The sequence below is a fragment of the Archocentrus centrarchus genome, unplaced genomic scaffold (genome assembly GCF_007364275.1).
Source record: "Archocentrus centrarchus isolate MPI-CPG fArcCen1 unplaced genomic scaffold, fArcCen1 scaffold_37_ctg1, whole genome shotgun sequence".
Lineage (NCBI taxonomy): Eukaryota > Metazoa > Chordata > Actinopteri > Cichliformes > Cichlidae > Archocentrus > Archocentrus centrarchus.
The window spans coordinates 2,277,828-2,349,916 of NW_022060264.1; positions in this window are offsets into that span (position 1 = coordinate 2,277,828).

Below are 72,089 nucleotides of genomic sequence, written 5' to 3' on the forward strand. Positions count from 1 at the left end.
CAGGGGCCAGAGCAGGCAACACAGAAGGAACCCTGAAACTGTTAAGGACATTCATAGATTGTGTAATATAATTCACATCATCAGTAATAACGTAATAACCAGTAATGCTTGGTTACTAAAGTAGTAACCACGCACATCAATGAGTCACTAAAATTAATATTGAACTGGTCAGACTCTGTAGTTTTCTCTGTTCCCCTCTCCAATTAGTGATGTTATATCTCATACTAAAGTCCAGAGGCCTGTGTCGCGCAAAGGGAGCGTTTCCAAATGAAGCCGGTGTCGAGGCCCACATCTTTCTTCACAAAGTCACATAACAAAACACAAATGAGGCTTCGGGAAATGTAGGATTCATATTTCCATATTATTCATATCCATATTTACTCAATAATTAATAATAATATTAATAATAAAATGTTAATAATTTGTAACAATATATTAATATTAAAAATAATAATTATTAGTGTTGTTATGAATTAATAATAATAGTAATAATAATTACACAATAACCCACAATTAGATTGGTATAATCAGAAGCGTCTGTATCCTTACCTATATAAATTGGCATTTTATTTTCTGTGTACTCCTGCTCCGTCAGTCCTCTGGGATAGCGTGTTTTCTAAGGCTGGGGAAATTATATAAAAAAAACTTTTAAAAAAGGAATTGCCTGAGCCTCATTTGGAGTGTGTCCGAACTTTTGACTGGTACTATATGTTCCTGAATATAAATCAATCAAGCAATCAGCTTGCCCACTGTAAATTATATCCCAGTCTCACAAGCACCTCCTATAACTGTTTATCCACAAATGCACACTACAAAATGTTTATATACAATACTTTGATATACCACAACTGATCTATTGATACTATGATATACCACCAATATTACTTCATTGATATGCCACGATCAGGATAGATTTATTACAGCTGGCTTTGCAATACCTCGAATGGAGATTTTGACATAATTCTTTAATATTTATGTTAAATGATACACTAGCTTATATGTAACATAACAGCAGGAATACTGTACATCAAATGACCAGCAGATGTCGGTACTCCCAAATGAGTTGTTAAACGGACCTTTGTGTAATCACACTTGTGTTGAAGTGGTTGGCCGGAAAGATTCCACACATTCACGGAACCTCATCACTTTCCCCAATCAGACCAGGAGTGACATGTTTATCCACATGTTCTCCTTAAATTGCTGGCTGTCTGAGTGGTGTCCAAAAAATAATGTTGTCAAGGATGGGCTGTCTGGCAGGTGGGAGATGAACCCAAAATGTAGGATTCAGAAGACCAGACATAAACTCAAAAGCAACTTTATTTCTGAGATTTTACCAAAAGCACGTCAGAAGCCAATATTTCAAAACGAAGACTACAGCTAAGAAAACAGACGGCTGGGAAAAGATACTATGAGGGAGGAAATAGCCATGAGCGAATGATACAACAAAGAACAGAGGAAAACTGAGGCAATATATACACAAGAGGTAATGAAGAGAGAGAAACGGGTGGGAGCACAGCTGGAACAAATCACAGAAGGCAAGACAAGGGAAGTAGAACTAAATAGGAAGCACAAGACAAGAGAATGTCAAAATAAAAAAGGAAATGACTAACACAGAGACCAAGACTAAGGCATTTGAAGTTGACACAAAGACAGAAGGGCAAAAAGTCATGGAGACCAGAATGACTTCACACAGGAGATGCAAAGTAAAGAAAACAGAGATGAGACCTGGACAAAATGGAAATGAAAGGGAACTAACATCATAAAACAAGGAACCAAGATAAACTCAGAAGCATAAAGAAATATTATTATATTCAAAGAGCAAGATATAGCACTAGAACAAAATTATTTCATCCAAAATCACAAAAACCCAAAATCCTGAGTCCCAGACCCAGGGACCATGACTGATGTGGGCATCCATCCCACTTTGGATGGAGCAGCATTCATTTCTAGAAATCAGGCCAAATTTGTTTGGCGGAGAAGTACAGTGGCAGCAATCTTCCACTCCAGCTTATTATTCAACCAAAGACCCAGACAGAGGTTTAATTCGTTTGAAAGCCTGACTTTTAGCCTTGTGAACTCTAACAGGAAACTCAAAGAGCAGTTTTATTTGTTATTGATCTTCCACCTGGCCCTTATTCAGAGTTTCTATGTGATTTCTCAGACTTCTTATCTGATTTAGTGCTCAGTTCAGATAAAATAAATGTAATAGGGGATTTTAACATCCATATAGATGCTGAAAATGACAGCCTCAGCACTGCATTTGATTTATTATTAGACTTTGTTCGGCTTCTCTCAAAATGTAATGAGCCCACCCACCACTTTAACCACACTCTGGATCTTATTCTGACATATGGCATAAAAACTGAATATTTAAAATTATTTCCTGAAACTCCTCTTTTATTTGATCATTTCTTAATAACATTTCAATTTACAATAATGAATCACACAGCAGTGTGGAATAAATTTCATTACAGTAGTTGTATTACTGAAACTGCTTAACAAAGCTTAAAGATATAATTCCTACACTGTAATTGCCAATGCCATGTGCCAACACAATGCAGAGTAGCTACCTAAACTTGACTTCCACAGAGGTCGAGTATTTTGTTAATAGTATTACATCCTCACTGCATGCGCTGCTGGATATTGTGGTTCCACTGAAAAAGAAATCCTCAAGTCAGAAGTGCTTCATTCCCTGTGCAGCTTAAAGCAGAGAACCCATAAGCTGGAAATGAACTGGCATCTCATTCAATTCAAAATTTTTCATTTAGCCTGGAAGAAGAGTTTGTTGCTCTATCAAAAAGCCCTCTGTAAAGTTAGGTCATCTTACTATTACTTCGTACAGCACTGTAGCCAGACTGACAGAGTCAGAACTCTGTTGTTCATTTAACCTTAACTAGTAATGACTTCACAAATTTCTTCATAAATAAAATTTTAACCATCAGAGAAAAAATTGTTCCTACATCTCACAGAGATGTCATTACATGCAGCTACTTTCAGTAGTGACCTCTGATATTTATTTAGACTCTTTCTCTCTGATTGATCTTTCTGAGTTAACTTCAGTAATTACTTCGTCCTAACCATCAGTGCCTCTATTGCTACTATTTGGGGTGGCTGTAGCTCAGGAGGAAGAGCAGGTTATGTGCTAACTGGAAGGTTGGTGGTTCAATCCCTGGCTGCTCCAGTCTGCATGCATGCCAAAGTATTTTTGGGCAAGATACTGAACCCCAAGTTGCTCTCCAATTTGTTTATATGAGAGTGAATGTTAGCTAGAAAGCGCTTAGGTGCAGAAACAAGTGCTTGTATGAATGTGCATGTATAAAGTGCTTTGAGTGCTCAAGTAGAATAGAAAAGTGTTATATAAGAACAAGGGCATATAAGACCCTACAAGACTGCTCAAAGAACTCCTACCATTGGACTACTGTAATTCATTATTATCATATTTTCCTAAAAATGGAATGCCTTTACTGTCATTATACAGGATGTACAATGAGATTAGCTGAAAAGCCTTCAACTGATCCAAAATGCTGCAGTAAATAGGGCTTTGGGAGCCACAACCAAGAGCTTGGTTTTATCACCGTTAAGCCTGAGTAGATTAAATGACATCCAGTTTTTGATTTCATGCAAACAGCTGATGAGTGATTGTGGGGGGATCCAGGAGGAGGGTTTGGTACCGAGACAGAGTTGTGTGTCATCAGCATAGGAATGGAAGAAGAGACTATGGGGGTGGATGATCTGACCAAGTGGGAGCATGTAGATAGTGAAAAGAAGGGGTCCAAGCACAGAACCTGGAGGCACACCATGGTTAGCTGGAGCAGAGGTGGAGTGGGAGCCTCCCACAGTAGCAAACTGTGTTCGTAGGAGAGGTAGGACTGAAACCAGGAGAGTACAGTGCCAGTGAGACAGAGATAGCTGGACATATGTGAAAGAATATGGTATGAGAAATGATGTCAAAGGCTGCAGAAAGGTCCAGTAGGATGAGGATGCTGATGTGGCCAGAGTCAGCGGCAATAAGAAGGTCATTAGTTATTTTAATGAGAACAGTCACGGTGCTGTGGTGTGCTCTGAAGCCAGATTGTAAAGGTTCATAGAGGTCATGGTCAGAGATATGTTGCTGGACTTGGGTGGCCACTGCTCTTTCCAAGATTTTACTGAGGAAAGGAAGGTTGGAGATAGGCCAGTAATTGTTAAAATTGTCAGAGTCTAGGGCTTCTTGAGAAATGGAGTCACTGAGGCAGTTTTAATGCTGGAGAGTATCACTGATGACTCCAGAGAAGAGTTGATGTCAACTAAAAGGGGGCACAGAGCAGATGCACGTCTCGACCAACGTTGTCTGCATGGGGTCTAGGGTGCAGGTGGAGGATTTAGCCTGAGATATCCACCTGGGAGAAATTTACAGAGGAGAAGTAGTACTGAGATAGATGTGGAGAAGGGAGATGAAATCCTGCAGTTTATGTCAGGTGCGAGGAGGTGCCGATGGATGGAGTTAACTTTTTCTTGGAGAAAGTGCAGGAACTTGTGGGAGAAATCATGGGCACTTAAAGGACGAGGTGGATCAGTGGGGCGAAGTAGCCGGTTGATGGTAGAGGACAGCAATCTGGGATGTCTTTGCTGTTGGTGAATGAGGGAGGAGTAAAGAAGGGTCTTGGCCTGGGAAAGAGCAGATTTATAGGTGGACTGTGATGCCAGATCTTTTGTAGCACCTATCAAGTCAGTGGCTAGCAGTCTTTAGAGCATGAAGTTTCTTTGTAAACCATGGGGCAGAGCAGGTAAAAAAGACTTTCTAGGTTTTGAGGGGGGGCAAGGGAGTTGAGGCTACTAGATAGGGTGAAGTTACAGTGGCTTAAAAGTTTCCTTTTTGATCAAGCTTATAGTCAGAACTGGATCAAGTGACCCTGAATCCTCCCTTAGTTACACTGCAATAGGCCTAGGCTGCTGGGAGCTTCCAATGATGCACTGAGTGCTTCTTCTTCCTTCACCTCCTTTCACTTTATTTGTTTATACACCACTCTGCATGTAATCATTAATTATCTATTCATCTCTGGCTGTCTTCCACAGTACATCTTGTGTCCTGTCTCTCTCCCCTCAGCCAGAACCGGTTGATAGCTGCCTCTTCCTGACCCTGGTTCTCCCAGAGATTTCTTCCTGTTTAAAGGGAGTTTTTCCTCCTCACTGTCACCAAATGCTTGCTCATTGGGGGCTGTCTTGTTGTTGGGGTTTTCTTTCTATTATTATAAGGGCTTTACCTTATGACATAAAGCACCTTTAGGCAACTGTTATTGTGATTTACCACTATATACTGTAAATAAAATTTAATTGAACTGTCTTTTTGGCAGAGCATTGTACACTAATAATTTTATGACTGAAAATAATTGAACCTGACACAAAGGTGCGTTGGAAGGAAACTGACATTTTCACATAGTTTTGAGCTTAGTTTTATGCATGACTTTGTCCGACTCATGTGTGCTTTGAACAAATAAGTTGTCCTAGCACACTACTATGTTAAAGTAAACTGACATTTGACATCACACACACTTCAAGAAGTGGTTAGTCAACTGTGTTAAGGTGTGTGCAGGGTCACTCTTACATCATTTTTCTTTTACAATACAATGAATTCCTTTAAGAAAAACATGTCCACTGTCCCAGTTTTATGATTCAGTTCAGTTAGACTAGAAAAGATGGAAGAAAGCTCTTGGAGAGAGATGAAAGAGTCAGAAGGAAGATTAAGCTGCCAGTATGTTTCTTCATATGCACTTGTTTGGTGGTCAACATTCAGAAACACCCTCATCCCAAACCTTTCTGATCCTGTCTTTAAGAGTTTCTGTAAATTTCTTAAAAAAAAACAAAAATCCAAAGCTGTTGAAAACTGATAACCAAAATCAGCTCTGGTTGTGATACATATTGTTGGTGAGATATAAAGATGTATGTCAGAGAGAAAATCACATCGCATAATTTTCCATTGTGGGTTTCATGTATATGATTGATCATGGAACTGTTCAAAATTTTGCCTGATGGTGGACAGGAGCATTTTAGTTTAATTTTAGTCCCTTCTATACTCTGTTGCTGAAAAGTGAGTAAAAAGCTGTTGACTGAGGATGAATTAGTTTTGGTAGCTGGTCACTTGGGAATTGACTAGCTGACTTGCTTTAATCTGAAGAATGTATTTCACTTTCCTTCATTTAGTGTTTCTATGAAACTACACAAAAGCAAGAACAAATTAATCATTTTAAAACAATTAATCATAAAAAGTCCAAACAAGTTGTCATTATCAAACTACTGTGACTAGTGCGTGGATTTAATGTGCTGCACTCTTTTTCACTGCACTTCTTGTCACTGTGGATTAGTGCTGCACTGCTGCACTTGCCTTGAGAGGAACTGCTTGGATAATTCAAGCTTCACTCTGCCTTTTGATTTATGAGAGAGATGGTGTTGCTGCAGCAGAACTGAGACACAAGCCTGGTTTGAGGATACATAAAATGCACCTTCACATGGTCACCTGACCCTGTGCTGTATATAATATTTAAACCCACATAAATAGCTGTTGGTGATGGTAAGGTAGGACAGATCTACACTATATTGCCAAAAGTATTCACTCACCATCCACGTCTTTGAATTCAGGTGTTCCAATCACTGCCATGACCACAGGTGTAAAACATCAAGCACCTCGGCATGCAGACTGCTTCTACAAACATTTGTGAAAGAATGGGTCACTCTCAGCAGCTCAGTGAATTCCAGCGTGGTATTGTGTTAAGATACCACCTGTGCAACAAGTGCAGTTGTGAAATTTCCTCACTACTAAATATTCCACAGTTAGCTGTTAGTGGGATTCTAACAAAATGGAAGCGACTGGGAATGACAGCAATTCAGCCACAAAGTGGTAGGTAGGCCACGTATAATCACAGAGTGGGATCAGCAGAAGCTGAAGCACATAGTGCACTGAGTTCGCTAACTTTCTGCACAGTCAGTGGCTACAGACCTCCCTACTTCATGTGGACTTCAGATTAGCTTAAGAACAGTGCATAGAGAGCTTCATGGAATGGGTTTCTATGGCCAAGCAGCTGCATCCAAGACTTACATCTCCAAGGTAAATACAAGGCCTAGGATACAGTGGTGTAAAGTACGCCATCACTGGACTCTGGAGCAGTGGAGTTGTGTGCTCTGGAGTGACGAATCAGGCTTCTTTGTCTGTCAGTCTGATGAATGAGTGTGGGTTTGGCAGTTGCCATGAGAACAGTACTTGTCTGACTGCATTGTGCCAGATGTAAAGTTTGATGGAGGGGGGATTATGGTGTGGGGTTGTTTTTACAGGAGTTGGGCTCGGCCCCTTAGTTCCAGTGAAAGCAACTCTTCTAATACTTCAGCATACCAAGACATTTTGGACAATTTCATATTCCCAACTTTGTGGGAACAGTTTGGGGGTGGCTCCTTCCTGTTCCAACATGACTGCACACCAGTGCCCAAAGCAGGTCCATAAAGACGTGAATGAGTCTGGTGTGGAAGAACTTGACTGGCCTGCACAGAGTCCTGACCTCAACCCAATAGAACACTTTTGGGATTAATTAGAGCAAAGACTGTGAGCCAGGCCTTCTCATCCAATATTAGTATCTGACCTCACAAATGTGCTTCTAAACGTTGTGGAAAACCTTCCCAGAAGAGCTGGAGCTGTTATAGCAGCAAATGGTTGGCCAAAGTTACATTAAACACTATAGATTAAGAATGGGATGTCACTCAAGTTCATTTGTGCAAATGCAGATGAGCGAATACTTTTGACAATATATCGTAGATCCATCCAACCTGATCTGATACCATGATTTTGCTGGGCTGGAGCCACAGAGCTCCAGACTGATGTGAGTGCCTAATTAGTTTTTAAGTTGATTTTACTCTATTTTAGCTTTTCCTGATGAATCCATCCATGCCAAGGGTGATATTATCAAATCTTTAGGGGAGCTCAGCTTCCAATCATAATGTCATGCATACAGTACCTTGCAATTAAAATTAATGGGACATGCTGCTTGCAAACATATTCAATCCCTTTCACCTTTGCAAACCTCAATTCAGCTGGGTACAACTTACAAAGTTACCTTCAAAACAATCTAATTAGTTAGATGGCCTATTGTAGTTTCTAAGAAGGGTTCAGAATGAATAATCAGTTTTCAGTATAACACACTGGTTTTAGGGTGGACACTTTAGTAATTAAACCTGAGGCAAAGCCTCATCATGTTGACCAGAATTTTCCAAAATAAGTTAAAGATCTATTTGTAGTAAAGTAGATAAAAGGAGAAAGATGCACAGTGTTATTTCAGTCTCTTTTTTTCAGTCTCTTAACCACATAAAGGCAATCTGGTTTACTTTAAGCAATTAAAGTAACATTATTCATTACAGACATTTAAAAAAGAAAAATCACACTGCCACTCCATTTACCTGGACAAAAAGCAAACTGGTAATAGAGTTGCTTTTAAATTAAAGGTTTTGAATTGATAAAACCTTCCATTTATTGTGCAGAATGAACACAGGATATGAGGTACCCAAATCCAAGAGTGAAGAATAGATTTGGAGTCACTTCAGTGTAGTGGCAGACATCCTGTTCAAGCCATGTTCAGAGTGATATGAATCATGTTAACGTTCATATAAATTAATATGTTCTACTTAGCATGTGAAATCATAATCAATGAATGTGGGCAAAACAGAAGCTACCATGGCTTCATAACTTACGCTGACTTTGAATACACTGCCCTCTCTCAGTCTTTGTGCTGTCACCAAAGAGGTAAATGTAACAGTGAAATGGAATTTACAACCCAATAAAAGGCTAATTTGCATCACGTTATTGTCATAGTTTGGCAGTATAGTAAGCAAAGTAGGATCCAAATGCAGGACTTGGGAGGCTGAAGGTGAACTCAAAATTACTCACCTTTATTGCTGGTTACTCAAGGAATATAAGGAAATGTGAACAAGGTCAACAGGAGAAAATAAAAGTAGGAGTCTAAGGAAAATGCAGAACAAGAAAACACAAGGTCTAAGAGGGATGATGTGATAAAAAAACAGAGGGAAAACTCAGGACTTAAATACACAGGGGCTGATTACTGAAACAATGCAATGGGGAACAAACAAGTGAACAGAATGAACTAATGAGACAGAGGGGAAGCCAAACCAAACACAATGCACATGGGATGTAGGCCTAACAGAATAAAACAGGAACTAACACCAAACAGACAGCTACTTTACAACAGAAGGAGGCAGGCACACAGAGGGAAATTAATCACAGACAGAGGAAGGGACATAACACGAGACTACACAAGGGAAAGGAACATAGATGGAGGACTTAAAGTAAAGCACTGGAAACAGAGACCAAGGCAAAATATACTTAACAAGAAAATCTACATGAAACCATAAAACATAAGGCAACCAAGAAACTCAGAATAATTAATGACCCCCCCCCAAAAAAAAAGTCCACCAAAGTCAAAACACTGTCAAAGTCAGCAATATTCTAAATGAAGATGGGGCGTCTGTACCAAAACACAAAAAAGGGAGAACAAACGGCACCTGCAAGACAAAAACAAAGTTCTCCAACTGGCTCAGTGAGCTCCCCAATTTCCCACACTCTTTAATGAATGTAAAGTTTTATCAGTAAAGGCAAACATGTTATAAGAAATGTCCCAACAATTGTAGAGCTTTCTAGATATTGGTCAGCTAGATTTGAGATAATAAATCTGCAAGGCAATTCTTGTCTCTGTCATTGTATATTGACTAGTGAATGACTGTAAAAGTGCTCATGGTAACTACAAAAAATAGCCTGATCGTTGCTGCCTCCCCTGAGTTGCATGTGCCTGTGGGTCCCAGGGTGTGTGGCCAGATGTCTTGGCGTGACTGTTGGACTGCTCCCTTGGGGGGTTGTTGCCTGGGGGTGGCTCAGGCCTCTTAGGTATGGGGGGCTAGGGCACCTAGGGCCTCGGGGTGCATTCTCAGCTCACTCTGGAGGGGCGGCCTGCAGGGGGGTGGGTTGCTCATTGCCTCTGGCTCTCTGGGGCTCTTACCCTTTGGCTGTGGGAGCTCCATCTAGGGTCTCTCTCCTTCCTCCTTTGGGGTGTGTGCGCGATTATTATCAGGATGTGTGGCCGCAGGTCTTCTGAAGTCCTGTGGGCTGTGGATGGCCTGGGTTCCCTGGGTCTTTCCCTATTTACCTCTAGATCCCGGGGGGCATTTTTGTAGCTTATTGCCCTCATTATTGGGTATGTTTCATAACAGAGACATGCACAGGCATATATTACAACATAACACAGCAAAATTGTGTGTTTAGGTGTGTGTATGTATATATATGTGAATATGCTCTGTCCCCTTATTTCTTCTGTTTTCTCCCTTCTCTCTTCTTCTCTTACTCTTTCCTTCCTGCCTGTCAGACCTGGCTGTCATATTCTGTGAACAATAATCAAAATGAATGAATAAATAAAAGAAAAAGACAAACATTAACAAGAGTAGCCTATAGAGAACTTATAGGGCTCTTCATGCAAAAGCAAATATGTTTGGGACAACAATGCATTCGGATTGCGAAAACTGCCAGACATGACATGCTAAAAAAAAAGAAAATAATACAAAAAATATCAAACTAACATGTAACTGGGATTACATTAAAAACATATTTCTGCAGATAAATTTGCTCCACTCAGAGCTTTGACAGTGACCTTATGAATGAGGAAAATGATGACAATAATGAGAGAAACTGAGATTTTTATAAATAAAACCTGTCAGTGAGCAGACGTTAACTCTCTTTTTGGAAAACACAGAATTTCTCTTATCTCAGGGTTGACAATTCAGAGATTTTAGCTAAACCTGCCTCCTGGGATAGGGCCCTAGTCACTTCCAAGGAAAATCTTAGCATCTTCAACTCTGAAACATATCATAGCCCATGTCATGTCCTTGCTTGTAGCTACAGACAGCATATCTGTGAAAAAAAGAAAAAAAGAAGACAGGAAAAAAAAAAGGACAAATCTCAGAATTAAATGTCATGGACATGACTGCCAAACTGCAAGCATCAAGACGTTTGTAAGTCTGTAATATTTCCAAGGGTTTTTCCACAAGGTATATGAAGATATGGTATTGCAGTACTGTCACTTTCTGCCACCAGCCTGGCCCTGTCACAAAACATGTCATTGCTCTTTCAAAACATGAAAAAAATCTGCCCATTACCAGAAGCATGGGCCGATCATTGAGATGTGTATTCCTCACACATATACATAAGTGTTCCTGTAGGTGTCCTAGTCTTTATGTAAACTCTGATCTTGAATAAACCTTGTGTCCTCGACTACAGCTCTACCTGCTGCTTTCTACTACCATTCTTGTAACTTTGAGGCCGCTTTAGATCCAGATGAAAAGTTTTCTGAACTAGACCAGAGCACCGAGGAGGAGACACTCATTGTGTGATAAAAGCCAGCCACCAAGCAGCTGCCTGAGAGCCTGGGGAGGAGAGCAAAATAAAAACACTACAGGGGCAATAATGAAAATATACAGAAATGCTTTTTTAAAATTTTACTGTAGAGCTGTGACAGAGAAGTGACAGCAAGCACAGGAATAATTTGGTGTTAGTGAGGGAGGAAGTCAAACAGCGGAGGGGAACACAAACAGCACTTCACACTGAGAAACCAGATTAAGGTGGGTGCACACACTTCTAAGGAGTATGTGATTCATGTGAAAAGGATACAGTGTCATTCATGAATAACACACAAAGAATGTCATTATCGTGTCCCATCACTTTGGGAATTATTTTCCCCAAGTTTTTATCTTTAAAGGATCAGGTCACCCATTTGGTAATGCTTTACTAGTAAAATCTACCAAAAGTCAGGTTAAAGAGCATAAAATGAATAAAGTGAGCTTAATTGTTAATAGTCTTGTGGCAACACTTTGCATAGCTTGGAGGTGTGAAAGAGATAATTTATCGACGCCAGTAAGCAGGGCAATGCAGTAATCTAGGAGCAATGACACAGATGCATGAAAAATTTTCTCCAGTTCAGCTGAGGAAGCTAGCTTACAATTTAGGAATGTTCTGTAAATCAAAGAAACAGGAACATTAAACAGATTTTTGTGCCTGGTGGCTGACGACAGAATCCAGTATAAATGGACTGGTTCTAAACTCTGTCATTGGTGACAGAACATCATTCCAGTGTCCCGCCATTTGTGGACTTCCCGCAACAATTACCATAATAATCCTATGATGTGTGTGAAGCGCAATTTAATTTTAAACAGGACAGTTATATAGTTATGGTAATTCAAAGTGCATTTGATCAGATGTCTCTGCAGTGATAGCCGGTGTTAAATAGCACTTTGCTACTGTACAAAAAGCACTTTATGCCATGTCTTCATTCACACAAGCACTGTTTTCTTCTAACATTCACACTCCAGTAAACACACTGGAGAGAAACTTGGGGTTCAGTGTCTTGCCCAAGGATATTTTGGCAGACAGACCAGAACAACTAGGGATTGAACCACCATACTACCAATTAGTGAGGCTATCTGCTCTACCTCCTGAGCTACAGCCACCCATCCACCAGAATTTGATAGATGGCATGACTTTTCATGGGCTTTTCAGCCGCCTCACTAAGGAGGCACTCGATGTAATACTCATACCTTTTCCTAACGGAAAACAAACAAAACCCAGTAGAGTCGAACAGAGTCGGATTGAGTCGAACCGAACCGAGTAGTGGAAAAGAGATGTAAGAGATGTAACTAGATCGACCATGGAGACAGTGCCCAGTTGGCTGCCACTGAGATGCACCCAGCACCTGCTCTCCAAAGGAGGGACTGGCTGACACACCCTATACTGCCATTTGTATCATATTTGCTACGCAAGATTCTGTGACCTCTATTTTATCAATGTGATCAATATTTACCTCAAAAACCTGTTGTATATCATTTGAGACCTGTACTCTGCCCTCTAATGGATTATCAATGTACTGCAGGCAGTGGAACAGCTTTTTTTTTTTTGCCTTTTCAAAATGTCTGCTGACATGAGGTTGTCCACACATTTTTTTCAGGGAAACCTTTGCTAATTTTGGAGGAATTATGGTACGAATAACATCGATATTGTTAGTATTTTTTTTTAAATAAATACTTCCCGTGTTGCAGCATGGCATAATTACTTCAAAAATAATTTTTAATATTCCAGTTAAACTGTGGTAAAAAATGTTTGTATCAAACTTCATACTGCAGGTATATAAGGTGCTCCAGTCCTGAACTGTCATGTGACATTTTAGTAATTTAATCTACAGCATTCCTGCCACAATACAACCACACACTATTTTTAATGATTGATATAAACTGGTTAATCGCTGAAATGCCATTTGAAAATACATTTTGGGTATACAGATGGAGAAAAATACAATATCAAGCTCCATCTGTCCATTTCATTGCAAGTGTGTGGGACAAGGTGTGGCATGTACTTCAAACAGTTTGTTACTGATTAAATGCTACGGGAAATTGCTGAACAAACAAACATGTACAGTGTACAAAAGCAGAGGAAGTCAATAAACACAACCGCCAAAGAGACTGAGCAGGTTCTAGCCATGTACATGCATATGGGGCTAGTACAAATGCCCAGTGTGAGAGCCTACTGGGAGATAGAACAAAGCTCCCCGCAGTTTGTGATGTGATGTCTCAAGATCGGTTTCTGAAATTGCTGACACTGATTCACTTTCAGGACAACCTCAATGCATCTGATGATGCAAACAAATTGTGGAAGCTCAGGCCATAGTTTCAAAAACTGCAAAAACAGTTTTTCTGCATTCCTCCCAAAGAATGCCATGCAGTTGATGAAATTATGGTACCATTTAAGGGAACGTCTCATCTACGTGTCTACATGCCTGCAAAACCTCACAAATGGGGTTTCAAAATTTGGGGATGAGCTGGACAAAGGGGCTTTCTTTATGACTTTGATATTTGTGAAGTTAGTGTTGCTGGAGAAATTGTGCTGAAAATGACATCAACACTTCCTGCAGGAAGAAATTGCAAAGTCTTTGCGGACAACTACTTTACATCAGTTCCTCTGGTCCAACATCTAAAAGAGAGAGGAATCCACTACATCAGCACAGTCCGCATGAATAGGATCAAAGACTGCATCATGAAACATGAAAAAGAAATGAAGAAAAGTGGAAGAGGGTCAATGGACTTCACAGTGAATCAAGACAACAACATCATTGTGAGATGGTATGACAACAAAGCAGTGAACCTGATTTCCTCTTATGTCGGCATTGAACCTGTGGGAAACGTGAAATGCTGGGATCGCAAATCCAAAACTCATGTGATGGTTCCCAGACCAGCCATTGTTGCAACATTTAACAAGTTCATGGGTGGTGTTGATCTCCTTGATATGCTGTCTGCACTTTACAAGTTCAGCTTCGGAACCCAAAGATGGTACATGTACATGTGGTGGCACACTGTTACTGTAGCAGTCGTCAACGCTTGGAACCTCTACAGAAGCGATCAAAAGAAGCTACAACCTAAAAGGAAACCAATGGCTTTGCGAAGATTTCAGGCTTTGGGTGGCACTTCTCTCACAAGCGCAGGAAAGGTCAAAATCAGGTGTGGCAGACCACTGTCCTCTCCAGAAGCAACTCCAACACCACCCCGTAAAAGGCCAAGCTGAAGTGTCCCTCCTGATGTGAGAAAGGATGGCACTGATCATTTTCCAACATGGGAAACCTGGCAGAGATACAAACACTGTACCGGCAATCACTTTTCACATGTCTATTGTGCAAAATGTAAGTTACATCTGTGCCTGAACAAGGACAGAAACTGTTTTTGTGCGTACCACGAAGTGAAATAAATGGCTGTAAAAAGTTCAATGTAAAAAAACAAAACAAAAACAAAAAACAAAGAAGTAAACTGCCTAGAGTGTTCAAAACTTGTTAAATGTTATGGGCAAAACAGTCTTTTGGTCCTTCAATTAACATTGTTGTGAGCAAAATGTTACCAAAATAGCCCAGTGTATCAGATGTGATACAAAAAAAAAATTATAAACAAAGTGATATGGCCGAAAAAATTGGGGTATTTTGTTTAAAAGCCTAATAAACATGTCTGTTCTAAAAAATTAGAATTTTCTGAATGTTTTTTGATGGGTCAGGCTTTAAAGGATTAAGATGGTAGAATCTTGAAAATGTGGACTCACATGAACATTTTGCAGCAGCACAAATGGCCCTTGACAATGCCCATGAAGTGGCCACACCTTGGGCTGAGTGGCATTATACTCTTTGGGAGCGTTCCCAAAAATGCATACCCTTGGTGAATGGCCACTACAACCCAATGGGACAGCCTGGGCTTTGACTGTCTGGGTGTGCCCAAGACCCCAGACTTAAAGCAAACTGGGACAGGAGGACTTGGATATAGAGTCTTTGTCATAAATGCAGGGTTAGGCCAAAGGATACCCCCGATCCTTCCGGCAAAAACCTGCAGCAATCACTGTGAAACCTCCTGGCAAATGTTATGAAGAAGATGAAAGAAAAAGAAGTTATCAGAAAAGTTGTTTTAAGGGAAAGGCATTTATAATTAGCGTCATTGAGGGGATCAAGGGGGGATGCTCAAGAGTGCCAGAGACTATTGGGGGGGTGGGGGGGTTGCAAGGGTCCAGATATGTGACTGTAAGCCTGTGGGCACCTTTAAGAAGCGGGGAGATCAGAGATGATTCATCCCAATTGAGTGCTGAGCAACCAACATGAACTGCCTGAATTGCTGTACCCCACAGGGTAGCTGCAGATTTGCCCGCCTCCAGCTGAGACTGCAGTAATGACGAGGATATCTTAGCTGTGGCCTCAGAGGGCTGATCTGCTGAACTGCACACCATGAGGCAAACAGTCCTCAGGCAGCATGTAGCCAGCTTTAGTGGATGGTGCAAAGTCTTTGTTGGGATGCAGGCCGCCTCCCCTCTAAACGTGTAATGCCGGATTGTCGAATTGGGACCCGCAGCAGGTGATCGGTTAGAACCACACGGATGTCTTGCTTGGAATGCTTTATTTCTCACCACCAAGGCAGTTACAGCTGTTCCTAACTCCACCAGGTGGTGGACACGTAGGAGTGGTAGTATGGGTCTGCAGGGGTAGATGCATAGTGGGTGTGCAGGTGTGTTGGTGTTTGTGTGGTTTGGAATAGACGCACACAGTCCGCTGGCCGCTGCAGCAATCTCCCGCTGTGTTGACAGCCGTGCCACTCGTAGCTGACCCAGCCCAACTACAGCGTACTGTGTAGCTCACGCTCAGGCGACTCTCAATCCCTCCGCTGTCAGCATGAGGAGAACGAGGCAGATCTCACGATACTTCCGGTGCCGGATATCCACCAGGGCGGCCTTTTATTCAAAGACCATTATTTAAAAACATAAAAGATTTAACTCTGTTTAAAACTGAAAATAGTCTTCCTGAAACCCTTACAAAAAATCATATGATAACTGTAACTGTCACATTTCTCTTTCTACATTTGTGTATTTCTATGTTAATTTGGTGTAGCGCCACTAGGGGGTGCTGTGATGTTAGAAGTATAGATAAGTAGAAGAAGAGATCCCGGAAGGGAAACAAGGAAAGGCGATTTCAGAAAGCAGAAAGAAAGGCTATAGACGCAGAAGTTTAAGGAAAGAAGAAGCAAACCAAGAAGAAAGCTTAATTCCTCATGTGGTACTCAGCCAACGAGGTATTTTGTTCGTTTTATGTTTTGTAAGTAGTTTATTCGCCAATTGTCTTTATTTTAACCAAGCTAATCATTGTCTTGTCTGTGTTTTTAGTTTTCACGGTGTGTTTATGAATCCTGATCAAACCGATTCAATAAACTGCATCAGTAGAGAGAGCCACTTGTGTCTGTCGTTACCTGGAGGAATTATAGTGAAAACTCGTTGATCTGCGCGGGTGGAGAGCACGTGCGGAGCGACTTGAGCCAAGAAGCAGCAGCCTCATCAGAGCGTGATCAGCGCGTGCACAGTGTGGATCAGTGAAGGAGCATTCGAGCCAGGAGCACATGGGACCAAAAGCATGCAGTTTGAGAAGCAACATTTAAGATAAGACCACAAGTAGCTTGGACACTTAAAGGTTAAGAGTTGGTCTAAGCAAAAGGTACAAGTTTAAAGGTTGACTAGTTAAACTGTGAAAAGAAGGCCCCTGGTTGTCTGTTTTCAAGCTGATTTTAAGTTTATTGGTACATACTGTAAGTGTAAGCAGTAATATCTTAGTTCATATTTAGAATGTGGTAACAGTTAAATTATTGCTGTATACTGTTTGAACAGGTTGAAATGTGATTAAGTAACGTTTGGAAATTATTTTGGGAACAGTTAAGTTGATATAACTCTTTAAGTTACATTTCTTCTTTATTAAGCTAAGATATATTACAGTTTATACACTACCCCTTATTACAGCGTTTGTAAGACATGTATATTTCAAGTATCATTTTCAGTTGGAGATAACTCTCAGTTACACTAGATGTAATTCACTCTAGTGACAGTTATTACAAGCCACTACTATGACTGAGCCAGGTGACTTCTCAGTTGACCTTGAAGTTAGCGCAGAGCCTCAGTTGCAGTCTGAGGAAGGACAAGTTACTGTTCCTAATGAACAGCAAGAGCAAATACAACTAAGAAGAAGTCAGCGAGTGAAAACACTCACAGAAAAGGGAAAAGAAATGCAAGAGAAGACGATTCAAGGACTCCAGCAAAGATTTAACTATAATTTTGAAAAGTGGAGAACACATGCCAAGTCATCCAAACAAACCCTCTCTCAATCAGACGCATTAAGTGAAGACTTACTTAAAGATATCATTGGTGATGTCACAGGTCTTCGTGCAGATGTCACAAAGGTGTATGAAGAGCTGCGTAAGCTTACCCCTCCGGATCAAGCGACACGTCGCAGAGTAGATCTATGTGTGGAGATCTCGAATTACATTGTCAAGAAAGCAACCGCTCGATTGGAGGGGGAAGAAGATGAGGAACAAGATCGGCCAGAGGCAGGCTCCCTCTTCCAGACAACAAAAAGTAAGTTGAGCTTCGTTAATACAAGCAGGAAAACATCTGAGCATTCAACCAGATCCTCTGGTAAACATCAGGAAGCAGCAGCAGAAGCAGCTGCAAGTCAAGCTGTTCTCATAGTGTTACAAGAACAAGAAAAGGAGCAGCAAGAAATTGCTATACTTGAAGCCGAAGTTAGAAAAAAGGTCTTAGAAAGAGAAGCATTGGTTAAACAAATGCGCTTAGAGAGGGAAGCAGAAGAAATAAAGCTGAGGATGCAACGAGAAGCAGATGAAGTTAAGTTAAAGGCTCAGCAAGAGGAAGAGTATGCAGAGCTGCAGAGAATTCTAGAACAAAAGAAAAGAAAGATTCAGCACCTGGAAAGGATTAAAGATCTTAAAGCAGCACAAGCAAAAATGCAGGTGTATGACCAGACAAGCCTTAAGGAGGAGGACAAGGTAGATGTAACAAAGATCAACACAGAAGTTAAAGGAAATACACATGTAAGTTCCCCATCTCTGCTTGAACAGGTAGCGCCACAAGCTATTGCCACACTTCCAAGTGATGGTACAGCAGATCTGGTTAAAGTGCTAGCAAGTGCACTGAGCGCAAGTCGCATTCCTGTTGCTGAACCTGCAGTGTTTAATGGAGACCCAATAAGATACAGCGACTGGAAGCATTCATTTGAAACGCTTATTGATCAAAAAAACATCCCAGATAAGGAGAAAATATTCTACCTTAGGAGATATGTGAGTGGACAAGTTAGGAGTGCGCTAGAAGGATACTTCCTGCTCGGAACGGAATCTGCATACGTGGCTGCCCGGAAGATTTTAGACGAAAGATATGGAAACCCATTCACAATTGCAAAAGCTTACAGAGATAAGTTACAAGCATGGCCAAAGTTGACCTCAAGGGACAGTTTTGAGCTTCGAGACTTTGCAGACTTTTTACGCAGTTGTGAAGCAGCAATGTTACACCTCAAGTCCTTAGAGATTCTTAATGACTGCAACGAGAACAGAAAGATTCTTTCCAAACTCCCAGATTGGCTCGCAGCCAGCTGGAATCGCAAGGTTATGGAAATAGAAGAACAAACAAGTCAGTTTCCCACTTTTAGCCAGTTTGTTGCATTTCTAACAAGAGAAGCTAAGATTGCGTGTAATCCAGTTACATCACTGCAGTCACTGAAGCAAGGTGAGTCTGACAAAGTAGAAAAGCTCAAGACCACAAAACAGAGACAAATTGGAGCTAAAACACTGATAACAACTTCTCAAGAAAACCCACAGCTAACATGTATATTCTGTAAAAAACCCAAGCATAGTCTACACCAATGCAGAAGCTTTCTGGAGAAAGCTGTGACAGACAGAGTCAAGTTTATTCAGTCAGCAAGGTTGTGTTTTGGTTGTCTTAAATCAGGTCACTATTCAAAGAACTGTATCGACCGCAACATTTGTGAGATGTGCAGCAAAGGACACCCTACTTGTCTTCATGAAGATAGAGTCAAAATAAAAGAAGGAAATAAACATCAAGATAAGTCAAACACAAATACTGAACCAAGTCAGAAAATTGAAGCTCAAGAACAAGTTACAGCCTCAGCTACAACAAACAGAGTTGTAAACAAGGGGAACAATACACAAACAGCTGCGATCATTCCTGTGTGGCTGTCATCTTCAGCCAACCCCAAGGAAGTCCTTGTATATGCCTTACTGGACTCACAAAGTGACACTACCTTTGTGCTCAGTGAAGTTGCTGACTCACTTGAAACATCCCAAGAACCTGTCAGACTAGAGCTGTCTACTATGTCTTCTCAGACTACAGTTGTTCAGTCTTGCAGACTTCGAAATCTCCAAGTTCGTGGCTTCAACCTAAGGAAGAAGATAACTCTGCCTCCAACTTATACAAGAGAGTTTATTCCAGCCAACAAGGCTCACATTCCAACTAACGAAACAGCTAAAGCTTGGTCACATTTAGAACACATACAATCGGAAATCGCACCTTTGCAAGATTGCGAAGTAGGACTGTTGATTGGATACAACTGCTCTCAAGCTCTACTTCCAAGAGAGATTGTCTCAGGCAGAGAAGACGAACCATACACTCAGCGCACAGATCTTGGTTGGAGCATCGTCGGGCAACATAATCCCTGTTTGGACTATGGAGATGCAATTGGAATCAGTCATCGCATCATTGTCAAGAATGTCATTCCAGAACTCAAGCCTTCTGTAATCCTTCAGAAACGTGTTCATTATGTAAACAGAACAAAGGTGAGAGATGTTACTCATTCAGATATTGTCAAGGCACTCGAAGCAGACTTCTCTGAAAGGGCCGCAGATGACAATCCTGTTTCACAAGAAGACTTGAAGTTTCTCACCAAACTTAAAGAGAACATCAAGAAAAATGAAAGGGGTCATTATGAGATGCCATTACCGTTTCGAGATGGTAGACCAAGGTTACCGAACAACAAAATATGTGCAATGCATCGTCTGAAGTGTTTGGAAAGGAGGCTTAAAAAGGATAAAACATACCACAGTGACTACACAAACTTTATGAATGACATAATCACAAGAGGGGAGGCAACTAAGGTCCCTGACGAAGAAATAGATAACAATCCTGCATGGTACATCCCACACCATGGGGTCTATCATCCACATAAACCAGGAAAGATCAGAGTTGTATTTGATGCCTCTGCCAAGTACCAAGATACCTCTCTCAACGACCATCTGTTAACCGGCCCTGACCTGACGAACACATTGGTGGGTGTTCTTTGTCGTTTTCGCAAAGGTCCTATTGCATTCATGTGCGATATAGAGCGAATGTTTCACCAATTCCACGTCACAAAAGCAGATCAGGATTATTTGAGGTTTCTTTGGTGGGAGAATGGAGAGTTGGAAGCAACACCAGCAGTCTATCGCATGAGGGTTCATCTTTTTGGAGCAGCATCTTCTCCAGGCTGCGCCAATTTCGGTTTGAAACACCTGGCGGCCCAAGGTGAAGATAGATTTCCAGAAAACGTGATACGCTTCATACAGAGAGACTTTTATGTCGATGATGGCTTGGCAAGTGTTTCTACTGAGAGTGAAGCCATTCAACTTATCAAAGACTCAAGAGAACTGTGCTCTACAGGGAAGTTAAGACTCCACAAGTTTGTGTCCAATAGTGAGGGTGTTATGTCCACTATTCCAATTGAAGAGCGTGCCACAGTTAAAGATCTGGATATGTCTCTTAGTTCACGCATTGAAAGAGCCCTTGGAGTAGAATGGTGCATCACATCAGACACTTTCAGATTCAGAGTTCAAGTCAAGTCAAACCCATTGACAAGAAGGGGAGTACTTTCCACCGTAGCCTCAGTTTATGATCCCTTTGGCTTTATTGCACCATTTGTTCTCGCGGGCAAGCAGATTCTCCAGCAAATGTGCCGGGATAAGGTAGATTGGGATCAAGAGCTTCCAGAGCACTTAAGACCCCAGTGGGAGTCCTGGATCAAAGATCTTTCCAATTTAGCTGACTTACAGATCCAAAGATGTTTCGTTCCCTGTGATTTTGGACAAGTCAAAGGCTATGAGTTACATCACTTTGCAGACGCCAGTGTCAATGGATATGGCGCATGTACTTACCTGCGAGTCATTAGCCAAACAGATCAAGTTCATTGCTGTTTGGTAATGGCCAAGTCAAGAGTCACACCTTCTACTGTCACAACTATTCCTCGACTCGAGCTCTCAGCAGCAGTTGTTGCCGTTAGGGTCAGTGATTTACTCAAAACAGAGCTTGAAATCCCAGATGTACAAGAGTTCTTTTGGACAGATTCAACCATTGTTCTTGGCTACATTAATAATGACGCCAGAAGATTTCAAGTGTTTGTTGCTAACCGCATCCAAAGAATCAAATCAAGCACACAACCAGAGCAATGGGCGTATATTACGTCAGAGCACAACCCCGCAGACCACACTTCTAGAGGTTTAACAGCAGAACAACTGAAGTCCTCTGATTGGTTCACAGGACCAGCCTTTCTCTGGGAAAAGAACCTACCCGATAGAGATGTCAAGGTGGGAGAGACTAAGGGAAATGACCCGGAACTTCGCAAAGCCTTTTTGTGTGCAACCAATGCCAAGGAAGACCTAACTATTCTTGACAGATTCGAGAAGTTCTCAGAATGGTCCAGACTAATCAAAGCACTTGCAATCTTGAGAAAAAAGGTCAAGGAATTTAAGGGTGATATACAGAAAAGTAAGGAAAGTACAAGTTTAGAAGAGAGAAGAGAAACAGAACTGTTTGTCATTAAACTTGTTCAACAAAAAGCCTTTGCTGAAGCAATAAGGAGTCTGAAGTCAAAGGAAACTGTTTCCAAGACCAAGGACCGTAAACTGTACAAGTTAAATCCATTCCTGGATGAGGAAGGCATACTCAGAGTTGGCGGACGTTTGAGTCAAGCAGTGTTACATCCACACGTGAAACATCCAGCAATACTGCCTAAGGACAGTCATATTTCAACTTTATTGATAAGACATTTTCACTCTAAGGTTCAGCATCAAGGTCGTGGAATGACTATGAATGAACTGCGTGCTAACGGTTGGTGGATCCTTGGAAGCAGCCGTGCAGTTTCATCATACATCTTCAAATGTGTCAAGTGTCGGAAGTACAGACGAAAAACAGAGTCTCAAACCATGGGAGATTTACCAAAAGACCGGACAGAAACTACACCACCCTTTACCTATGTAGGTATGGATTGTTTTGGTCCAATTTTCATCAAAGATGGACGGAAGGAGCTTAAGAGGTATGGACTCATACTTACATGTCTATGTTCACGAGCCATACATATTGAAGTAGTAGACGACTTAAGCACAGACGCATTCCTCAATGCTTTGCGTGCGTTTATTGCAATCAGAGGTAATGTTCGGCAGCTAAGATGTGACAGAGGAACCAATTTTGTTGGTGCCCAGAGAGAGTTTGCTAATCTCTTAAAGGATATGGATCAGGAAAAGGTGAAAGCACTTGGATGTGAATTTCTCATGAATACTCCGTCAGCAAGCCACATGGGCGGCGTGTGGGAGAGGCAGATAAGGACCATCCGTAGTGTTCTTTCAGCTGTTTTTGACCATTCCATGAGAAGACTCGACAGTACATCGTTGAGAACTTTGTTGTATGAAGTCATGGCAATTATCAATAGTAGGCCACTCTCTGTGGAACATTTGAATGATCCAACTGGTCCTGAACCATTGACGCCGAACCACATTCTAACTATGAAGTCAACCATTGTTCAGCCTCCGCCAGGAGAGTTCACAAAGGAAGATTTGTATCTTCAAAAAAGATGGAGAAGAGTACAATATTTGGCCAACGAGTTTTGGATCCGTTGGAGGAAAGAATATTTGCTCAACCTGCAACCAAGACAAAAGTGGAATGCGCACAGAAGAGATCTGCAGATAAATGATATCGTGCTTCTACAAGAAGATCTTGCACCACGAAATGAATGGAGGCTAGCTAAAGTCACAGCTGTTTATCCTGGAGCAGATAAGAAAGTGAGAAAAGTCAGGCTTTTACTCAGTGACAAGGCATATAACAAAAATGACAAACTAGTGATGAAAACAGTTTCTTTAGAACGACCTATACATAAAGTTGTTGTTTTGATTGAAGCGGAGTAAGTTTATTTTATTCATTTTTACTGTTTAAACTATGTGTCAGTTTGAGTTTGTGTTATGGAAATCCCACTACTAAGAGTGTGAGATTTGGTGGGAGTGTAACTGTCACATTTCTCTTTCTACATTTGTGTATTTCTATGTTAATTTGGTGTAGCGCCACTAGGGGGTGCTGTGATGTTAGAAGTATAGATAAGTAGAAGAAGAGATCCCGGAAGGGAAACAAGGAAAGGCGATTTCAGAAAGCAGAAAGAAAGGCTATAGACGCAGAAGTTTAAGGAAAGAAGAAGCAAACCAAGAAGAAAGCTTAATTCCTCATGTGGTACTCAGCCAACGAGGTATTTTGTTCGTTTTATGTTTTGTAAGTAGTTTATTCGCCAATTGTCTTTATTTTAACCAAGCTAATCATTGTCTTGTCTGTGTTTTTAGTTTTCACGGTGTGTTTATGAATCCTGATCAAACCGATTCAATAAACTGCATCAGTAGAGAGAGCCACTTGTGTCTGTCGTTACCTGGAGGAATTACAATAACCATAATTAAAACATAAAAAAGTAACAATATTTGACTTACTTCTCCTATTTTCATAAAATGTGCTTCCTGCAATGTCAGCCATTTTGGATTGAGAACAAAATAAAATTTCCAACGTGCCAGCCTGTCATATGACATCCCCAGAAAGCCCAGGATGTCCTCTTTAGAGTACAACAGGATTTAATTGAGTTTCTTGAAAAAATTAAAAGTTGTGCATGAAAATGTAATGTCCACTACAGAGGACAAAAGTCAATGGGCTGGGTCCCAGATAACAAGAATAACCTCAGGTTTCTTTTCAGCACTGTTACCAGGCTGACGAAAGGTCAGAGGAATACTTACAGAGCTCTAACTTTAATGAGTAACGGCTTCATGAATTTTTTCATATTTTCAACAATTAGAGAAAAAAATATTCTGATCTGCTCCACAGATATGTCATTTTCTGCAGCAACTTTTAAAACTGCTGATATTTATGTAAACCCTTTCTCTGATTAATCTTTCTGAGTTAACTTTAATAATTACTCAGTCCAAACCATCAACATGTCTATTGGAGTCCTTTCCTACTAGACTGTCTAAAGAATTAATTAATTAATTCCATTAATTAATGCTTTAATCTTAAACATGATCAATCTGTCTTTATTAACAGGTTAGCACCACAGGCTTTTAGGATAGTGGTACTGTAATTAAACCATTACTTAAAAAGCCTTGAATTGACCCAGCTGTCTGAGCTAATTATAGACCAATCTCGAACCTAATCTCGAACCTTCCTTTTATTTCAAAAATTCTTGAAGGAGTGGTTGTAAAACAGCTGAATGATCTTATACAGAGGAACGGTATATTTGAAGACTTTCAGTCAGGATTTAGAGTGCAACATAACACAGAAACAGCACCAGTGAAGGTTACTAATGACCTTCTTTTAAAAGCTTATACTGTAGTTAGAGCTGGGACAATTGACCCTAAAGATTACATACGTGATACAATTGTCTTTTTGATACAGGGTTTATTCTGTGCACCATTCTTTGACCAGTATGACTATGAAATGATATTGAATTGCACTGAATGAAGCATTAAACAGGGCCTTGGTACAGGATAGAGCGGCTACATCAGAGGTCCAAAGCAGCTGATTCTTCTCATCACTGTGGGACTGACTGTGTGTGAGCCTCGTTAATGTCCTTATATTCTACCTCTCAGATAAGACCCTGTTCTCAGTGAGCTGAATAAATTGTACTTCTTTACACACAGAGTGAATGAGAAGCTGAGCTGTGAATGAAGCACTGAGTTATTGTTTCGTTCCTTTTGGCTGGAAGGTGAGGTTGAAAGGGTCGGGAGGAGATGGTATTTTCTCTGTAGACATTAAGGGAAGAATAATGAGACATCTTTGTGCGTTGAACCTTCCAGCCTGCTGCTCAGTGGGGGGTGCCTAAAGAAAAGGAACACGATTAGACTTTTAGGTTATTACTGAAATAGCATTGCATTCTTTCAGCACAGCTGTAGATTTGGGGTTAATGTGAAAATGTAGAACAATGACTCATTTAACCTTTATTATACATGTTCCACACAGCATTTTAAAATCAATTCTTTACTCTGTGTTATGTAACAGCTGCCACAAAAATAAAAATATAGCACGTTTACGTTTAAACGTTTAAAGCCATTGTTTTCTCAAGTGACTTTTTGTTTGAGCGGATGAGTAATCCTTCTGACTGGGATATGGAAAATTCTTTTCTCACTGACTTAAGCCCTTAAGCTTGACATGGTTTATACCTTTTTCTACTCACTGTTCATTTGGTGCTTGATAGAAGCTATATCATGTTAAAATTAGGACAATTATTAGCTGATTTACTTTTTTTCTGCTGAACCTGGTCAGAAAAGAACTAAAAACTAGTTTTACTAAATTAAGTCCATTCAAGAAAGGCACAAGTTGTCAGCAGTCACAACATGAAACAAAAATACAAGCACTGGTTTGTATATTATATGTTGTACTTATGATTTAGCCAGGAGATTTATATATCCACCATGCTTGAAAGTAACCGGTCCCCTGGTAATGTGTGTGAGAAAATGAGCTGCACCAACCCAAGCAGTTTCTATAACTCTACATATAGGGTGTGTTCATGACCCTGCCTCTGCTAAATTATTTATCCCCACCAATAAAATGTGTTATGATTAAAAAAAAAATCTTGACTACATTATCTACCCCTCCGACTTTTAGCAAATACAACAGTCCAGGTTTGACTCCTATCTACTGTATTGGTGTATTTGTTTATTATTTTATAAAAACTGACAACATTTTGTGCAGTTGCATCTTCATATTAAATGTTGAAGTTAAATGGTGCTGCTGTCCAAATGGGGATATACATAAATAAAAAAAACATCCTCTTACTTTTTTCACAAATCACACCCTGTCTACCATGAAACCATGTTCATAAGTTCTTTTTTTATAAGTAGATCATAATGAAGTTTTTGCCTTCTTGAACCTCTGTGTTCTTGCAGTTTACTTGTTTCTAAGTTAACCTGTTTTCCTCCTCTGCCAAATTCTGCACCCCCCCCTCAGCTTGTTTCAACCTCCTCTGAGGGAGAGACAAGCTGAGTGTTAACAGATCATAACTGCCACTGATCCGAAGCTCTGTGCCATCTCTTTGTGCTTAAGGCTTTAAACTAGCTGGAGTCTACTTTGAAGACCAGTAAGAAAATGACGCACGGTACTTTTTGTCTCTACTGCACTTAAAGTCACTTAAAGAAGTGTCAAATATGAGTAAGACTGCAAGTGGAATAAGTGCAATAAGGCTACTCACCCCAGATAAATTGTTTGATTTACAGTAAGTGCAGCAATGCAAAGGTGAATATAAATTAGAGGGTCAGGTGATAAGAGGTGATACTACTCACACACCACCTCTGGTCTCTTGGCTCTTAAAGAGCTGTCACAGCACTTCTCCAGGAATGAGCATACACATTATTTGTGCTTTTAGAGGGGGGGCATTAAGAAGTGATCTTGGTTGCTCCCTCAGGAAATTATTTTGTATCAGACACTTTTTCTGTTTAATTTGCACAAATGAATCAACACAATATAAAGTAGGGAGGCTCTCCAGCATTCTGTATCACTTTCAGATTCACTTTTCACATTTAACACTGTGTTCTCCTGGTTTCAGTCTCAACCCCAGATAAATGGGCAGGGTTGGATCAGGAAGGGTGTCCGGGTAAAATCTTTACCAAATCAAACACGTGGATCATCAAGAATGGGATTTCATACTAGAGTCGGGACCCGGTTTAACAACAACTGCCTCCAGTTCTGTGGCCAACAACGTGCCAGTGGAAACTGTGTTACTATTGGATGAAGACAAAAGAAGAGCAGAGGGAAGGCATGTTTGCAGGTACCAAGAGAGAAGGAAAAGCAGGAGTGTTGACTTAAAACTCCCAGCATGTAGAGAGGAAGAAAAATTGAGTAGCAGTAATCTTGAAGGAAGTGTGAGTGAATACTGTTGTGGAGGGGATGAAGGTGTCGGACAGGATCGTGAGTTTGAAGCTGGAAATCAATACGGTGATGCTGAATGTTGTAAGTGCACTTAAAAAAAAAAAAAAAAAAAAAAAGAAAGGAAACTGGGGTGCCATAAAAATCCAAATAATTATAAATTAAATAACAGAAATTTATCATCACATAAAAATATAGGTAAATATACTGTTTTAGCTTTAAATTTACATCAAATATTGTGTATATTTAGAGATGCTTTGTATTAAATAAAAAAGTATTGGCATGTGTAAAAACAGTGAAAAAACTATCTAACAATATTGCCAAATGCTGCTGCAATATAATTAATTGGGCCTCAAATTGCAGAAAAGTACTGTTATTCTTGGGTTTTATTATGTAATTTTATGAGAAAAATCTTGCACTTTCATTCCATAATTAACATAATAAAAATGATATACCATCCAATAAAAAAGTCAAAATACTGTTAAACTAGTAACTGGGTTTATAATTATAACAATCTACTGTTCATTGATTCAACTGTAAAAGGGGTTTTTAACATGTATTCCAACATAAAATTAATGTATTTACCTTTTAAAAAACATCAAGAAAATACTATTGTAATTACAATACACTGTTAATTACAGATCTTATCAAGTATATACTGATTAAGAGTTTCACTTAATATTAGCTTGACTACTAATTCATAATACTGGTGTAATACAGTATTACATTTCATTTTTGCTTTATTTGTCCTTAAAACATTTTGACATAAAAAAATCTACTTCTGCTGTAAGACCATTTTATGACATTATGACTTTATAACACCAAATCACAGCAAACAGTCACCTCAAGGTACTTTATATTGTAGACCCTACAATAATACAGAGAAAACCCAACAGTCATAACAACCCACTATGAGTAAGTATTTGGCAACAGTGGGAAGGAAAAACTCCCTTTTAACAGGAAGAAACCTCCAGCAGAACCAGGCTCAGGGAGGGGCAGTCATCTGCTGTGACCAGCTGGGATGAGGGGAGGGAGACAGAACAAAAGGCATGCTGTGGAAGAGAGACAGAGATTAATAATAATTAATGATTAAATACAGAATGAAGTATAAACAGAGTAAATAAGGTGAATGAAAAAGTGCATTATGGGAACCCCGCAGCAGCCTAGTCCTATTGCAGCATAACTAAGAGATGGTTCAGGGTCACCTGATCCAGCCCTAACTATAAGCTTTATCAGTTGAAAGCCATGAATTAGACAATGACTGAGAATAAATTTTGTTTTACACTGATAATTCTTAAACAGTTCAAACACGCTTCCTGTGCCCCAACATTTAATTCTATTAACAAATAGACCACAACAGAAAACCTCTAACGATTTGTTCCAAAATAAAAGTCCTCTGTTCCAAATGGCTTTTAAATAGACATACAAACAAAACAGATCAAAAATTAGAACACACACACACACACACACACACGCTATTCCTGCATCAGAGGAGTGTGTATGTCTAAAGAGTTTACGTTAAGTGGTAATTCTAAAATTTTATTAATAAGTAAAAATGAGTGATCTGTGTATTGATTGTGAATTTTATTGTGCAAAAGCTTTTTACGTTTGCATATGCATTTGTGATCTGTCATGAAGTGTGGAATGAGAGCAATATAAATGTAGCTTAAACTGAAAGCTAACCTTGAATTAGGGTGCATGCCAATGTCCACAGAGGGAAGAATAAACAACAGCCAAACTTCTTCAGCAAAGGAAATAGGCCATAAATACACACAAGGAATTAGGGGAAGTGGACATAGCTGGAGAATAAAACACAGCTAAAACTATTCAAGGCAATTATACAAAGGAAGCAAAACTAAATGCAAAACACAGGAGACAAATGACCAAATACCAAAATAAAACAGGAAGTGACAAACAATTTGAAACCAGGAGACACAGAGACAAGAACCTTACAGAATGAATAACACTGAAGGACCACACAGAAGGAACACAGAGGAAACACTTTAAACTCTATAATCTGGAGTGTACTGCTTTGGATCATACTGCTACTACATTACCGTTGTACTTTTCATATTGCTCTTTAAAGGTCCCTGCAAAGCCTCACATTGTGGCACAGAAGATGAAAGCTGATTGGTGAAAGTAAACAAGAAATTGTAAGGCAGTGCAACTTTTTAAGTGAGACTTGCAGCCTGGTAATGTGTCTCATTTTTAATTAATCTGCTGAGAGGAAGAAAAGCAAGTCTGTGCGAGTGCAGGGGCTGCTTGAAGAGATTCTGTCTAAATCCAAAGAAGTATGTGCACTGAATGCTAACCATTGTGTACAGGTAGCTTCAATAATAAATCACTAACATCACCTCAGTCATTAGCTTTGCTAGCAAGCCCACTCTCCTCTTTACATCGAGTGGGATGAGTTGGTTTAGTAATTTAATAGTTAGCTGACACCTCTGTGAATTATATGCGATATGACTAGTCAGAGATTTAGTGCCAAACTGGAGTAAAGACAGTGTGTTACAATAGTAAGCTACTGCTACTGAGCTTGAGTTTGGTATACATGCATTACATATGTAATGCATAGCACTGTGCCTGCCAGTGACTGTGAATGGTCCTTTTTACTCCTTCAAAATTAGCTACTGTTGATTGGTCCCCACATACATGGTGTTTATCCGAAAGTAACCACTGGTTAAATAGTCATTTTTCCTCCTCTGAAATATGGAGCCGAAACACACACAACACCAAGAGGGGAGCTACTGATGACGATGCAAAAAAGGACAAGGGAAAACACAGACAATATATAACACAAGGCAACAAGAGGAGAGTGGAAACATCCGGGAAGAACACGTGAACAGAATTACACTGGCAGAACAGAAGACTAGCCAAATAAATCAAGAAAAAAAATACCCACAATAGAGTTCCAAAATAAGGTAGATCAGGAGGTCACCCAGGTCAAGGAACCAGATGCAGAAAATGAGGCCCACTGTGGAGGTGAAGCTGATCTGGGGACCGGTCATCAGCAAAGACAAAGCAGTGTGGATGAGGCAGATCAGGAGGAGCTCTCGAGGTTGGCTGCGTGGCAGGTGGGGAAGGATCTTCGGTGCCTTGGCAGATGGCTGCCAGGACACCTTTGGTGGCTTGACCAGCGACCGACAATGGTGAAGTCTATAGATACCTCTGGTGGTCGGCGGTGACAACACTCAGGTGACATGGCAGGAGGCCAACGGTGACGGAGGAGACAACAGAACCCTTCTAATAGCTTGGTTGGACTCACAAGCTGGCGCTGTGGTGAAGCAGAAACCAGAGGCTCGGACTGAGCGGGACTCTCTGGGGGCTCAGAATGACTACACACAGATGGACCATAATGCTGCAGCTCCGGCGCTGAAGACTAAGGCCAGGACAAAGAGTCTGAAGCTGATGCGGGTGCTGCTGAAGATTTTGAAGCAGATGCAGCTACCGGTGCTGCTGCAGCTGCTCTTCCTGACTGGGTTGAGTGTGAAGGCTATGGTGGACTAGTTCTTAAATAGGGGCTTTCTACTCTAGCTGAGCACTCAAAGCACTTTATACAACAGGTTTTGCATTTACTGATTCACACCCATTCATACAAGCACTTCCTTCTAATGCTAAGTGCTTACTATCTAACATTCACACACATTCATACTCCAACGGTTGCATAGGAGAGCAACTTGGGGTTCAGTATCTTGTCCAAGGATTCTTTGGTATGCAGACTGGTATGCCGCCCCCACCCGAGGAACTGGTACAGGTGTAGAGACAGGCCAGGCCATGGCTGTGATTAAGGATAGAGATGAAAGTGTACTAATGTGCTAGGAAGATAGGAGTGCTTTGAGGAGCTAATGAACAAAGAAAATGAAAGAGAGAGGAGGACAGATGGATTGAAGTTAGTATATCGGGATGTGCAAAGGATTAGTAAGGTGGAAGTGAGGGTAACTACAAAAAGAATGAAGATTGGAAAGGGGGCTGGTACAGATTACATACCTGTGGAGGTATGGAAACGTCCAGGAAGCAGGCCAGTGGACCTTTTGACCAGACTGTTTAACACAATCCTGGAGAGTGAGAGAATGCCTGAAGTATGGAGTGCACCGGTACCAGTTTTCAAGAACAAGGGCGAGGGCACAGAGCTGTGGTAAAGAATAAAGCTGATCAGCTATACCATAATGATGTAGGAAAGGCAGGAGGAGAAGAGAAAGCCCACAGACAAGGTTCATGGATGTAGTGAAGGAGAGTTGGTGTGACAGAGGAGAATGTTAGGGAAAGGGTGAGATGAATGGAGTTAATCAGTTGCGGGGAGCAGCTGAAAGAAGACAACAATGAAGAAGCTGGTCTGGAGCATTAAAGTATGTTTTAACACAATACCACAATCTTCAAGTGGACATCCCAGCAAATTCACCCCAAGGTCAGACTGTGCAATCATCAGAGAAATACACTGCTCAAAAAAATTAAAGGAGCACTTTGAACTCAGATTTCAGTGGGAGAAAAGAATCATGTTGAATATCTACAGGGCTCTAACTACTGGTTGATCACCCAGCGCTGTACCAGGCTGAGAATTTCAGCTATTGGAAAGGATCGCTAGAATGACAATTTGCTAATGGGTACAGCCATTAGCATTAGCAAGCAGTCGTCTATTTGGTATCAAGCCCCCACCTGGGTATTCCACAGGGGTGCTTATCCAATTCAGGATGGCAGGGGACAGGAGCCAATCCTAGCTGACAGATCACTGGTCAATCTAAGGGCTAACACAGAGACATTCACAATTATGGCCAATTTGGAATCACCATTTAACCTGACAGGCACATCTCTGTACTTTGAAAGAACCTGCAGTACCTGGGGAGAACCCACACAGGCACAGGGACAGCATGCAAACTACACACAGAAAGGCCCCAGCTGGCCAGCAGGTTCAAACTGAGGACCTTCTTCCTGCAAGACCACAGCACTAACCACTGACCCACTGTGCCACTCCATAATATTCAAAACAATGAAAACATTTAATTCTATCTTTAATAGTTTGCTTTAGTAGGAGAGGTAATTTATAGCATATTAAAGCCCATGGTTAACCAGAAACTAGCATCAATACTGAACAGGAGAAAGATCTAACAATGTCCTCCTTCTGTCTACTCTAGTGTTACCAAGCTGCCTACAGTGCAGTCACAAATGGAGAAGAGGAGGAGATGCCATGCAGCTGCTGACTGAGATTATAATAATGCATGTGTTTCTGTTGCTTGTGTTGCCAGGAGAGTAGTTTTGCACTAAAGAGTCATTACAGGGGGAACTTCCCCCCCTCTCATACCTACACCTGTGTCCTCAGGAAATCATATTGGTATCTGATGAGTCACATGCCAACACACAAGCTCAAATTTGCAGCCAGAGGTAAATGGAACCAGTTAACAGTAAATTACTACAAAAATGATGGAATTGAATGAAAACAGCTTTGTAATGCACTTTGTGTCATTTAATCAGTGTGATGCAATTTCAATCAGAATGTTGCTGTGTTTCACACCATGTATGTAGTGTGGAGTACAACAGCTTTTCCCTGAATTTTGAGAATAAAATTAATTTAGGAGCTTTATAGTTACTACAGTATATCTGATGTATGTAGGGGGCATGTAGTCATTTTAGGACATTTTTATGAAGATAAATGAAGGGAAACCATAGCTAGTCATGCAATGTCACTGCCCTCTAGCACAGTACTCCACAAATCAGAAGCTACAGGTTTATTAAGCTACATGTTCTCCTGCTTTTAGAGGCCTGTAGGGATATGAGTAACCACGAGGAAGCTTTTCATACAGTAGCAGATATTATATGAATCACTTATATTCATAGAGCGATAAATGCAGATTGATTTAGTGACATTCTGGCTTTGACATCAAGTCTCATATTTGATAATGATTTAAATGTCTTGACTGGCAGTGCAAGGTTTGTGTCATAAGCCTTCAAACTCTGTTACTCTGGGGAGGGCAGAAACAAAAAAACAGCTTTTAATCAGCTCAGCAGTAAAGGATTGAACACTATGTGATATGGTTAACTGCCAGCATCTACGGGAGGATTCAAACTTAGTGAAAAATGAAGGTAGTATAACCAGCAAAACTGCTGGTTATACTAGTACTTTACATTTGGTCAAGTCAACATAATCAAGTGGCCTAAAGATACAATTTAAAATGAGTTCCTTCTTCTTTTAAAGACCTTCAGAAAGCCCAGAGAGCTAATGTTCAAGGCCACTTCAAAAACTTAGAAGAAAGTCTGGCTTCTTGGAAGCAAAATATAAAGAAATTGGGAGGCGGCTGAAGACTTGCACAGTATTGCATTTATTAAGGGTAAATACAAAGTGCAACAGAGGCTGCTGAGTCATTTTGCAGGTATTTGATCATAAATTAAACTGTTTGATAAGTTAGCATTTTAACCAGACTGTATATAAAAGCCATATAGCCATAGCACCAACTGGTTTTAACCACATTTTGAAGCCTCAGTGTTAGTGTTTTAGATGCAGCCATGTTGGTTTTTTGAGGCAGATGTGACTGGCCCAAACCATCTTTTATACCAAGCTGCTTTTTTTATGCTTGTAAGCTGGACTGATTGGCTTGAGCCAGCATCAAGTGGCCATTAGAGGGAATCAAGTTTTCCATGTTAGTTTCATATTTCAGACCCAGAGGTTCCAGCTTGACTCATTGCTGGGGAAAATATCACACAAAGACTATCAATGATTGTATTAACTATTACTAAACTTCATCCATTAGTTATCAGAATGTGTCAGGCAACATAAAACAAAACACACAGCATTGTTCGTGCATCCCTAGAGCCACAGACTGATCAATGTATATTAATAATTTTTTGTTTATAAAATAATCATAACGTGAGATATTGCAGAAGTAAATGCCAAACAGCCAAATCATATTAAGAAAATCATCAATAATCAAGCAATTACAGTACAAATTGAAGAAAATACACCACACTGACATAAAAAAAAAACACATAAAAAGCTTCTCATTAAACTGTTCCTTAGAAGGAACAGAAAAGCACACACAGAGCTGATTAATCTGAGAGTTTTGAGTTTCCACAAACTACTGGACAGCCTTCAGGCCTTTTGTAAGGATAAGCCTCTTGAGATGTACCTTCTAATTTTCGAGAGGTTTCCACATCTAGTAGATGTGGAGTCGAGCAAGAGTTCAGTGAATCCACATTCATTTAAGAGCAATTCACAGGCACTACTTCCTTCCTCCAAAGAGCTCACAGACCACAGAGTTCTCATCTCACAAATCCTTCCTACCTCCGGCTCAGACAGGCACTCTTACCTTCACATCACAACCATACTGTACTGATTGCATCGCAACATTTTAGTTTTGAAGGTATGAAATTAATTTACCTTTGAATGTTTTAGACATAAAAACTACTCACCACAAATCACAGATATTTTAAAATTAAATATCACAGATAATTGACTCAGCCCTGACCTAGAAACAGTTGAAACAGATTTTCTGCACTGTTTGCACAAAGTGCCATCCATGACAAAATATTTGACTTTGCAAAAGAAAATTGAAAAGTGTGAAAATTGTATTTTGGAGCTTTGCATTTTGTTCCATCCACGTCTTTATGGACCTTTCTTACTGGTGCATGTTGGAACGGGAAGGGGCCATCCCCAAACTGTTCCCACATAGTTGGGAGCATGAAATTGTCCAAAATGCCTTGTTATGCTCAAGCATTCCATTCATCACTGTCATCTGTGATATTTATGTATTTATTTATTTATTTACACAAAGCATGGTCCATAAGACGTGGATGAGCATGTTTGCTGAGGAAGACCTTGACTGGCCTGATCAAAAATCCCCATAAACACACTCCTAAACCTCGTGGAAAGCCTTCCCAGAAGAGTTGAAGCTGTTATAGCTGCACAGGGTGGGCAGACATCATACTGCACTAAACCCCCTGGATTAAGAATGGGATGTCACTCGAGGTTATATGCGTGTGAAGGCAGATGAGTGAATACTTGTGGCAATATACTTCTTCCCGTGTAGGCAGCAGGCTGAACAGCCTACATGTGACAACTAAATCTGCATCTGCAGAATCCCACCCAATCAGACCACAATTGGGGACTCAGGATGGGATTAAAACTAATCTAACTGTAGCCCAAAATAACCCACTCTGAGACTACTTCTAATCTTATTTCACAAGTCTGAACAGGCTGCACAGGCTTTCAAATGTGTTGGCTTTAACTGTCGTTGAGCTCTTCCTCATAAATGTTTTTCCTAATATACATTTTTTTATTCTTTACAATATTTCAGAAATGACAAAGACAGACAGAGAGAAAGAAAGGGAGAAAATTCAAACCTGCAACACACACAAAAAAAAATTATCCTTGGCTCCAACTGACTTGAATTTAAACAAACAAACAAAAACTACAAGGCCAACATATTATTCAGTCAGCTGTAGTCCCTCTAACAGATATACTGGACATCATTTCTGAAATTATGACTTTTTCTAAGATCTGAAGGCTTATAGAGGGCTTTGATGTCAGTTGTGGTCAATGATAGCCATTGTTGCTCAAGAGTTGGCTCACCTACTGCACTCTCAAGCTCCTCTACTTGCTTTGCATTAGAGAATAGATAAAGAAAAAGTATTTCTCAAGAAACACAGTTCTGCTGTGGGTACAGTTCGGGAGTTACAACTTAGAAGACCTTCATGTTGGAAGATCTTGTTAGTGTAACAAAACATTGCATATTACTATGCAATGTGTTGCTCAGTTTAGTATGTTGTACTTAATTATGATACCTACCCAGTGACCATGTGAGTTTTAACACATGAAAACATATTTTTTAAATCCCGCCTTTTCAGAGCAGAGTTTACAACATGGTTTGACAGACAAGCAAAAACAAACTACTGAAAATGATGAGATGTGATTGAAAGTATAATAGAAAAGTAATTAACCATCTGAGATCTAGGTCATCATTGGTGATAGACCTATCCTAAACATATACAGCATTTACAGATGTTATATTGCCATTATACCCTGCTCAAAGGAATAAAAGCAATGCTTTGAAAACACATCAGATCTCATTGGGGAAAACACATCATGCTGGCAAAGCAAATGTGTCTGACTCAACACAGCCTGCAGACTATAAGTTTGCTTGCTTAAGCTGGACAGGACAGGTTAAAAAATTAAATAAAAAAATCATGAGGGATATCTATAATGATATGGACTGGGGTAATGTGTTAGGAATGCCATATAGTTTGACGGAAATAAAAAATGATCAACCTACAGAGGGCTGAATTTAATTTCATTGTATCGGCTCAAGATGGTACTCAGTAGTTTGTATTACCCCCCAGGTGCTTGTATGCATGCCTGACAATGTTGGGGCATGCTCCTAATGAGACAACAGATGGTGTCCTGAGGTATCTCCACCCAGATTTGGACCAGGGCATCACTGAGCTCCTGGACAGTCTGAGGTGTGTTGGATGGACCAAAACATAATGTCTCAAAGGTGTTCTATTGGATTTAGATCAGACAAGCATGGGGGCCAGTCAATGGTATCAATTGCTTTATCCTCCAGGAACTACCTGCATACTCTTGCCAAATGAGGCCTGGCATTCTCATCTCTGTCACATGTGCTCAGGGTGACCCTGCTCTCATCTGAAAAGCACAGGGTGCCAGTGGTAGACCTGCCAATTTGGGTATTCTATGGCAAATGCCAACTGGGCTCCACGATATTGGGCAGTGAGCACAGGGCCCACTAGAGGATGTTGGGCCCTCAGGCCACCCTCATCAAGTCAGTTTCTGATTGTTTGGTCAGAGACATTTACATCAGTGGCCTGCTGGAGGTCATTTTGTAGCTCTAGCAGTGCTCATCTTTTACCTCCTTGCACAAAGGAGCAGATACCGGTCCTGCTGATAGCTATCAGCCGGACAGAGCCACAGAAGGTCCTTAACCTATAGGCTAAGGACCTTCTGTGGCTCTGTCCAGCTCTCCTAGAGTAACCTGCCTGTCTGCTGGAATCTCCTCCATGCTCTTGAGACTGAGCTGGGAGACATAGCAAACCTTCTGGCAATGGCACAAGGGAAAAATGTTAGTGGCCTCCACCATTGTTGTTTTGGTAGTTCTCATTGTTGCCCCTCTAGTGTTAATTCAATGTATACCAAAGCAGCCGAAACTGATTAACACCCCCTGTGCTATTTAACTATATTTATCTATATCACAGAAGTTTAACTGACTTGAAGCTGTGACTAAAGAATGTTCCTTTAATTTTTTTGAGCATATTGTATATTTAGAGAATCTGTAGTTGCATAGCTACAGTTATACTGTAATACTGGCATGCTGATTTGGCCTTGGCTGAAATGAGTTCCTCTGTTGAGTGGCTGGACTCAGCCTTAGAGAAAGGGTGAAGAGCTCAGATCTCACAGTAGAGTCACTGCTCTTCTGTGTCAGAAGGAGCCAGAACAAGCTAATCAGGATCTCTCTTTACCACCGCCCTTTGGTAGTGAGTGGATTAGGATCCCCTGGTTAAAATGTTGTTGAGGAATTGAATGTCTGGAATAAAGAGTGGGGAGGTTTCCACTTGTAAACTGATCATGAATGACATCGTTCTCTCAGCAGCTAAAAGAGAGAGAGAGAGAGGGCGAGAGCAAGAGAGAGAGAGAGAGAGAGAGAGAGAAGAGAAATGCTGAAATGCACGAAACTCCACTGCTAGACTGATTAAATGACTCATTAACGATTTTAATCCACATTAAATATGCTTTGTTTTCCAAATTCCTGGTAAATGAGGATACTCACCAAATGCAGGTCAATGTCAGAACTTTCGAATGTTAAGCTTGATGTTAGGAGCTTATAAACTGATAAAAAAAAAGAAAAAGAAAAGTTCATCATAATGCTTATATCAGAAATCCCCACAAAATCCTCTCTTAAACACAGGAATCTTCAAAAGCAAAATCCATTATAAACAGAGTAACATAATGGTAAAGAATTATACTTAATGTCTGAAGAATAAATTGTGTTTCTATTAAGTGTTGAAAGAGGTTTTCTTTTTTCAAATGATTCATTTGATTACCCAGTAAAGCTTGTGTTAAATGAATTTACAGGTAGAACAATCAATCAATTCTGACAGCCTCACCTATACAGGGGTGCAGCAGAAAGGGATTTTCACATTTACTGATCTAAAACCAACTCAATGCAATGATCAGTGGAGGTGGATGAATTAAAGTAAAGAGTAATTTCATACCCCACTTCTTTAAGTTACATGCTCACATGTGACATCTGGAGTAGAGGAGGGAGCAGTTTGAGACTGAGTACTTAAAATCTTAAATAAGAAATCATTTCCTGCTATTAAAAAAGAATTCTCAAAAATGTTTTTTTGTGATTAAAGTTTGCAGTTTGTTGAATGTGGTGAACCCACTTTTGTCTCACTCCCATTGGAAGTCTAGTCTGGATATTTTGCAAAATGCCAGACCAATAAAAGGGTTAAGGTATAGGCTTACTTTGGAATTCACAACATGCTTCACAAAGCCTGGAGTGTGGCAGTCTTGGGAGATGGAGTGTAAGCGCTCTGCTCTCTCAGGTTATGCAGTAAAATTAAATGAACTTTAAATATTCTACCCATTGTAGAAAGGAATGGTGGAAAATTATTTTTATGACAGCACGTCTTTAAACAGCATCTTAGTTCACTGTTCTTTAATGACAAAAAACACATACTGTACTACTAAGATTGCACCTTTGATCTGAAACAGCCTTAATTCAGCGACACCATTATACTAATGTTCTTCTGACAGAAGTATGGAGGGCCAAAAACTGTAGTTCCTTGGATGTCCATTTGAGGCTGGTTCCAAGTACTAAATCCAACAATTCCACCAGAGGCCATCCAGTTAATTAAACTCACTGCTCTCCTGACATGGAAAATATGATCATATGCTGCCGTCCCTTCTATCTGACAAGGGACTTTACAGTTGTTGTTATTGCTGCTGTTTACATACCTCCAGATGCCAATGCTAAAATGGCCATGGACCTGCACCTGTGGTCCTGCCTGGTGTGGTAGACCCCATCCTCTATCGATCTTGTGCTCAGAGCTTGTTCCTGTGGTGTCGATTAGTGCCTCTGTACTGTCTGTCAGTCCAGCTTTGCCCAGCCATTGGTAGGATTTTTCTTTATCAGCCACTTCTTCGATCTGCTGGTGGTACATGCCGTGCAGAGGTCTGTCCTTCCATGATGGTTCCTGTTCTTCCTCCTCTTCTTTCTCAGGTTTCTGCTGCCTGAGGTACTCACTAAGCACCAGATCCGTTGTGGCCATCTTCCTGATGTATTCATGTATCTCTGTTGTTTCATCTAGGATAGTGATTCTGACACTCGCTAGTCCTCGGCCTCCTCCTTCCGCTTAGCTTGATTTGGTGCTTGATTTGGGGTGAATCGCTCCATGCATAGTAAGGAGCTTTCTTGTCTTGACATCAGGGGCTTTTATTTCCTCCTTTTGCCAGCTTATTATCCCAGCAGAATATCTGACAACTGGCAGGGCGTAGGTGTTGATTGCCCGGCTCTTGTTCTTCCCAATCAGCTGACTCCTTAGGACTTGCCTTACTCTCTGCAGGTACTTGGAGGTTGCAGCTTTCCTAGCAGCCTCTTCATTGTTCCCATTTTGCCTGTGGAATTCCAAGGTACTTGTAGCTGTCTTCAGTGTCTGCAATGTTGCCTTCTGGTATTCCAATCCCCTCAGTTCTGACTACCTTCCCTCACTTTGTTACCATCCAACTACATTCTCCAGTCCGAAAGACATTACAATGTCATTGTTGTAGATCCATGTGGTTTGGATCAGTGAATCGATATCTCATTCAATCCTGGCATACAGCTTGATGTCATCCATGTACGTGTGTGTGTGTGTGTGTGTGTGTGTGTGTGTGTGTGTGTGTGTGTGTGTGTGTGTGTGTGTGTGTGTGTGTGTGTGTGTGTGTGTGTGTGTTTTCAATTGATTAATGCCGTCCCGATACAGGCATCTATAACCAGTCGAACCAGTCAAACCACCAACCTTAGTAGAACACCTGCTCTACCTCCTTAGCCACAGCCACCCTTAAAGATAAATATTAATACCTAAAGCTAAACTTAGACACTTCACACATACTGTAGGATCACAAAAGCATGTAATAAGAATATAGTTACAGTAGAGAGTGAAAATTGAGAGATGTATCTCTGGGGGTTCAAAGACTAACTACATGTTCTGTCTTGTTAGCTAGCAAACTTATGTGTTGCTACCTAAAAAATGAAGCTACAATAAAGCAATTAAATACACATTACATAGCAGTTTTGCACTCTACTTCACAGTGCTATACCAAAGCACATGGTTACTGACCTACTGTATCTTTTACTACACTGCAGTTGCACTCTTTCTTTGAATTTCTCTGTGATTGTCTGACTTCAGTGCAAAGTGTCACCAGCCTGCAGCAACTTTGTTTGAGCTTTAGGTGGATTTCCCCTGTAATAATCTGCTGAATGCATAAAGTCCTGTGCAAAAGTGTGTATGTGCTTTCCTCAAGTCATCACATAATGCTCTGTCCTCCCATTATATTACAGAGTTTCTGTGAGTGGCGTGAGCAGAGGAGTGAGAAGACAACTTTGATGTTCAATGAAGCACTCCACTTCAAAGATGTGTGCTGCAGGATTAGCAGAGGAAGGAGATTACTGTAATTGGGGACTGTAGAGGTGGAACAAAAGGTTCTTCTCTCTGTCAGTGAGGTGGATGTTGTACAGTGGAGACACACACGTGCATGCAGAGTTACAGTAGAGGATGTTAAAGGGAAAATTAACTTGAAATATCTCAACCCAGCAATTCTACAAAAAGCATGGATAATTGTCCTTCAAGAGTATTTTTTTAAATAAATTTAGTCTAAAGCTAAGGTATTGCTAGCTGTGAGGAGCCTAGCGAGGCTCTGCAATTCCTCTCATCTCTTTTAACTCCTAGTTTATGTTATTTGACTTATGTTATCAATAGTTTTGATATGCTTTGCAAAGCAGACCTCTGGAAACCTGCCCAAACATCTGAAATACCCTGTTCATACCCGTGTCTACCAGTACTTTATACAGTAGCTCACTTTCCAGTCCAGTATCCAAAAGACAGAAATCTGCTGACCTCAGTCACTGAAAAAAAATCATATGAAAATGGTATAATATGGAATGTTGAATTTAATAAATACCTGCAGCCTCACACTGCCTGCTGAGAGAAAAAAGAAACAGCAGATCACACATTTGCACACAATTCAGTAACCTGATGAACGCACAGACAGGATCTGATGGTAAATAACTGTGGTGGCGGGGTGAGGTTTCTGAGCTCAGGTGCAAAAGGGAGAGGTGGAGCAGTGTGTTTGGGGGAGCAGCGCCTGATGAGGAGACCGCCACTAGTGGTGTGTGATACTGCAAATTTTGGTATGATCCAATACCAAGTAAATAAAAGCCCAGTATTGCCGATACCAAGTACTGATACTGATCCTTTTAACTTATAGAGGCAGTGTATATAGGGGAGAGCATCGCGTCTTAATTTGTGAGATAAATCATCATCAATTTGCAAATTCTGAATAAATGTAACTGACCACTAAATTGTTTCTTTGGGTAAGCTTCAGTTTCAAATGTGTTATATAAATAAAAGAGAAGGATTTTTATATTCAGACAGTTTTTTCATAGTTCATCTTTGAGGTATATTTTTCTCAGTTCCAATACAATAATTTATTTAACACAATTAATTGGGCTGAATATATTATTTGAATGTCTGAATATAGTGTATAGGTAATCAGTCTGCTAAAGTAACAGCTATGATGATTAATTACACCTTAACATTAACTAATATTGAAGAACCAACATAAGTCATGACTGAACATCACTTTCACCAGTATGTGTTGCCTCTCTGGAAGGGCTGACAGTGATCTCGGTCTCTGTGCTGGGGATCTGGGTCTGTCTGAGGGATTTCCTTCCTCCTTTCATTTCTTTTGCTGCTTGTTCCAGGAAAAAGGTTGTTCTTTTCCGTGGTCTTTTACATATTTATATAACTTGGTGATGTTGCCACAGAAGATAATTTCCTTACAATACACATTACTGTTTACAGTGTTTTCATTTACAGCAGTAAAATACTTGTATAAGATGCTCCTCTTTCTCACTCACTGCAGTCTTTGTGGCTCTGCTTAGCGCTGCCGAGTCACATGCCACACACCTGTCGGGCATGACTAATTAACCTCTCCTCTGATAGTAGGTGTGGGGCTGTGAGCAGTGAGCCTGAGAGAGAGCGCTCCACCACCAGGCACAAAGAGTGCAAAGATTATTGATAAAGCACTGTCTAAAATAAAATTGTGTGTGTGAAACACAGCGTTCTTATCCATCCTTTACTGGGGAGGACTCATGTTGGCAGGGGCAACTGCTACATTGGTGTCCAACATACCCAAGAAAAAGGATGTCGGAGGTTAACATTTGCGAAAATCCTGGCTGAAGTGGCTGTGGTGAATGCAGAGCAGGTGGCAGCAAATCATCAGCACCTGGAGTACTGCAGACCTCTGTGGATCGGCATGCTGAGCTGCTGCAGAGCCTGCTGTCCCTGGAGGTAGCTGTGGCATCTTTGGCACTACAGCCTCCACGCGTTAGGGTGGTCTTATATAAAATGATAGAGGCGGGTGACCACCACACTCGAGCAGTCTTGTGACAACACTCTACCCTCTGTCTTTGATCAAATGATTAATGGTCAGCTGTTGTGCCCTGACACAGTACAAACATACCATCACTTTTCATTGATTAGAGACCAGTTATATCGAGTGAGTCTCAAACAGAAGAAGAGAACTACCAGTTGCTGGTGCCGAAAAGGCACTAGGAAATGATTTTCCAGGTGGTTCATTGCAACCCCTTGACTGGTTATATGGGATGCAACAAAACACAGCAAATGATATTGGCCCAGTTTTATTGGCTGGGTATTCAGGGGTATGTGCCTAAATGCCAGTGGGTTGACCCAGCAACCAATCCAAAAGTGCCGTTGGGATCTTTGCCACTCATGGAGATTCTATTTGAGTGAATTGGAATTGACTTCATTGGGCCATTTCATAATGTGTGTGACTATTGCGATGTGTTAGTTCTTTTGGACTATGCAACATGATATCCCAACGCACAGTGTGGCATGAAAGAGACCATGTCATGCATGGTGAAAGAGCTTTATGTATTACAGGGTACTGAATCTATTCGGATCAGTGTGTTTCACAGACTGATGGTCTGGTGAACCTTCTGAATTAGATTTTAAAATGCAAGAATACGTAAGTTTATTAGTAATGATGAACACGACTGGAAATGATGGTTAGATTGTCTGCTGTGGCACCTCTCTGCAGGGGCAGGAGGTGCCACTCTGATGTGTTCTCCTCATACAGCATCTAGTGGTGACCCGAATCACCTGGGTGTGACGGTTTGATCACAACCCTAAGAGTTACCAGAACGCAAGTGAAAAGTAGCTGTGAAAGAATTGAAAGCCATGTTGGAGATGGCCCCATCATTTTTGTTGTAAAAAATGGGTTTATGAGGTTGTGCGCTGATTATTGCAAGATGCATGTTTTTTCACAGTTTTACGCCTAAGCAATGCCACAGGCCGACAAGCTCCTAAACCAGTTAGGCACCACTTGCTTTTTCACAACACTAAATTTGGCCAAGGGCTACTGGGAGATTCCCTTGTCTCCAGAGTCCAGGGAAAAAAAATGCCTTTTCCACTCCATACATACAGTTTGTACCAATTTGTCACATTTCCCTTCAGCTTGTTCAGTGCCCCAGCCACCTTTGAGTACTTCATGGATCAAGGCTGTGACCCATGTTGCATGTGCTACCACCTACTTGGATTATGCCATCATCCACAGTGATACATGGATGGAGCACATGCAGTGGGTGGCCATGGTGCTGGAGCCTCTGAGGCTGTAGTTTGACAGACGAAGGTACAGCATCTAGGGTACCACTTGGACCAGTGGGCAAGTGCCCCCTCAGGCGGACAAAAGTGCTGCCATCGCAGCCTGTCCACAGCCCAAGAAAACAAAACAAAAGCTGAAGGTTCATTCCAAACTTTGCAGAGGTGACCAGTGCATCTCACTCCTAACTTCATTCTCCCTTTTATCCTGCGGACTGATGCAACGAACAGGGGGCTGGGGGACATCTTGTCCCAATGAGTGCGTGGGGTTGACCACCCAGTACTGTACATCAGGCGGAAACTGTGTCACACTACAGCACTGTGCTTCGCAATCTGGTGAATAGTCGATACCCTGCATTATTACCTCCTGGGACACACATTCACCCTCTGTTTGGACCACGCCCGGCTGCAGTACTCCACCGCATGCATGATGCCAACACCCAGATCACCCGATGGTATCTGGCTTTACAGTTGTTTAAGTTCAAGGTGGTCACTATGCTGGGGTTGCAGATGGCTGTGGCAGACTACGTAGGGAGATCGGCTGCAGTGGGGGTAGGTTGAGCTGGATGGCTCCCCAGCCTAAGTTGGGCAGTTGGGGATATGTGTGTGGCTTCCAGTCTCAGTCAGAGGAGGGAGAGGTGGAGCGGTGTGTGCCTGATGAGGAGGGTGACACACCTCTCAGGTGTGGCAAATTAACCTCTCCTCTGATAGTAGGTGTGGAGCCGAAGACGAGAGTGACAAGATGCTCAGCAGTGAGCCTGAGAGGGAGTGCGCCACAGCTAGGCACAAAGAGTGCACAGCAGTGTGTGAAATACAACTTTGTGTGTGAAATACAGTATTCTCACCCGTCCTTACCAGGGAAGACTCAAAGTGGCAAGGGCAATGCACAACCTTCTTCGGCATATTTGTTTAGTAATTAGTACATTGTTAGTTGACCTGCAGAACATTTCCAGTTCAACTGGCATATTTGCAATTGCTTCAAGCAACTGCAAAGTCATGCCAACAAAAAGCTAAGAATGAAAAAGTCTAAACCCAAAGAGATGCTCAAACTGAGTACACATTGATCTCATCCAAGCACATTCTTGTGGCATCATACATAATACAGGAGATGTTGTTTCTGCAGGAAGCATCTTTGAATAATGTGGAATACATTACTTTTATGAATAATAACCTTACAACTGCAAGTGAGAGCATGGAGGCTCGAATGGGTAGATGAAATGTAATTACAGTACCAGCACTGCTTGTCAGATAACTTGATACACAATGAATGGGCAGTTCATTGAAAGAGGAATGGCATCTATCCATCTTTTTCTATTTATCCAAGGGTCATGGGGGGGGGGGCTTGGAGCCTATTCCAGCTATCACAAGGTGACAAGCAGGGTACACCCAGGACAGGTCACCAATCTGTCGCAGACAACTATTCGCACTCATATTCACACCTACGGGCAATTTGGTATCATCAGTTAACCTAACCCCATGCATGTCTTTGGATTGTGTAGAACATGCAAACTCGACACAGAAAGGTCCCAGGATAGATTCGAAACTAGGACCTTCATGCTGTGAGGCAGCTAACCACTGCAAAAATGTGAAATGAAATTCTTGTTGTGAAATGAGGTGAAAACTCACTGTGGTATTCATTAACCTTATTTAATTGCTGCTCCCGGGAAAGACAAGGAAGAAAGTCAGGTGGGGAGTAAAACCTCACAGTTACATCATAACTCAGTACACCGGAGAACAGTTAGGAATAACAGAATTACTTCCTCATTACCACATTTAGTTTTTGAGGTGACTCTTGCTTGCGTTGTTGTGAGGTGAGCTGTTGAGATGGCAAATGGGTAATGATTTCTAATTGTTCGACTCACTGTGGAGATATGAACCGACATGCTGGATGAGTTCCTAAAGGATTCTGTGCTGCTTGGCTTCCGCTCAATGGTCTGTTCATCTGTAAATTTTCGCATGATGACACAGAGAGCCAGGTACTCTGAAGAGGTTTAGATTTATCCCTCATTGGCCTCTGTAACAGGTCACTGATGCAAAGAGGAAAAGCTGATTCAATAAACTCAGTGCCTGAGATGACACACATTAGTGAAACACTCCAGAGTATTGATCCTGTGCTGAATTTAAAGGAAAGGAAGCTGTCTGGAAAAGTAATGTGGATGAAGTTCTTCCGAGCTGAGGGGGAAATCCTCTAAGCTATTTCAGTCAAAGTACTTCCTGTACAGAGCATATTGCCATAAAGTATAGTTCACACAAGGTTGTGCAAACCTTTTTTTTTTTTTTTTTTTTTCCTGTTGAACTAGTGCTCAGGTTTTCTTCAAGGTTTCTTATCTGTTTATGGTTTCCAGAATATTCTTGCACCATCATCCATCATTGTCAGTTCTTACGCAGTATTTTAAAAATGACATATTCAACCAAAGTTGACAGTCCATAACTGGATGTCTACTTCCTAAGTTGCTGTAGTGAATCAAACTTTCCTTTCTTACTGACACTCTTTCATATTTTCCTAGTGTATGTCTTTGAAAGGTTCCATGCACATGAGTGATTAGTGTTTTAAATGCGCTGCATATTAAAACCACGTTCCATCCTTGAGAAACTGGGAGTGAAAATGTACACCAGTTGTAGGTTTTACTAACACTGGAATAATTCATTTCAGTTTTTTGGATATTTTCCTTAAATTTTAGTAAAAGGTCTTAGAGAGCTCTTTGGATTGTGACATTACCACACAGAAACAAGACAACACCATACCCTGTCAACCACTTTCCCAGACATGGATTAGACCCCAACCTAGAATAAAAGAAAATAAAAGTACCAGTTAGTACAGGACTAGGCTTAATCCATATCTGAGACCTGGAGCCTGTGTCTCAGAGATTGAAATATGACAGGTGCCACCTGTTATTCACTGAGGACGTTATCACTTGCTGTGAAAGTAGACCCAAACACAGACTCTTGAGTCCAAATTAATGAACAAAGTGAAACTTTATTCTGGCAAAGAAGAAATCCAACAAGAAGACAGAAAACAGTCCCAAAAAACTGGATGCCTGGGTGGCTTCGTGGTGAAGTTGGCGCCCACATACATATGCTGCATTGCGGTGCGGGCGGCGCGGGTTGGAGTCCCGGCTTGTCGCCAATTTGCCCGTGTGTCTTCCCCTGTATCTTTCCCCGTTTCCTGTCTCTCTCCACTGCAAAAAAACAAACAAGAAAACAGTCCCAAAAAATTAAAGGGGGGGGGACTGGCAGACATACAGGAAACAAACAGTAACAAAACAGTACAATTCAACAAGGAACCAAGGAATACAGAGGCTTAAAATACTCAGAGATAACGAGGGAAGGGGAAACCACACACAGCTGAAACTAATCATGGCCGAGACTAACAAAATGAAACCGGAAGTAACTAAACACAGGAACACCTAACACGGGGACAGAGACTTAAAAAGCTAAGTTTCCGTAACAGGACAACAGAACCCAAGATCATGACAGAGGAGCATCTAACCTCTGGATTTCAAGGTGTGATAAATATTGAAGTCTCCTTTTATTTTTGATCTAATTTTCTTTTCCAGTTAATGACCAAAAAAATGGTTTTGAATGTGTCATTTCTTAGAGTATTTCAGATTTATTAATAGCCACTTAAGAGGGTCACATTTTTGCTTGTCCAAATATGTATGTAAATTTTATAATGATAATTAAAATGAGATTTGTTTCATTATAATTTCCCTTCAAGCATGTCTTAACTAGCTAGAAACTCCGCTAAAAATAAAAACGATACCCAATGCATTGGTTACATACTGGGTATATTGGGCATTTTACTTTTTTCTAAAGGCAAGTTTCGCTTGCCTTTAGAAAAAGAGGAGAATTATTTCTGAACCATTAAGCTGTAAAATTCATCCTCCCCTCTGTCACAGATGAATGCTGCAAACTTATTCCAGTGTAATGACAGTGTTAGGAGAGATGCATCCTGGAGGCTGACTGGTTATTGAGGTGTAAGAATAACACAGTCTGAACACCCCAAAGGCTTCAGTGGAATCACTTAGCAAAGGTGTTTTCACCCTGGCCTGTGATCTTGACACATGTGTATATATATATATATGTGTGTGTGTCTGCTTAAGGCATCTGAGTAGTGTAGAGTGAGATTTTCCTCCAAGCCTGTTTGAGATTCATAGCTTTAGAATTGGAATCTAAAGTGCAGCGCCACCACTTTTTAAAAGCAGACACAAATTCTAGCACCACTCTGACCCTTATCCCCTGGAGACCTACTTAAAAAAGTTTTTGGCTCGTTCAGAGTTTGGCATCTAAAATCACAAGTGTCAACAACAACAACAACAGCAACTGTGAAAGCACAGCAAAGACTGTGTCGTCATTAGAAAAATGAAGTGCTACTTTAGAAGCACTGCAAGCAGAAAGAAAATCACGTACAGTGCTATGAAAAAAGCTTTGGCCCCATTCCTGATTTATTATTGTTTTACACATTTTTCATACTTGTTTCGCATCATATAAACATTTTTAATATTTGACCAATTTAATCAGAGTAAATATAAAATGCAGTTTTTAAATGATGATTTCATAGAATAAGGGGACACTCCATCCACACCTACTTGGCCCAATGTAACAAGTCATTTGTGATGAGGAATTGGTAATGACTCATTTACATCACTGTGGAGGAATTTTGGGCCACTCTTTGCGGAATTGTTTTAATTCTGCCACAGTTCAGGTTTTTAAGCATGAAGTCATGCCAAAGCATCTCAATCAAATTAGAACCTGGATTTTGACTAGGCCACTCTAAAATCTCCATTTTGTTTTTTTTTGATCCATTGATAGGTGAACTTGCTGGTGCAGAACCCAAGTGTTCTTGAACTTCAGGGCACACACATTCTTCTTTGGGATTTTCTGGTAGAGCTGAATTCATGGTTCCATCAACAATGGCAAGCTGTCCAGGTCCTGAAGCAGCTAAGCGGCACCAGACCATTGCAATACCACCACCATGTTTGGTTGTTGGTGTGATGTTCTTTTTATGGAATGCTGTGTTAATTTTAAGCCAGATGTGACTCAAATGGTCCAAAAAGTTTTGTCTCCTAAGTCCACAGAATAGTTTACCAAAAGTCTTGGGGATCATTGAGATGTTTTTTGGTAAACATGAGATGAGACTTTGAATGCACTGTATTCCTGTACTCTCCGGCCTTGATTAACATCGCCAGTTAACAAAAAGAGCTCACTCAAGCTCACTCCTAAATTGCTGCATGCATTTGTAAATCAAAATGTTGTGTTGTGTTTCCTTGTTTTATCAGATATATAATGAACCTTGTGAACAATTCTTATGCCACTGGGATTGAAAAAGCAAACATCAATTTTAAGCAAATTAACAGATAATTATATAATGCTTTATATCCATGTAATGAGGAATCTTTGTCCATTTCAGTATGGAGAACATGGTAGATATGTTGGTAATGAATGAATCAGTAGTATAATGACTGAAAATATAGATTTTGCAATATCCAGTCTTGCAGTATATTATCCACCTGTAGTGAATGCAGCATTATTCAGCTTGTTTCTGGTTATGTTTACTCATTAGATGTAATGGATTTATATTGGGTTTAGGCCAGAGGCTTTATGATCTTTACTATCAAAAAGAGAAAGAAACAAAGAAGAAGAAAAGTAAAACTGTATTATAAATGCAATTCTTTATATTATGCAAAGAAAATAGTTTGAAAATTGTAGCAGCGATTTATTGAAATATGCAAAAACTCATGGAAATAAGACAAAACCGGAGATGAACTTGAAAGAGCTTGAAGGTCAATATTTGGTATGAGCACCTTTATTCTTCAACACAGGCTGACCTTTTTCTTGTATTTCCTTTAAGAAGACATGACATTCAGATACTGTTAATCACCTTGTTTCTGCAAAAATACAATTTTATTCCTGTCAAACTTCCTGTCATTTTGGGCATTTTTGTAGATTCACTCAACAATTTATGTGTTTTTGTGACAGGCTGCTATTAACAGAGTGGTTAAAGATACAATTTAAAATTGGTTCTTTGCTAAGTTACGTGTAGTCACAACACTGGCTCATCTCTTGAGTTAACAGGTGCCTTTTTGTGCTTGAATGATTCATAGGTCAGTTTTAAGTGGTTTGACAAACCCACAAAAACATTCTTCTGAGAATGGTCAGGTACAAGGACTGGACTGAAATTTATCTTTTTGTTTTTAAAGTAGCCAATGTCCAAAGAAAAACCTTCAGAAAGAATGAAGAAGTATTGCTAACAATCACGTAAAATTACAAGAAAGTCTGGCACCTTGAAAGCAAAATATAAAGAAATGAGGGTCGGCTCAAGACTGCATAGTACTCTACTTATAAATCAGTCTATCTACATTAATAATAGGTGAAAAATTCAAATCTTGACTACTCTACTGGAAGCTAATTTTGATTATTATCATTCTTGTTATAATAACAATAACCATGTTTTGTTGCATTTATAAAATGAGAGACTCAGCCCTGTACCTGCTGTGTGAGAATCAAATTAAAATTAGCCCACTTTGAAAACTACAACATACAGCATCCTCATAGCTTTAAAAAAAAAACTGGTGAAAGCTAATAAATTTACACTGTAAACTTCTTCTGTTTCTTTCATAACGTTTTTTCTTTTGACCTGGAATCCATTGCTGGACAGCACACTTGCCTTTTATGTGTATATCCATGCCAGCCACCAGTACTGAGGTTCATCAGAATTAAAAGGATGATGGCATGTGATAGATGATGCAGATATTTTTCTTTTATGTTTAAAACTACATATTTTTACTCAGTATTTTTACAAGGCAGTTTTATTTAAATTTTACACAACCTGCCTAACCTTTTTGGAATTGGGGGTTATGTTTTATCTGTGATATAAGTCAATTTCCTACTAGATGTTCACAGAAAAATTATTTAACTTTGCAAATGGGCCATCCAAATGGACAATGGCCCCAGGGGTTTGACTTCTGTGTGGCATGATTTTTTTTTCTACTGGGTTTCATATTCACTTGGAATTGAATGTACTGGTTTAATTACTGTTTTCCTCTTCTTACTGAAAGTGTGCTGCCTTTATGCAGCTTCTCATTTTATTTTTCACATAAAGTTAGTACTGTTGTGGTTAATTTCAGTAAAGAATATGTTTGAATGTGTTTTGTAGTCTTTTCTGGGATTTGTGATTTTATTTTGAAATCTGATCGCCGGATGACATCACATCCGGGAGGTCACTTGGGGTTTTCTCTTCCTGGTTGATCACATTGGACATGGCAGGCATGCATACATGCTCTGAAGGTTATCCGTTGCCATCTACTTGGGAAAATGTTAAAGAGGCAATGCCGTAAGTTGAAATACATTCTGTTAAGTGTTGAGAATATATATTTTTGTATATTGTTGAATTTAGAAGACATTTTTATTTTGTTATGGGCAGACCTAGTGCATGCTTCTTAATGCTAAAAATATGGATATACTTTATGCTAAAGGCTATGTATAGAGCTATTTGTGGTTGGATATTTTCAAGCCAAATATTTTGTACTGTTTGTTTGCAGTTTTCACCGAAAAGTTAATGAAGGAATTCGACAGTAAATGGTCAAACTTGCTTCGACTCCGTCTTCATTGACTGTGGTTTAACTTGGTGTTTAGTCAGAGTTTCGACACACTGCACAAGAACATCATAGTGAAAAGGCACAATTTGATGTTTTGGAGCAAGCAAGATGGCAACGAGCAACAAGTCGTCAGTATCCTGTGCTAAGAGTGGGAAGACAACCACATCAACAGCAAGTTTGGCCCGTGCTAGAGCTAAGGCAGAAGCAGCCAAGGTGAGAGCTACATATGCTGATCAGGAGGCTAAACTCAAAGTAGAAAAGGCCGCCAGAGAAACAGAAAGGGTCACAAGAGAGGCCCAAGATCAGTTGGAAACAGCTAAGTTAGATGCACAGTTGGAAGTGCTTACTCTACAATGAGAGGCAGAGGCAGCCATGGCGGAGGCACAGGTATTGGAGGATGCTACAAAAATGCACGTCATGGTGGGAGATGGAAAGTCTGTGTCAGATAAGTCCAGATTACGACGAACCAGCGAATATGTTCAGTCTCAGATTGACCTCCAGAATCAGTCACCACTGCAGTGTACACCGGTTCCCCCTGTCAAGCCTTTAGTATGCGCAGAGTCACAGACTAGCTTCAGGTCAGGGCGTCTAACAGTCGGTACAATACAACAAATGACGAACGACAGTTTCAAGGCTGAAGAGAATCATTCACCACCACGAAACCTACCCGATTCTTTGAGAGTAGGATTCAGGTCAAAGGCCAAGAGGCCAAGCTCCTGTCCAGATGCGCATGCCTTGTACCACACACCTCAACGTGTGCCACCAGTTAACTCACCACCTCCCCCAAGCTCATTTGCACAATATTTAGCACGCCGAGACCTCATTACATCAGGTCTGTACAAGTTTGATTACAAACCTGAGAATTTCCGTGCATGGCAGTCCTCATTTACCAATGCAGTGGCTGAAGTCCAACTCACAGCGACCCAAGAACTAGATCTTATGACCAAATGGCTTGGTAAAGAGTCTGGAGAACACGTGAGACGCATACGCTCAGTGCATGTCAACAATGCCATCCTGGCAGTGAATAAAGCATGGGAGAGGCTACATGAATGCTATGCTGCCCCCGAAGTTATTGAACAGTCGTTGTTTCAGCGGATGGACCAATTTCCAAAGATTTCAGCCAAAGATCATGTTAAACTACGTGAACTTGGAGATTTATTAATGGAGATACAGGGCGCCAAGGAGGATGGATACCTCACTGGCCTCTCATATCTGGATACGTCTCGTGGGATTGCACCAATTGTAGACAAACTTCCTTATGGTCTTCAGGAGAAGTGGGTTTCCAGTGGTTCTTGGTACAAGGAGGAGAATAATGGCTGTTTCCCTCCATTCAGTTATTTCTGTGATTTCATCTGTTATGAAGCTAAGAAGCGAAATGACCCAAGCTTCGCTCATCAAAGTGACACAACCCTGACAAGATCAGGTAAACCAGCTGTGAAATATTTTTGTGGGAACAAACCCATCACAGTTCACAAAACAGACATCTGCACAAATGATAATGACCCTAACAAGAACTGCCCGCTGCATTGCAAGCCACACCCATTGAAACGATGCAGGACATTCAGGAAGAAACCTCTTGAAGAAAGGAAGGCCTTTCTCAAGGAGAAAGGAATATGTTTCAAGTGCTGTGCTTCGACATCACACCTTGCCAAGGACTGCAAGTCTCCTGTTAAGTGTGTAGAATGTGAAAGCAGCAAACATGATGCAGCCATGCATCCTGGCCCATCATTCGAACCTGTCAAGGCTCCTTCACCATCACAAGAGTATGGCGGGGAGGGAGAAGAAAATTTGAACGTGGCTGATGTTAACACTAATTGCACGGAGGTTTGTGGCCTAGGTCAGTGGAGTCGTTCATGCTCTAAGATCTGCCTTGCAAAAGTCTACCCTGGAGGTTTAAAGGATATGGCCATTAAGGTCTATGTAATTCTGGATGATCAGAGCAATCGTTCGCTTGCACGACCAGAATTCTTTGACCAGTTCAAGTTAGAAAGCAGGCTTTATTCATATCATCTCAGAACATGCTCTGGCATCATAGAAACATACGGCAGGAAAGCAGAAGGGTTCCTGATTGAGTCCCTCGATGGCAAAGTTTTCTCTCTTCCACCACTCCTCGAATGCCCTGAGATTCCCAACAATCGAGCTGAGATCCCTACACCAAGTGCAGTTGTACACCAGCCTCATCTCCGTCACATTGCTAAATACATCCCAGAACTGGACCCTGAGGCAGAAATACTGCTACTGCTAGGAAGGGACGTGCTCAGAGCACACAAGGTCAGGCAGCAGGTGAACGGACCACATGAAGCCCCCTTCGCCCAACGCCTTGATCTAGGATGGGTGGTGATTGGAGAAGTGTGCTTGGGGAACGCTCATAAACCTGTAATTAATGTATTCAAGACCCACGTGTTGGATGGCGGGCGCCATTCAATTTTTCAACCTTGCACAAGCTTCATGCAGGTTAAGGAAACACAAATTGGCTGTAGTCAGCCTGCTGTGTCATCAGATGGAATGTTGGGACAGACAATCTTTCACCAAACCAACAATGACAACAAACCTGCTCCATCAGTGGAGGACCTTCTCTTCTCAAAAATAATGGATGAAAACGTATACGGAGATGACGGCAACAATTGGGTCGCCACACTGCCATTCAAAGAGCCACGCCGACTCTTACCTAATAACAGAGAGCAGGCAGTCAAGCGGTTTGCATCTCTACAGCGAAATTTTAAAAGGAATCCCAAAATGCAGGACCAATACATTATATTCATGGCAAAGATCTTTGATAATGGTCATGCAGAAGTGGCCCCACCACTGAAGCAAGATGAACAATGCTGGTATCTACCATCTTTTGGGGTGTACCATCCACAAAAGCCTGATCAGATCCGTGTCGTTTTTGATTCGAGTGCCCAGTTCTCTGGTGTCTCCCTCAACGACGTGCTTCTGACCGGACCTGACCTTAACAATCCTCTCCTCAGTGTGCTCCTGCGCTTCCGAAAGGAGAGAGTGGCAATCATGGCAGACATCCAACAGATGTTCCATTGTTTCTTGGTGCAAGAAAACCACCGCAACTTTCTTCGGTTTTTATGGCACCAGGACAATGACCTCACCAAGCCAGTCATCGATTATCGAATGAAAGTCCATGTGTTTGGTAATTCACCATCCCCTGCCGTAGCCATTTATGGACTGCGAAGAGCCATAAGGGAAGGAGGCCAAAAGTATGGAACTGATACAGTGAGGTTTGTAGAAAGGCACTTTTACATGGATGATGGTCTGATGTCATTGCCATCCGCGGAAGAAGCAATTGACCTTCTCTGGCGTACACAGGCTTCACTTGCTGAGTCAAACCTCCGTTTGCACAAGTTTGTGTCAAACTGCCAAGGAGTCACAGAAGCCTTCCCACCAGAAGACTGTGTTCCAATCATCAAGGACCTGGACTTAGACAAAGAAATAACACCTACACAACGCAGCTTAGGCCTGCTCTGGGAGATTATATCAGACACATTCACATTCTCTGCATCGACTGCTGTAAAACCATTCACGCGACGTGGAGTCCTCTCTACTGTCAACAGTGTATTTGATCCGCTGGGCTTGCTGGCTCCTGTCACAATTCAGGGACGGGCCCTGCTCAGAGAACTCACCAATGAACCAGCTGATTGGGATGCACCCCTCCCAGAGGACAAGCGGAAAAAATGGGAAACTTGGAGAGATTCCCTTCAAGATCTGAAGCAGCTTCACGTACCCCGGGCATATAGTATGTCAACTTCACTGTCCAAAGCCGTACACACAGAACTGTGTGTGTTTTCAGATGCTTCAACCAAGGCAATTGGTGCTGCAGCTTACATAAAAACAGTTCAGGAAGATGGGAAAGTGGAAGTGGGACTTGTCATGGGCAAGGCTAAGCTAGCACCACGGTCGGAACCTACCATCCCAAGGCTTGAGCTCTGTGCAGCAGTTCTCGGGATAGAGATGGCAGACCTCATCCAAGGGGAGCTGGATCTTAAGTTGGATGATGTCAAGTTCTACACTGACAGCAAGGTGGTGCTAGGTTACATTTGTAATGAGACAAAACGCTTCTACACATATGTGCACAACAGGGTCCAGCGCATTCGTCATTCTTCCAAACCAGAGCAATGGAATTTTGTACGAACAGAGGAGAACCCTGCAGACCATGCCTCAAGATCCTTACCGGCATCCCAGCTTGCACAAAGCTCTTGGTTCACTGGACCTTCATTCCTGTACCAACCGTCTATGGATACAACAAACTCTAGTGAGAAGTTTGAGCTTGTTGAACCTGAGTATGACACAGAAATTCGGCCACAGGTACAAAGTCTGACCACACATCTGAAGGGACCCATACTTACCTCAGAACGTTTCCAGCGTTTTTCCACTTTCACCTCCTTAGTGAGAGGAGTGGCATTTCTCATCCACATAGCGAGGTCCCACAAACATTTAAACCACAACTGCAGGTCCAAAGGATGGCATAGGTGTCATTTAACACGCACTGTAGAGGAAGTGGCCCAAGCAAAGGACATCATATTCAAAGCAACGCAAAGGGCAGCCTTCGCAAAAGAACTGTCAGCCCTTCAAACAAACAAGACAGTGCCACTAAATAGCCCCTTGCAGAGACTTAACCCTACCTTGTACAATGGTCTTCTGTGTGTTGGAGGCCGACTGAAGCACTCTTGCCTTACACCCGCGGAAAGGAACCCGGTAATTCTGCCCAAGGAGGATCACATCTCCCTACTTCTTGTACGACATTTTCATGAGCAGGTAAAACACCAAGGTCGTCACCTAACAGAAGGAGCAGTGAGGGCAGCAGGACTATGGATTTTGGGAGGCAAGAAGCTAATTAATTCAGTTCTCTACAAATGTGTAATATGTCGGAAGTTGCGTGGGAAGCTAGAAGTACAGCATATGGCTGACTTACCACCTGAACGTCTAGAAGCTTGCCCGCCTTTTACATATGTGGGACTTGACGTTTTCGGGCCTTGGTTCGTTGCAACCAGACGTACACGAGGTGGACAGGCAGAGACAAAACGGTGGGCCATCATGTTCAGCTGTCTTAGCTCGAGAGCTGTGCACATTGAAGTGATTGAGTCAATGGATGCATCCAGCTGCATTAATGCCCTCAGACGCTTCTTTGCACTCAGAGGCCCTGCTAAGTTGCTCAAATCTGATTGTGGGACCAATTTTATTGGAGCTTGCACGGAGCTAGGCATGGAAAAGTCAGTGCAAAAATACCTAGGGGAGCAAGGATGCAGATGGGAATTTAACCCCCCGCATGCCTCACATATGGGAGGGCCATGGGAGCGCATGATTGGTATTGCCAGGCGAATTCTTGACGCCATGTTCCTGCAGCAAAAGACCCGCCTCACCCATGAGGTGCTTTGCACTGTGATGGCAGAAGTCACAGCCATCATAAACGCACGTCCCCTTGTTCCAGTGTCTACAGATCCACAACAACCTTTCATTCTGTCACCATCAATGCTCCTCACGCAGAAATCAGGCGCTCCACCTCCTCCTGGAGTTTTCTCAGACAAGGACCTATACACAAAACAATGGAGGCAAGTGCAGGCTCTTGCAAATCAGTTTTGGACACGGTGGAGGCAAGAATATTTGCCCTCCTTGCAACGACGACAAAAGTGGACAGTACCACGAAGGAACCTCATAGTTGGAGATCTGGTTCTTCTCAAGGACAAGCAGATTGCCCGCAACTATTGGCCTATGGGTATAGTCACAGCAGTACACCCTGGAAAGGATGGATGTGTACGGAAGGTCACTGTGAAGATAACTGAGCAAGGTACCACTAAGACATTTCTAAGACCAGTTACAGAAGTCATACTACTTCTGCCTTGTGAAGGGTAAATGGACTGATTGGATTTTCTCATAGTTCTTGATACAGGGTGGCCTCACAGAGGCCAGGCGGGGAGTGTGCTGCCTTTATGCAGCTTCTCATTTTATTTTTCACATAAAGTTAGTACTGTTGTGGTTAATTTCAGTAAAGAATATGTTTGAATGTGTTTTGTAGTCTTTTCTGGGATTTGTGATTTTATTTTGAAATCTGATCGCCGGATGACATCACATCCGGGAGGTCACTTGGGGTTTTCTCTTCCTGGTTGATCACATTGGACATGGCAGGCATGCATACATGCTCTGAAGGTTATCCGTTGCCATCTACTTGGGAAAATGTTAAAGAGGCAATGCCGTAAGTTGAAATACATTCTGTTAAGTGTTGAGAATATATATTTTTGTATATTGTTGAATTTAGAAGACATTTTTATTTTGTTATGGGCAGACCTAGTGCATGCTTCTTAATGCTACTAATATGGATATACTTTATGCTAAAGGCTATGTATAGAGCTATTTGTGGTTGGATATTTTCAAGCCAAATATTTTGTACTGTTTGTTTGCAGTTTTCACCGAAAAGTTAATGAAGGAATTCGACAGTAAATGGTCAAACTTGCTTCGACTCCGTCTTCATTGACTGTGGTTTAACTTGGTGTTTAGTCAGAGTTTCGACACACTGCACAAGAACATCATAGAAAGTGTTTGGTGAGGTTTAGGGAAAAAAAACTTGCTTTGGGCTGAAAAAGACATTTAAGTTAGCTGGTAATGTTAGCCACGTTACAGGCTTCTTCTCTTTTAAGTGGGTTATGAGAGAACTAAGTCATGCTTCGTTTACCTTATAACCTGTAGGCTTAAAATAACAGGAGAATAAATTGACAAAGAGATGCTGGTGATAACAATGATTTGTGATACATGAAAAATAAAATGAACCAGTGCTGTATGTTTCCTCTCAAACATAATAGCACTTTAATACTTTGTGTGCGAGTGTCAGAAGACACTGCTTGTTCTTTTTCTTGTTCTAACAATGACTGTATATGAGCAAAAAATAAATAAGTAAAAAGATTTGACACTCTGATTCTTATATAAAGATGCACATAATAGATGCATGGCGTGCAGCTTGCACAGGGCCTGTGGGCTGCAGGCCGAGCTGCACAAACAGTATCAGCGTTACTGAGAAGGCACAAAATCCGTCAGCAGCTTCCCACACAGAGAGAGCAGGACAGGAATAACATTAATCTGACTGAAGCCCAAAATAAAGTGCCTCAAAAGCTTTCGCACTAAGTCAGCTACCAATAATATTTCACTGAGGAGTAGAGATAGACGAGGACATTTCAATTCTCAAATTAATTTCAGCTCAATGCTTTTTGTATTTGGCTCATACTACAGAGAAGCTAAACTGTCTGAAATACTGTTGTCTTGGTTTTACACTCTCTGTAAGTACATACAACAGAGTTAAGATGTACATACGTCATCTCTTAGAACTTATTTTTGTCCAGTAATGTTAAATTATGGTAAACACCAAAGACACAGAACAGATGTTTCCCAAAATCTGTATTACTGTTTCTGTATACAAGAAATAGATTTGAAACTGCATCTACACTGTAAGGGCTACAGCTGCACTTATTAGTTCTTTTAGAAAAACACAAAAGAGCAGTTTCCTGCTAACCGTCTTCTTCCCATGAAGTGAATATTGAAGTGATTATGCAGAATACTCAGTATGAGAATATTTAAATTTATGTTTTAGTTTTATTGTCAGTGAAACTAAACAAAATACAATGAGACTCTCAGCATGCCTTTAGTGACTGTGGCCTATGCAGCTATATTGCTAGATATATGTATACACGCTGCTGCACATCATTGCTGGAAGAGTTGCTAGAGTAATTGAAGCTGTGGGTGATGGTTCAGAAATGTGGAGTCTAGTGGAATGCCACCCACAGCCAACACAAAACAGCTGCAGGGGTTTCTATTTACATATTCAGCAATGAGCAGGACTTTTATTGTGTATCTTTTCTTCTTGTCTTAGAATTTTGATGGCATATTGTCAAGTCACTCTTATTGTTATTATTATTACTTGTGTGTCCACACTGGTGACAGCCATGGCTACATTATGTTTTTAGGTTGTTCATCCTTCCAGCTGTCCACCTAACTTCAGCGAAAAGGTCCACTTTGGCTCAAGGATAAAATGATTTACTTCTGGTGGTCAAACGTCAAAGTGACCTCAGCAATGATGTTTTTGCTCGTGGCTCAAGAATGTGTATTCACTCATCTGCCTTCACACGTATATGAACTTGAGTGAAAGCCCTTTCTTAATCTATAGGGTTTAATATGTCACCCTGTTAAAATAATGGCCTATTTTTTTAATGAAAATTTAATTTTTCCCTAAAGCATCATATTTTCAATATTTGGTTCAGTTTTTTTGTGTTTTCTGAAAAAAAAAAAAAAAGACTTAGGCCATTATTTTAAGAGGGTGACGATATGATGTATGTTACCCTGCGCAGCTATAGCAGCCTCAACTCTTCTGGGAAGGCTTTCCACAAGGCTTAGGAGTGTTTATGGGAATTTTTGACCATTCTTCCAGAAGCACATTTGTGAGGTCAGACACTGATGTTGGATGAGAAGGCCTGGCTCACAGTCTCCGCTCTAATTCATCCCAAAGGTGTTCTATCAGGTTGAGGTCAGGACTCAAGTTCTTCCACACTAAACTCATCCATGTCTTCATGGATCTTGCTTTGTGCACTGGTGCGGAGTCATGTTGGAACAGGAAGGGGACATCCCCAAACTGTTCCCACAAGATTGGGAGCAGGAAATTGTCCAAAACGTCTTTGTATGCTGAAGCATTAACAGTTCCTTTCACTGGAAATAACCAGCCAAGGCCAACTCCTGAAAAACAAACCCCAAACCATAATCCCCCCTCCACCAAATGTTAACGCTTGGCACCAGTGGGTGATGTCACAGTGGCTACTTTCATGTGTCATAACACTATGCCCTAACCCCTATGTGCAAACCATACAGAACGCTAAAACATTTTGAAAAATGTTTTTTGAAAGCAATTTTGTATTTGAGCAAAGTGTCCAAAATATCTGGCATTAACTAATGTAAACAATGTGCAATCACTTGATACTGAAAAGCTAATTGATGCATTTATTACTTCTAGGCTGGACTATTGTAATTCATTATTATCAGGCTGTCCTAAAAGCTCCCTGAAAAGCTTCCAGCTGATCCAAAATGCTGCAGCTAGAGTTCTGACAGGGACTAGAAAGAGAGAGCAGATTTCTCCCATATTGGCTTCTCTTCATTGGCTCCCTGTTGAATCCAGAATAGAATTTAAAATTCATCTTCTCACAAACAAGGTCTTGAATAATTAGGCCCCATCTTATCTTAAAGACCACATAGTACAATATCACAAATGCTGAGACCACTTTGCTCTCAGACTGCTGGCTTACTTGTGATTTCTAGGATACTTTAAAGTAGAATGGGAGGCAGAGCCTTCAGCTTTCAGGCCCCTCTTCTGTGGATCCTGCTCCCAGTTTGGATTCAGGAGACAGACACTCTCTCTATTTTTAAGATTAGGTTTAAAACGTTCCTTTTTGATCAAGCTTATAATTAGGGTTGGCTCAGGTGACCCTGAATCATTCCTTAGTTATGCTGCTATAGACCTAAGAGTTTCTTTTCATTCACCTCTTTTCAATGTGTTTATTCCACTCTGGATTTAATCAGTAGTAGTTTAATTGAAGTAATTATTGATCTCTGGCTGTCCTCTACAGTGTGTCTTTTGTCCTGTCTCCCTCCCATCAGCCCCAACTGGTTCTGCCAGAGGTTTCTTCCTTTTAAAAGGGAGTTTTTCCTTCCTGCTGTCGCCAAGTGTTTGCTCATAAGGGGTCATTTTGACTGTTGGGGTTTTCTCTGTTATTATTGTAGGGTCTTTACCTTATAATATAAAGCACCTTGAGGCGACTGTTTGTTATGATTTGGCGCTATATAAATAAAATTGAATTGAATTGAGTCCCCCAGTACAATATACTGTAATATATTAGAATATAGAATATAGACTATTAGAATATACTGTATATATTGTATATAGTCTGTACTATGGTTTCTTCACAGTCTCACAAAGTAAACAAAGAACAACAGAACTGCAAGGTGCATTTTTCAGTGAATGAAGCCAGCTTGAATGAACTGTTCACCTCACTTCATTTGACTAAATCCTGCATGTATACAGCTGATTGTCCTTGCAAATAAAGCATCTTATAGCTTCAGTTATTGCCTTCAACCATGTGGCATTAGCAGCTAATCTGCTCTGAAAGTAGCCGCTGACACCAGCACTGTTGTTACCGGCCTTAAGCTCTTGCAGCTGCCTGAACTTTACAAAGTGGCATATCTTTCATAGGTTTTTGCACAGTGTCGCTTCCAGAAGATGAAAGTGAGATTGTGTTGGTATATTTAAACAAAACACTGCATTTTTTTTTAACACTAGTTTTTTTTTATGAGCTAGCTAACTACTTCTCTGCTTATTTCTAACAGAATTTTTATATATACAGTGTAGTTTTAAACAGCTGCAGATGAACCTTTGACTATTGTATTGAATTTTTAGTTAATCATTATACCACAAACAGGGACAATCTTTACACTTTTGGTGAACAGTCAATACAGGTACAGTGGATTGCAAAAGTATTCATACCCCTTGAACTTTTCCATATTTTGTCACATTACAACCACAAACATAAATATATTTCACTGGAATGTAATGTGAAAGACCAACACAAAGTACAATTGTGAAGTGGAATGAAAATTATACATGATTCAAAACATTTTTTACAAATAAAAAACTGTGCAGTGTGCAAAAGTATTCAGCCCCCCCCCCGAGTCAGTACTTTGTGGAACCAACTTTTGCTGCAATTACAGCTGCAAGTCTTTTAGGGTATGTCTCCACCAGCTTTGCAAAACAGCTCAAGCTCAGTCAGATTAGATGGAGAGCGTTTGTGAACAGCGGTTTTCAGATCTTGCCACAAATTCTTGATTGGTTTTAGGTCTGGACTTTGACTGGGCCGTTCTAACACATGAATATGTTTGGTTTTAAACCATTCCATTGTAGCCCTGGCTTTATGTTTCGGGTCGTTGTCCTGCTGGAAGGTGAACCTCCGCCCCAGTCTCAAGTCTTTTGCAGACTCAAACAGGTTTTCCTCCAAGATTGTCCTGTATTTGGCTCCATCCATCTTCCCATCAACTCTGACCAACTTCCCTGTCCCTGCTGAAGAGAAGCAGCCCCAGAGCATGATGCTGCCACCACCATATTTGACAGTGGGGATGGTGTGTTCAGAGTGGTGTGCAGTGTTAATTCTCCACCACACATAGTGTTTTGCATTTTGGCCAAAAAGTTCAATTTTGGTCTCATCTGACCAAAGCACCTTGTTCCACATGTTTGCTGTGTCCCCAACATGGCTTCTGGCAAACTGCAAACGGGACTTTTTATGCTTTTCTTTTAACAATGGCTTTCTTCTTGCCACTCTTCCATGAAGACCACATTTATGCAGTGCACGACTAATAGTTGTCCTGTGGACAGATTCCACTACCTGAGCTGTGGATCTCTGCATTTGGTCCAGAGTCACCATGGGCCTCTTGGCTGCATCTCTGATCAGTGCTCTCCTTGTTCGGCCTGTAAGTTTAGGTAGACGGCCTTGTCTTGGTAGGTTTACAGTTGTGCCATACTCTTTCCATTTCCGGATAATGGATTGAACAGTGCTCCGTGAGATGTTCAAAGCTTGGGAAATCTTTTTATAGCCTAAGCCTGCTTTAAACTTCTCCACAACCTTATTCCTGACCTGTCTGCTGTGTTCTTTGGACTTCATGATGCTGTTTACTCCCCAATATTCTCTTAACCAACCTCTGAGGTCGTCACAGTGCAGCTGTAGTTGTACTGAGATTAGATTACACACAGGTGGACTCTTTTTAGTCATTAGCAGTCATCAGGAAACTTCTGAATGCAATTGGCTGCACTCAGAGAAAAGGGGGCTGAATACTTTTGCACACAGCACTTTTCAGTTTTTTATTTGTAAAAAATGTTTTGAATCATGTATAATTTTCTTTCCACTTCACAATTGTATACCACTTTGTGTTGGTCTTTCACATTAAATTCCAGTGAAATATATTTATGTTTGTGGATGTAATGTGACAAAATATGGAAAGGTTCAAGGGTAAGAATACTTTTGCAAGCCACTGTATGTTGTATTTAAATCAACTCTGGGAAGTGCATGTAGGGATATTCAAATTTCATCACTGAATCCAGGTAAGTCAATTAAATCTTAATGAACTTGCCACTATTAACATAGAAAGTTTTTATCACTGTAATGTTTCAAAGACTTTTCTGGAGGATTTTCCTGATTATGATAATGTCCTCTGAATTTTGTTCCCTCCCAAAATCTTTCAGACTAAGGAGCTGCTTTTAGAGCTGAAATTCTTCATCAACTACTCCCAAATTTAGGGCTGACTCACTCCTTATTTTTTTTGTAATATCCACTTCTATTCACAAATGATAAGCTGCTTTTAGATTGGAGTGTTTTGTAAATAAAGCCCCTCATCAATATTATTTGATGAGGTAAGAATGAGGGAGATTTAGGAAGACGTTAGTTAACCACACTGTAAACGTATGCAGTTACTTTGGAGAATATGAAAAAGCACTGTAGAGTATCACTGTGTGGTTGTGTAATCAAAAAGTGAAATCAAAGACTGAACTATAAATAGAAATCTGCTCCATATCTGTTGACAGCAAGGAACCTGTTGACCTCTTGCTATAAACCCACCTTCATTTTCAAGGATGAGCCGAGCTCCAAAAGATCTGACAGTTAATCCCCTCTTTGCAGAACTTTGCACAAGAATGAGAAGAAAAAGAAAAGCATCTTAAAAAAAAAAAATTAAATCATGTTAATTCACAGGTCATTTTTTTCAGGTTATTTTACAGTAGACTGTCACATTTTTCTTTTATTTTGAAATGCCAATTTTGCTTTCTGAAGTTGCGGTCTCTGAAATGCAGTGTTTTTTGGTTTATGTTTTTGTTATGTTTTTTAAACTGTTGGAAGTTATGATTTCTTAAGTTCTGTTTTCTAAAATTTCATAGTTTTTCCATTTTAGATTCATTTTCATATTTGTTTTCTCCAAAATACAAATCTTTTCTGAAGTTCTGATTTTTGTTTTTTTTTTTATGTTTTCTGAAATTATGTAGTTGCTTCAGAAACTAAGTTATGTTGTCCTGTTATCTAAATTTGGGTTTTCTGAAATTGTGTGTTTTCAGGCTTGTTTAGGTTTTGTTTTTGTATGTGTGTTTTGCAAAATGTTAAGTTTTCTGACGTGTGTTTCTAAAATGTTGTGGTTTCCAGAATGTTTTTTCTAAACTTCTGAAATGTTTTTTTACTGTTTACAGTTTTGTTTAATTTTTTTTGTGTTTTCTGCAATGTCTGGTATTTTCTGAAAAGTAAGAGTGGTTTCATTTAGTTGTGGTTTTCGTTTTACCATGTTTTGCATGACTGTAAAAACCTTAAATTTCTAGTACATGTAGCTATATTTTCTCAGCCTTTTTATCTCAATTTTAAAAAGCAGAAGTTTTGCAATCACAGATTCTGTACTGCTTTTGCCCTCCAGGTGGAGTTTTATTTATGTCTTTCAAGGCACTTAAACTAAACAGTTTAATCTTCAAAATGTTTCCAACATATCTTCCTCCACTTGAACTTCATGTCAGTGTGTTTTTCTGTACATGTATTGTGAGGGTGTATGTTTCCGGTGTGCTTGTCAGGATGGGTAAGACTAGTGGAGAGCAGGCCATGCGTTAAAAGCCTGCCTGATTACAGCTTCTCTCTGATGACAGGAGGATCTTCAGGCTCCATTAGACTCACAGATATGCTCAAACACTCAGTCTCAGTCTTCACCTCAGAGCCCTTTTAAACAACACTTCCTGCCAAACTGTTAAACTTGATGGCTTCACAAGTGAACTGAGGTAGACAGATGCATTTACCACAAGAACTTTCAGAGGGAACGGTTTGCATCAGAATTTTGTTGTTATTGTGCTATACAGAATAGTCTGTGTACTGATTTAAAGGAAGACACTTGCATTTTTTCATTTCATAATTTACTGACGGTAGAGTCACATATGCCATTTATAGTACTTACTCCGCTGTCCGCACTGCAAAAGACTGGAAGTAACATATTGAGCACCTTACTGCAATAATTAATTTCTACAAACTCTCTCACTCTATTGATCCATGATCTTAATCACACATCTTAACTGCTCGTATGATTTAGGTATCTGCAAATATCAGTTAATCAGAGCAGAACAAAAGAAAAACAGGGAGCACAAGAGTCCAAAAACAAGAAAACAATTCAGTTTAATTCAATTTTATTTATATAGTGCCAAATCACAACCACAGTCACCTCAAGGCACTTTATATTGTAAGATAAAAACCCTACAATAATACAGAGAAAACCTCAACTATCAGATAACCCCATGAGCAAGCACTTGGTAACAGTGGGAAGGAAAAACTGCCCTTTAACAGGAAGATACATCCAGCAGAACCAGGCTAACGGAGGGGCAGCCTTGATTGGTGGTGAGCAGAGGTAGACAGGACAAAAGACACACTGTGGAACAGAGACAGATTAATAACAACTAATGATTGAATGCAAAACAGTGTATAAATACAGAGTGAAAAGAGGTGAGTTATGAAGAAATATTCACTGCATAACTAAGGGATGGTTCAGGTCACCTGATCCAGCCCGTGTATAAGCTTGATCAAAAAGGAAAGTTTTAAGTCTAATCTTTAAAGTAGAGAGCGTGTCTCTCTCCCAAATCCAAACTGGGAAACAAGTTCCACAGAAGAGGCGCCTGAAAGCTGAAGGGTCTGCCTCCCATTCCACTCTTAAGTATCCTAGGAACCACAAATAAGCCAGCAGTCTGAGAGCGAAGTGCTCTACTGGGTGATATGGTACTATGAGGTCTTTAAGATAAGATTGGGCCTGATTATTCAAGAGCTTGTATGTGAGAAGAAGGATTTTAAATTAAATTCTGGATTTAACAGGGAGCCAATGAAGAGAAGCCAACACGGGAGAAATCTGCTCTCTTTCTAGTTCTTGTCAGTACTCTAGCTGCAGCATTTTGGAGGCTTTTCAAGGAGTTTTTCAGGGGAGATTTTAGGACAACATAATGAATTACAGTAGTCTAACCTAGAAGTAATAAATGCATGAACCAGTTTTTCAGCAGCACTCTGAGACAGGATGTTTCTCATTTTAGAGATATCTCACAAAGACCAGAAAGTAGTCCTACATATTTGTTTACTATGCACATTGAAGGACATATACTGGTGAAATATGACTTTAGGTTTCTTCACAGTGTTACTGGAGGCCAAGATAATGCTATCCAGGGTATCTTGTTAGACACCATGTTTCTAAAATTTGTAGGGCAGAGTATAATACGTCAGTTTCATATGAATTTAGAAGCAGGAAATTATTATGTCTTTAAGACATTTCTGCAGTTTAATTGGTGTGTGTCATCTGGTTTCAGGGATAGATAAAGCTGGATATCATCTGCATAGCAATGAAAATGTAAGCTGTTCCTTCTAATAATACTGGCTAAGGGAGGCATGTATAATGTAAATAGAATTGGTCCTAGCACAGAGGCCTGTGGAACTCCATAATTAAACTTACTGCATGAAGAAGACTCCCCATTTACATGAAGAAGTTGGAATCTGTCAGATAGATATGATTCAAACCACTGCAGCATAGTACCTTTAATACCTATGGCATGCTGTAATCTCTAATAAAATCTTATGGTCAACAGTATCGAACACTGCACTGAGGTCTAGCAGGACAAAGACAGATAAGTGAAAATCATTTGTAACCTTCACCAATTCTATTTCTGTACTCTGATGAATTCTGGAACTCTTCAAATAAAATATTCCTCTGCAGATGATCAGTTTGCTGCTTTACTCTTTCAAGAATTTTTGAGGAAGGTTGGCGATTGGCCTATAAATAGCTAAGACGGGCCTGTAATTAGGTAAGACAAGACTGCTCTGGGGGCTGCCCAGCCATGGGATAAGAAAGAGGCCAGTGGCAGAGGTAAAGTAACCCAGAGGGTCAATCGGGTGGCCTCTGTCGGCGGAGACAGAGGACCTTTGGTGGCTTGGCAAGTGATGGGACTCCCCAGGACACAGAGGAGGAAGCCAGCAGAGCAGCCTTTCAGGGAACCAGCTAGGAGGCCAGTGATGGAGTCCATCTGGTGGCCCGAGGAGGCAGCTGGTGACGATGGAAATTACGAGGGATCAAGAGACAGGCTTCAGTGGCTGGAGCAACATTGGGAGCTCAAAAGGCTCGGGGGATGCTGGGTGCAGCAATGGAAGCTCAAAAGGCTAGGGGGACACAGCATTGGAAGCTCAGAAGGCTCGGGGACACAGCATTGGAAGCTCAGAAGGCTCGGGGATACAGCATTGGAAGTTCAGAAGGCTCGGGAGGGCGCAGCATTGGAAATGGATAGGAACCTCAAGGCTTGAGGGATGCAGGAGGATGGGGCCTCAGCCAACTCTGGAGACTGAGGTTAAGGCAGGGCCCTGGTCACTCTCACCCTTGGAGCTGGGATGAGGGCAGTGTTCTCAATCTCTGGGGAGGCTAGCACAGGTGCACAGCAAACAGTTTCTGGGGTGGCCAGCTGAAGAGCACTATAAGCAATCTCTCAGCTGGCTGAAAAACACAATTAGTAATTTGTGACTGGTTGAGGAACACAAGAAATAGTCTCTGAATGAGCTGGCTTAGGCATACAATTAGCAGTCTCTGAATGATGAACAAATAGTTTCTGAATGAGGAACACACTTGACAACCACTAACTGAGCTGGTTGAGGAACACAAAAAATCAAGAATCAAGAATCAAGAATCAAGAATGCCTTTATTAGTCCCACAAATGGGGAAATTGCAGTTAACAGAACATCCATCCAAAACAAAAACATAACACAGACAGTTTCTGACTGAGCCAGCTTGGACAAAACCTAGTCTCCAGTTCAACCAGCTTGGGAAACAAAAGAAACTGAGTATTAACCACCTCAGATACAGGAAATGCAATGCGATTATTCTTCAGCTCAGAGACAAAACACTGATTTTACATTGTCTGGCTCAGTTGGTGGCTGGTTTTGAAGCATGGAACACAACCTTATTACCAGCAGGCTAAGGACCAGTAAACGCAGTCTTATTTTTCAGCTGGCTCAAAACTAGAAAACACAGTTTTATGATTTGTTGACTTAAGCTCAAATTGTTTGGGCCTAAAACACTGTCTCTGAAGAAGCCAGTACAGGCTGATGAAGCGCAGCAAGCGCACAGCGGTGGAGCAGCCCTCATCCTCAGCACAGAAACATGTGTGGTCCTGACAGGCCGGGGCCTGATGTCAACCTACCCAAGTGGGAAGGCTGGTGAGGAGTTGGCTTGGGTGCTCAGCTGCTGTTGCATTGAGGGTCTGAGCAGAAAACTTCATATCGGCCAACTTTTTGTGACTGTGCATTGTCGTCCATGGAAAACCTACATTACAGAGCACTAACTACACATGCACCCTTTCAGGTAGACTTCAGACTTTGAAGAAGTATACCGAGAAATTTTACTTGGCTGTGGTGGCTCCAAATATCCATGTCCATACCAATGTAATCATCACGTAACTGTCCATTCAAGGTAGCTTCCAGCTGCCTGGTCATTTGTTCCTTTTAATTTTTATTTATGTGGAGGAACATTTAGGATCCTTTCTTGAATTTTCAACCTCCCCTGACTCTCTGTCTGCCTAATCAGTCCACTGATCTCCCTCTCTTTCTCCCTGTGTGTTTGATCAGAGGCAGGTATGGAAGAGTTGGTCTGTGCACCAGCTGCCCTCCATTATTCTAATAAAGCCCTGTACTAATATCCAGCTCAGCCCCAAGCCTCTTTCATTCAGTCCACTCTACCTCAGGTCCCTGGTTTCTTTCTCACTTTTATGGCTAAAGTCTCCACCACCTCAACAATCATTTCCCATGTCTGCTTGGTCTCATTTGGTTAAACCAGCATGAACAAACATCGCTGATACGTGCAGTAATCTAAGTCACTGCAGTTTGGTTCTACAGCTAAAACAGCACCAATCAGGCCAGCCACAAATTGTAGATACATCTTTGGGTATAAACTGGGGTAGCAAGCCTGGGCCTTTTCTCAAGGTTGAGCTCTCTCAATTTGTTTCTGTCAAAGTCAGAAAAGTTCACTCAAAGAACCACTGGAGAAGAGCAGATTCCATTGCAAAAGCAATTTATTGAACTGCAAGGCCAACAGTAGTGGCTACCTTATCCTAATATGTGGCCAATCCCATATCACTACTTTAGTAATTAGCACACCTAATGATTATTCACAACATTTATTTATGGAAATTAGGAGAAGCTGCAGGAAGAGAACAACCTGACCAGCTGTGAGAGTGGCTCTGTTTAACTTGGCATGTTTGATGTGAGAAAAGTTGTTGCAACCACAGAAAAGTGATTTCAGTTAGCAGCAAATCACTTTTTCAACTGTAAAAAAAATGTAGATAAGGTAAGACTGCAGCATTGTGGCTAATTAAAACCTGCAACTGAAAGAGAGCTGCCATAAACTTGAAAATGGTTCTGAATCATGTTTCTATGTTATCATTTTAAAATATGTTTATATATGTCTATATCACAGTTATTTGTAACACCAGTGTACTCTACCACAAACAACATGCGATTCACTGATCCTCCCAAACCTTCAATATAGCCATGATTTCAGCCCCTCTTTGCTTGAAATAATCTGACCATCTTGTAATTCTAATCTATCACCATCACAGTACTATTTAGTCAGCAGTATTTAAATAATGGCACAGGCACTATTTTTAACAGGGGACTGATGGCTGCAGGCTGATCTACTTGAATAAGCCACTGATGAGTTGATCAATGCTACCTGATTGCCATCAAAACATTGCTTCAGTGGAAGGGCACAAAGGGGTTACCATGGTCAGTGACACAAATGTGCTTCCATTTGATGTACTAACCTAAAAATAGATACCAGACTCTGTAAGGTTTTTTTTTTATTCCACATTCAGAATGTCTTGTGTTCCTAATTCCTCAGCCTTTAATTTCCAGGTTTACATGTAAATATAACAGCTTTTTAGTTGCTCTCAAACTTTTGGACTGTACTGTTATTTCCTTCAGATGTTACTTAAGCAATAAGTCTGCTGGACTAATGATAGAGCAGCCAGTCATGAGACGAACCACAGTGCAGGCAAACATTCATCACCTGATGATGGTTTAAAATGCAGGTTTAAAATGATTTTATTGTGAACTAATGTGGTGTTCAAACTTTTTCCCCAAAAAAATTAAATAAATCAGCACAACTGTAACCATGGCAACTGCAGATAGCATTCATCAGTTGTAAATATGAAATCTTTTCTGTTCACCCTCTAATCAGAAATCAAGTTTCCTTCTATCAACAGAATGAGGAACAAGGAAAACAGAAGCAGCTGTAAAGTAAACACAGTGGGGGCACTGACACTTTATTATCTCATAGCAGCACTCCACCTCCTCCTCCACCTGCTCCTCTTTGTGCTCTAAATGTACCCTTTCAGTTCGCTGCTTTCCTCCATCCTGCTGCGTGATAATACCATTGATTTATGGAGCTTTGCTGACTCTGGCTTCTAATGGCCTGTTCGCTACAATAAACATCTCAAGGCTAAAAACAAAGTGCTGCCTATTGATCAGCCATGTTTACCAGCTCTAGTGCATTGTCTTCCATAAAAGAAAATGTACAAAACTGGTCAACAAATATGAAAGTCTCACAAATACTGACTCCACAGTCATATTTAGTAAAAGCTTGAGTTTTTCGTTTTGGTGTAGAAGTTCAATCACGTTTCTAAAAAAAGTTGCAACACTGTGCAAAATGTAAATAAAAACAGAATGTGATAACTTCCAAATTATTTAAGATATATAATTTTTTGCCACTAATGAAAAACACATCATTAAACTTTTTGGATGGCTGCACATTTTATAAATGGGGAGTCTTCTTCACACACAAAAGTTAATTAGTTAGTTAGTAAGGCATACGTTTTCATTGCTGTGTAGATGATAGCCAACATTATTTATCCCTGGAACCAGATGACACACACCAATTAGTTCAACTGCAGGAATGTCTTAGTGACATAAAGGCCTGGATGACCTCTA